Raw genomic sequence first — 72089 nt, forward strand, 5'->3', positions numbered from 1 at the left:
TGATGTGATTTTTACTACATTGTTTTTCTTTTCGCTTAAAACTTACGTTCATGTTTACGTCCTTCTGAAACTTTCATTGGTACGTATCAACTATATTGTTATGTAGAATATTCCGCTAGAGAGTCGGCTAGTGATCATATGCTAATGTGTCACGGCACACTGTAAGCATCGTACTAAAACTATGATATTTCTCTTTTAATGCAAACTGGTCTGCGAATAAAACGGACGAAAACATGTTTCGTAGTGCTCTCTCTGCAATAACGAGGAGCCATTGTGAAGAATGCTAAAAATGATCTCAACCTCGTTTTATGCTGTGTGCGACCGCGCATGCCCTGATGCGACGTCATCCCTTCTGGTAGTATCTGTGCTACAATCCTCGCAGCACGACGTCTGTTGAGGCAAGAACGGAAGTAACACCGGGCTTAGCAACATCCCCTCCACATCGCCTGAGCTCTAAAACCAAGCAAGCAACGAAAATCCAGAACGGGAGGGAAATGTGAAAACTCGGCGTTTTACCCACATGCAGGTTTCTATTACCAATGTTGATTTTAACACACTGAAGATTTATCGCAAACACGTTACTGTGTGTACAATTTCAGGAAAACTGATGACACGTCCTAGATTAAAGCCTTCCAAACATAAATAATAATACTGTTATATGTTGTGTGTGTTTTTACTATAGTTAGAAACGCCGAGTAGCTACTGAAGGAAAGGGGTTTGCATTCTGTTGTACCGTGATTTTTTGTACTTCTTCACATTTTTAGCAGGTTCTAGGAGAAGTAATGATATCTCTGTTCGTCCCTGCACAAATATCTGGCGTTTTTATCTGAACATGTAGGGAATTTCGAAAGTGTGGTTAGGACAAGAACTGAGAAGAATGTGATAACCAACGTCGAGGGTTTCAAATCCAAAGTTATAGATAAATTCGGTTGCAGAAAATAGCGTCATATGGATTCCATTTTTTTAATTGATTGAGAATATTTTTATTTTATTTTATTGCATCTCTGTGAATTAGTTTCCTGTTCATTCTTGCAACATTGTAGCTCACTGGTATAATTTTGCACGAGCTGTAGCTGAAAGGTTCGAGGCTCAGCTCACCGTAAGAACAACAGATTATAGTTTTCTGATGTTCATTAAGAAGTATAACAGGTTTACTAAATGAATGGATAGAAAACAGTAGTTAACATCAGTAATGCGTATTCAGAAACGAAGATACAGAAGAAGTACGTAAGACAGCACTAAAAAATTGGGATGCAGACATTGGCCCTTCCCGAAAACGTCACATAAACGCGTTTGAAATATCTTAATAAAGCTGAATAGAAAAATATAAAACGTTAGCCCAGTCTACAAAGTGCAAATTGTATTTTTAAATGAACATTAAACGAAAAATTATTTACAGATATCGAAAACGTAAATGGTTCTTTCAGCCTCGGCGTAATCCAAGTGTCTCCACATGTGGTACATAACTCACTTAGCTCACACTGCTGTTTGTGTGACTCGAGAGACGCAACTTACATCGCCCTAGTCTGGTGTATCGTCATTCTTGATTTCCAGGACATTATCGCTGGGAGGGTCACAGGAGTCTGACGAGCATGATGAAGAATCGGATCGTTTCTTGGCTGAAATTCTTTTGCTAAAGGCCTTTGGTCTTCCAGACTGTGCCCCATAATCGGACTCCAAGTCCGGAAAAGCTCAAACGACCTTCCCCTCACACAATATTTTGCCAGGCAACTGGATCAACTAAATCTTGGGTGGTGTTCCAGTTACGAGAGTCGCACTAGCTGGTTTCAGTCCCCGAATAGTGGTTATCGTCTTTATGCTGGCGGGAGGATATATGTCGACCGCAGAAACTGTATTTATGGTCCGCAGGGAATAGTACGAAGTTTAAATGTGAGCCCGTATTTACACCAACCACACCAAAGTAAGGTAACCACTAACACATTTAAACTAAAGACTCGGGAGACTACAGACGAGTTTTTGAAAGTAATTTGGGATAATACTTTCTAGATATCACTGTGAATTTATTTTAAAGCAACAACAAGAACACAGAAAAGTACAGATAATAAAAATTAACTATTTGGCACACCTGTAAAAGGCTTTGCAGTCGGAAACAAACACCATTTCACACTGTAGCCGACGCTATATCCACATTACTTGAAAGAAAGATTCCAACTGCTCTCTGTTGTCTCCTGTGAAGATGTGAAACTGCCCGCAAGCCTGCACCACCTCCCCCCCCCCTAACCACCACCTTGGGGGTAGGTGCGCCCATATTTGACCCTGCGCCCTTTTTGACACCATTTACTCTATTTGGGCATGTTTACTTTTATAGTCTACGTTCTGAAACGTCATCCATGTGAATGTTGTTGTTGGTGTTATGCTTATGGTACATGTGAAGTGTCTTGACACACCTGTCGATGCTGCGTCCTGTTATGTAGGGTTTTTCGATTCTCCCAAGTGAGATCTGCTGCAGCTCCATCTAGTCATCTCTCGACACTGAAATATGGAGGCTGCAGAGTAACAAATATAGCCTAACATAGCACTTAATTTTATTATATATATATATATATATATATATATATATATATATATATATATATATATATATCAATGGAAGGTGGCAGGCAGTTATTGCAAGTAATTCCTTAAGTACACACTCATTAAGTGAGCTGCTAAATTTACTAAAGATAGCCTATATTTTATAAAAAAATGCTCTTGGTTAGACTCGCAGCTAAGCTGCCAAGATTTTGCAAGAAGTTGAAAGTTGTATATGTTACATGCCTTAATCATACTGTAAAATTCTTAAATCCATTAATACAAATATTTTATTATGTAATAATTTCTTTCTCTTTAGAAAAGGAACTAGCTATAACTTTGATAAGTATATGAATTCAAATAATCAGTTAACGTTAGTGAAGTAAAACTTATAAAAGTATTTTGAATTAAATATAACATATTAAATTAAATTAATTATATTAAAATTGAAGCAAACTACAATTTCATAAAAATGGCAGGAAATTAATTAAAATTAAAGAAAATTGTACATATACAAATTTAAAAAAACTTTCAATGTATATTGTTAAAATTTAAAGTGAATATATAACAAACCATGACTACGGTATTAAGCCCCTTAAATTATCATTCTTTATGAAATTTGGCCCGAGAATGAACGACAATGCGATCTGACTACACCTAATGAAGTATGAGGTAGAAAGCAAACGGTCATAGCATAACGGAACATAAAAAAGAAGTATGTAACATAATTCAAAGGACGATAAATGGCAACAAAGAATTCCCAATGTCCTAATACCACCTATAGGAGTAAACGGCGCTCTCCTTTTAGAAGAGACAAGTGTCATGCAGATGTAACTGTTCACAATATGTGCTAAAACCTAATGACATAAAGTAGGTCACAGCAGTATAAGGGAACGAAGTATTCATCGCAGCAGCACGTATCTTAAAGTTCTCAACTCATACTTAACTTGCGTGGCTGAGAAATTGTATACCAAGTAGAAAAATTCTGGTTCTATGTAAAATCGCTAAGAGGATCTGAGGATTCCTTCCAGTCACTCGTTGGCCATTCCCGTGTGGCTGTAGAAGATAGCAAAAGTAAAGACGAATATCTGAAATTTCGCATTTAAGAAATCATTCACGCAGGAGAATCGTACAATGGTACTATCGTTTGACCAACCAACAGACTCCCTTATGGCGGATATAATATTATGATACGCAGAGAAGCATCGGAAAGAGTTAAAAAACAAATAAGTCGTCAGATGTGGATGGAATCCAAGTCCAGTTCTACAAACAGTGCTCTATATGCTTGGTCAATTACTTAGGTTGCATTTATCGCGAATCTCTTTCCCAGGGTCAAGTCCAGAGCCCCTGGTAAAAAGCACAGGTGATTCCTGTATGTAAGAAGGATGAAAGAACGGACTCGCAAAATTACAGATCGATACTGTTAACACCGATTTTCCGCAGAAGTATTGAATATTTATTCCCATACAATAAATTTCCGAAAGATCGAAAGCTAATGTCCACGAACCAGAACGGTTTTAGGAAATCTCCCTCGCGAATGCCAGCCTGTCATTTTCTAGGCTTCTTAGCTTCTTAGTAGTGTCCTTTTTGACACTATCATGTCGATTAAAATCTTTGCAAAGCGATATGAAATGGAAGGAGCATTTAAGGATCGCTGCAGGGAAGGAGAATGCCCTACTTCGATTTATTTGGAGAATATTAGGGAAGTGTGGTTCCTCTGTAAAGGAGACCACATACACGACGCTAGGGCGACTTATTCTTGAGTACAGCCCGAGTATTCGGAATCTGCACCAGGTCAGATTAATGGAAGACATCGAAGCAATTCAGAAACGGGGTACTAGGTTTTCTACAGGTAGTTTCGAACAACACACTAGCATTATGGTTCAAATGTTCAAAGGGCTCTGAGCACTATGGGACTTAACGTCTAAGGTCATCAGTCCCCTAGAACTTAGAAGTACTTAAACCTAACTAACCTAAGGCCATCACACACATCCATGCCCGAGGCAGGATTCGAACCTGCGACCGTAGCGGTCGCGCAGTTCCAGAATGTAGCGCCTGGAGCCACTCGGCCACCTCGGCCGGCCACTAGCATTATGGAAATGCTTCGGGAACACAAATGGGAATCCCTGGAGGTATGGCGACGATCTTTAGGAGGAACGATATTGAGGAAATTTAGGGAAATGATCATTAAAGTTGACTGACAAATGATTCTATTACCGCCAACATACATTTCGCCTAAGGACCATAAAAATCAGATAAGAGAATTCAGAATTTTTACTGATGCATTTAGACATTCTTTCGTCGCTCTGTTTGTGAGAGGAAGCGGAAAAAAATGGAAAATAGTGGTACAAGATATCCTCAACCACACATCATACAGTGGCTTATGGTGTATGTGTGTAGATGTAGATGTAAAATAGCTTGCATTTGACGAAGGTAACTGTCCCGTGCACAAGCATAATCAAAGATAAGTGACCACATGTGGATGTGAGCGTAGTTGAGGGAGTGGGACTGAAAAGGGATGTAAATCTTCAGTGATTTTAAACCCTCTTCAGTTATTATTAAAAACGCATACACGAAAATTCATCAACAGTATTTACACATGTCTTCTAACAACTCAGGTAGGTGAATAATACCACACTTCCACAGAAAGCAGAAATATATTCCCATATGCTTTACAATCGGCGTACACTGTTAAGTCACTTCAATCTGGCCACCTGAAAAAAAGCCTGAATAACCAAATTTTACAATTCGAACCTCTGCGAGACGTGCAGCAAGAGAGTCAGTGAGTTTCTAGAACGTTCGTATAGGGACCTGGAACCATGCATACTCCAGTGCCGTGGCCCCAAGTGGTATGCGTCTCGATTGAGGGGTCTGCAGCTGGTGGTCTCGCGGTCGATTCCCGGCGGGGCCAGGGATTTTTCAGCTGCCTCGAGATGACTGGGTGTTTGTGTTGTCATCATTCATGAAAGTGGCGAGATTGGACTGAGCAAAGGCTGAGAATTTGTCCGGCCGCTGATAACCGCCCAGTTGAGTGCCCAACAATCCAAACATCACCATCATCATCGGTTGATGGTCCATGTCGCGAACGGACCGATCGATATGGTCCTACAGATTCGCGAATAGATTTAAATGCGGGGAGGTCGGTATCCAGGGGAGTACAGTAAACTTATACAGATGCTGTTTGAACTACGCATGTACACTACGAGTGCGACAAGTTCCATTGTCCTGCTGCTAGATGCTATCGTGTCGAGGAGAAACAAATTGCCTGTAGGGGTCGACATGGTACCCAAGAATAGATGCACACTTGTATTGATCCACTGTTTCTTCCAGAATGACGAGATCACCAGTGAATGCCAATAAAACATTACCCATATCATAACACGTGTTTTCAGGCGTTTCACGGGTTGCACGCCAACGGCCAGCGGTCAACCATAAAAAGTGATTCTTCTGAAAATGCCACCAGTCGCCTCTCAGTGGACGTCCAGCTGCGGTGCAGGCGTGCAACTTACAGCCTTCGTCGCCGATCGACAGCAGTCAGCATGGGTCATGGGCAGGTGCCTCCTGCAGAGACACATACGCACCAACGTTCGCTGAACGGTCCTTGAGAAGACACTGTCGGTAGCCCTTCATTCATCTGTGCTCTGTGTTGAACCAACAGTTGCACTTCTATTCACCTATACGCAGTCCCACAGGCGTCGTTCATCTCTGTTATCAATGGCCCATGGTGCACCACAGTATCCTCGGCGCTCGTTTTGGACAGCACTAATTTGCCATGCATGGCGTTGTGTGTGTGTATTAAACCGGGGACCTAGAAAAGACAGAGAGGCCCTCAGTGGTTCACAACCACAAAGCAGGTCACAGCAGTCCATCCGCACCACCACCGCCTCACACCGAACCCAGGGTTACTGTGCCGTTCGGCCCCCAGTGGACCCCCGCCCTGGGAAGATCTCATACCAGGCGAGTGTAACCCCAAACGTATGCGTGGTAGAGTAATTATGGTGTACGCGTACGTGGAGACAAAGTTTGCGCAGCAATCACCGATATAGTGTGAGGCGGAATAAGGGAAACAAGCTCGCTTTACCAAGGGTAGATGGAAAACTGCCTTAAAAACCATCCACAGGCTGGCCGGCTCACCGGACCTCGACACTAATCAGCCGGGCGGATTCGTGCCTGGGCTGGCACTCCTTCCCGCTCGGGAAGCAGCGCGTTATACCGCGCGGCTAGCCGGGCTGGCCATGCAAGGTATATGTAAAGCGCAAAGAAACCTATGCAGTCTTTGTCGTTATCAGATGTTTCTTGGCTGCATTTCACGTCAATATTGCTTTCTACAGGTTGTAATTCAGCCCTCTCTACATTTTGATAATGATGTTCTCATGTTTTATCTTACTGTTATAAGCTTTGATGTAGACAAAATGTTTTGTTGTATACTACTATCAAACAAACATTGATTTCCATTATGTACCAAATACTGTTTATTTATAATCATTTCTTCCTATATTTCAATGTGAAGTAGCCTAATTGTATCTACGGCTACTAGATGGCGCGCTCGTCGCAGTGACATGTTCACCTGGCCGCATTTGTTAACGCGTTTTTGCAACCTGCACCACGCAAGTAACGAGCAGCCCTTAGTGGCTCGCCGTCGCAGTTTTCTTTATCTTAAATATCTTCGTGACTAAAGCCCTTTCAGCCGGCCGCGGTGGTCTCGCGGTTCTAGGCGCGCAGTCCGGAACCGTGCGACTGCTACGGTCGCAGGTTCGAATCCTGCCTCGGGCATGGATGTGTGTGATGTCCTTAGGTTAGTTAGGTTTAAGTAGTTCTAAGTTGTTGGGGACTAATGACCACAGCAGTTGAGTCCCATAATGCTCAGAGCCATTTAAACCATTTTTTAAAGCCCTTTCGCCATATTTATTATTTTATAAATGACATATAAGTACTGCCAGTCTTTCACGATGGTTCCGTACTTAGACTCTATCATACGTTTTTTAGTCATAATTCTGTAGCCATGTTATAGAATATAGACCATTCTTTGATTTAAATTCTGAGGAAGACACTCCTAGCAGTGTTGAAACCCTGTTAGTTCGTTAAAAATAGCGACCGAGGGCTGTTTTTCTTTCAATTGTTATGTAGACCAGTTTACTTCCGTATTACGACAACGACTGCATTGGTTTGCGTGCGCTTTACATACGTTTCACTGCTACTGCTGCCGCGTGCGTTCTATGAGTGGGTATTGCACATTGACGTGGAACATTGAGGGTGGTCGCAGTAATGATAATGGACCGTGTATTTTTGAAAATTACTTACATGACGTGTGGACGGTAAAGCCTTACTTCGTTGGTCCTGCACGATGGTGTACCCTAAAAAAGAAGGCCTTGTACCATGGAAAATCTTACCGTTGCTCACCACACTGCGAACTGTAGTTTTAGACCGCGAAATGTGTGGGAATTTGCATACTATGTGGTTCTTTCAATGACACACTTTATTCCAGCCCCTGCGTCTTTTTCGTGGCGATACTGAGCGCTGGTATTAAAAAATGGTATTAAATGGTTCTGAGCACTGTGGGACGTAACATCTGTGGTCATCAGTCCCCTAGAACTTAGAACTACTTAAACCTAACTAACCTAAGGACATCACACACATCCATGCCCGAGGCAGGATTCGAACCTGCGACCGTAGCAGTCGCGCGGTTCCGGACTGCGCGCCTAGAACCGCTAGACCACCGCGGCCGGCTGAGCGGTGGTGTATCTGTAATATTTTCCTCGACTACTCATAAGAAAGTCGCATGATTTCAATGCCGTGAGTCGCAGTTGTGAACTGCATCGCAGAGGTGTCAAAAGAAGTGGTGAAACATGGGTAAGAGTGGGCGTGAAGCCACTCCCATCATATGACAAGTCCACAGTAGCAATGGTCATAGTTACGGTGAAATTTAATGCCAATATGATTTCATTAACCCATCTTAGATCGCATGAACTTTTGAACTGCAGCCTTCTTTTGGCATAGGTTGACGTCTCAGTGTTTGAAACGGACATCGACACCGAGAGTGAAGTCGTACGGCGCCACTTTCTTTCTGCAACCAGCATTTTATTATTATATCTTCTATTTAGTTCAGTGCCTGCAAAGGAACGAGCCGCGCATGAAAGTGCCAGTTTGCCTGAAGGTAATGGGTAGGAAACTCGTCGAAACGTTGCGACAGCAGGAAGTCGGTTGACCACTGAAGAAGATTTAATCAATGGTTTCAGCTTTTGGAAACATACAGTATGTCCCTGAAATGTAGCAACAAACTTCGAGGAGCTATAGAGGGTGTCTTGAGGAACAAATGGCGGATAGGAACCAGTATACAATGACACTAATTAGCGTCAGAGTTATAGATTGCAGCATCTGGCACTAGGCCACCCCTTTGGCACCAAACAAGACTTTGTCCGCTGACAGACCGTAGACGGAATGTCTCACAAGGTTGATTGTTACTCATTGAGCGTGAGTGATTGCCAGATCGCCTATGAAGAAAGTGGAGCTAGCAGCTGCGTAAGACGGACTTGTCTCCTGCAAATGCGATGCTCTGTTGCCTCGGTGTGACGGTTTCTGACACAGGTTTCCAAACACAGTTCACTTTCGTCCGGCAACTCTATAAAATCTCCCATGTTCTTCGGTATACAGGACAAAAAGTGAGGATTGAAACAGTTGTCCGAAACTGTCATCTGCCATTGGAGACAAAACACGTCTATGAAGCAGCTGGCACCAACTTCTCCACGGGCGATTTTGGCAGTCGGTGGCGATCACTGAATAACAAACGACATAAAACCATATCAGCTTTCGAAGGGGTGGCCTAGTAGCAAGTCCCTCGCATTATTTCTGAGACCCGATATATAAAAAGTTTACAGAAATGCACCTCCATATGACGTTGTTGTATCTTCAATAACTGGGAATCTTTTTCGTTGTTGCATTGAGATCAACATATTATGGAAGTGACCGCTTATAAATAAAACATGTCGTCATCTGTGGGACACATTAATTCTGTCACAGATCTATAACATGAGGTAATTTGAGTTAAATATGACGGATAATGCGCCAATCACTAGTCAGGCAACAGTGGTTGTGGTTAAAATTATACTGCTTGATAGGGCCCCAATGAAAAACGACTGACCGTAAGACAATCAAACTTTGTGCAACCGTTTGTAGAAACATGCAGAAGAGAATTAATGAATAAACCATTGAAAGAAACACATTTTAATTTGCACATGACAGGGTATGTTAACTCCGTACCATGTTTGCAAGTTACAAACTTAGATCATCTGACGACCATCTCTATCCACGACAATCTGAAACCACACCAGAGATTTCTCTATGTTGTTGTTGTTGTGGTCCTCAGTCCTGAGACTGGTTTGATGCAGCTCTCCATGCTACTCCATCCTGTGCAAGCTTCTTCATCTCCCAGTACCTACTGCAACTTACATTGAAAGGGTCCTGTAGCCACCTTTCATTGCCAACTCTCGTAGTGGTCAAGTCGGCAAAGAGGTTTCCGCTACCTGTAAGAAATCCACCTGCGTTAGGTTGGTGGCGGAAATGGCATCCTGGGGTTTTCCGGTCCACGCGGAGCGTGGAAGAGGCTGGAGAAGCGGGAGGCAGTCTGCCGCCGGTACGGGAAGGGTACACATCTGTGCTCCAGTCGAAGAAGGGTGAGTTGGACTGACCGCGTGGCGCGTTGTCACATAGAGAGGGGAGCTTTTAGCTTTTGGTCTCGAATTTCGTCTTATAAAGATTTATTTGCTGGGTTGCAGCAGGGAATGCAAGGCTTTTGTAGACTTTCAGTTTGATTCCCAATGCAGTCTTGACTTTGATCCGTGAGAGGAACGCAGCACAAAGGAGTTGCATATGTTGAATTGCCCTCGGTTCAGTGTGAATGTTTATGTGCCTACAATTGTGTGTGTATGCTTCTAATCTTTTCCGGATCTTGGTAATTTTTGTGTATTTGTGAATTTTCTTTGTCTCATGTGATTAAAATTTGGCCACAGTCCATAGAAATTGTCTCCGCGGACCGAGTGGGCCCGCGAGTCTGTTATGAAACGTGTCGTATTTCACAAGCAATTGTACATAGTTAGCATGCAACAGCAGGCTATAGATGCACTACATCAATGTTTTAAGGAATAAATAATTTTGCCTTCAATCTTATCTTGTGTACCGATGTTACGTCGCCGTTACCTTCGCCATTTACCTTGTAGTTTTCCTTGTTGGCCCACCGATAGCGTTTCCATGTGCACAGGTGTAGTGATTAGTGTCCCTTTTTTTATCTGAAACAAATGCTCTGGAAGAGATTGTGTTTTCACGAATCTTGCTGCAGGCTGCACTTACGCATGGTGTTCACGCCCTCTTTACTTTACTCAATATTTGATTCACGGGAAGAATGCCTGGATCATATTAATAACTACATCCCATTCTTTATCAATGACTTTACAATGAATGTTCTTTTGTGAGTTTTTCTTATTAATAAATTAAGTAATTTTCCGACTCAGTGCTACCCCATTTTGTCATGTGGCTAGAGTTGGTGGCGACCCTATCTTTTATATTGATTTCAGTGTCAAATAGCATTTACTTATTCAAAGTGCGCGTGGCTCTTTTAGCTATAAGGATACATTCAAAGGGCGCTTCATGCTTCTTGCACATAGCGTCCTTGTATTCACGCCACTTACACATGGCTTACCCTGCTCACGGATTTCGGTAAACCAGAGATCTTCTGATGCGTAGTGAGGATTAGTTATTTTCGGTTGGATGTGCTAATTGGTATATTGTCTTTCTGTGATACTGAATTTACGTGAATTTATGATATAGGTGTGCATTTTCTTACATGTTTTATCTTGTATATATATTACCGTATAGATATTGTGATTTAGTATTCAATTGTGTTACAAGTGTGGGTTGACTCTTGTCCTGTGGCGTGTATCGGTGTCATATAGTAAATCTTGGGTGCTTTGTGGGGACTGTGAGTCCATTAGGAGACTTTGGCATTATTCTTGTTGTATTTTGGAGCACGGAGTAACTATCCTTATGATGGAGACGCGTAGCCGTTCAGGGAGCCGCGATCGGAAAAACCTGCCAGAAAATAACCCTGAACAAGGACGAGGTCAAAACGTCGAGTCCAACCAGGAACGAAACGCGGAAAACGCAAGTACAAGTGTTGTCCATCCTGAGCCCGCTGTAGTGATTTCGAATCATTCGATAGATGCAAATTCATTACAGGCTATGCTACGACAATTACTAGACAGTAATAGGAGACATATCGAGGAAGTGAATAAAAAACAAGCAGAAGAAAATAGGAGACATATCGAGGAAGTGAATAAAAAACAAGCAGAAGAAAATAGGAGACATAGCGAGGAAGTGAATAAAAAACAAGCAGAAGAAAATAGGAGGCATATCGAGGAAGCAAATAAAAGATTGACTAGTGAAATAGTACAGGGTGTTGGGGAGAAACTGGCGATTATTGACCAACGCATCTCCGCCTTAGAAGAGGGGCAGCAAGTCATTAGCAAGCAGGTGATGGAGCAAGAAGAAAGGTTCGCTGGGAATATACGTATACTAGCAGAACAATGCCAGAGTGAACGAGCGGCTCTTGAGTCCCGAGTAGGACAAAATTCCGCCAGGGATCTCCGCGCGTTAGCAGAACAATGCCAGAGTGACCACGCGGCTCTTGTGTGCCGAATAGAGGACACTGCGGCTAAGTGCCCGGTCCATATTAGCGCGCAGGTAGAAACCCTCAGCCAGGCGATAATAGCTCTCGAGCGAGAGCAAGGGCTTAAGCAAACACAACAAGACACGGCCCACCGAGAGATGCGAGAAGAAATAGCCAGGATCTCAGACGCAGTGGCGCGTAAGTCTGACAATAACAGGGAAACGATTACCTCGTCATCAGCGGATGCAGACGAAATACGGTCGATAACGAAATGTTCGCGTGGACAGTGTGAAATAAAAATACAACAAAGAGGGGTTACCGAGGGAATATGTGAGCGCATGGCCCGTTTAGAACTTCACCTAAAAGGGTTAAAGGCCCATGAAGTTGAAAGAAATGAACGAAAGGGCCATTATTCCGACGATGATTCCGGGAACGATGGCGAATTTGATCATCGTTATGATCACGGATCTCGTACCAGGTGGGAACGGCGCGGATCCCCTCAGGAACGTTCGCCAAGGGAAACTCACGAAGTTGACTTTAAACATTTTCTGACCGTGAGGAAGTTTGAAGTCTTCCGTAACTCGGCTACGGGGATTCACCCGCGGGCCTGGTTACAGCAGTTCGAGTTCTCCCTCCCTCCTACGTGGCCCAATGCGCACAAGATAGAGTATATGTGCGGCTACCTCGAAGGTGAGCCAGCGGCGCGGATGAGGTCAATTGCACGCAATTGCTACACTGTCGGAGAGTTTCGTCTACACTTCCTGTCGATCTATTGGTCAGTGGCAGCGCAGAGTCGTGTAAAACACGGACTCATTAAGCTACCAGAGTTAAACAGGTCGAAATTCTCCAGCCCTGTGCAGATGTTCGAGCACATGCTGCAGGCGAATGAACATCTTGACGATCCTTATGGACCTGCGGAAATTATTCGTATTTGCCTGGGAAAGTTTCCAATGCAGTTGCGGCACGTTATCCTTGCAGGACGATGTAAGGATGACGTAGAGAGTTTTCGCAATCTTCTTTTAGAGCTTCAGTGTGATGCGAATGGCACCACGCAGAATTACGGTCAGAGCGCCTACGAGCAGCGGCCGCGCGAGCGAAGCCGCAGCCGTAGAGACAGGTGGCACTCCAGACGTAACGGGTCGCCTCAGAGTTACAGGGCGCGCGAGCGTTGGCAGCGTCGCGATTCCTCACGGAACGCGGGCAGAACGAACGATGCCAATCGTCATCATTCGCCGAGAGTAAATCAAAGACACCCCCGGGAGTTTAGAAGATATGGTAATGAGCAGAGATATTGGAGTAATTATAGCGGACCTAGGAACGGTAGTCGCAACCGACCACAAAATAATTATCGAACAAGCGACAACAGGGGTGCTCTAAACAGTACGGGTGGTCCGCCAGTGGGTGTTGAAATTCGTTCCGCAAACCCGCTGCACAATCAGCCAAATACCTCTAATCAAAGGAATCAATGACTATTGGCTGACTCGGTTGGCGTCAACTTAATGAGGACCGGTGCTATTGATGATACTGATGTGCATTTGATAAAGGAAGACGTTATTATGGAAGATTTGTTGAGGGAGGGCCACAGTATTGTTGTGCCTGCGGTAAACCCAGTCGTGTCTGTTTAGTACATTTACAGTGTATATTTTCCAATGTTTTGATTCACTCTGGTGTGTTTAAAATTAAAGTGTATATTTTCTGTGAATTGTAAAGGGTCCCCCAATGTATGCGTAGTTATGTCTTCTTCTGAGCAGAAAAGAGTAGTGTTGTGCAGTTTCAAAACATCTGAATGTGAATGATTATGAGGCTCATATGAAGCGTTTCCTATTACAGTAAGATGGCTTTTGTTTTTTGATGACTAAAAAGGTATCGGACGTATTGACGTGGCGAGGAATTGGACGTAAGGTAATTCTTGATGATAAATTACAGTTTTAGTGTTCTTATTCCCCTTAGGTGAGCATGATTCAGTGAGATTTTTCAAATGTACTGCGATGTTAAAGAAGCAACTTGGTGACTTGTAGGTGAAGGAGTTGTGTATGAAGGGAGATTAACAGTGTTTGATTTTCAGAGTTGCCATCTTATAAGATATTTGGAAAGTGTAACTTGCCGTCACATACTACTAGGTACGGTTGAGGACACCAGGGTGTGAAACCCCACAAGACGTAAATGGAAACAGCTTATTAACTCAAGCAACTTGATATTTAATAGAGAATCAGGACTACCTCCAAGCTGAAATAACATGACGGTAGGTGAGGATCCCTGGGGACATGTGGTGAGTAAGTGTGTAATCATTATGAGTATCTTATGATAGCAGTAAGTTGGGTACTCATGGCCCTGGACAATGGATTTCTTTTGACAGTATTTTTTTATGTACTTATAGGACGAAGTGTTTATGTGTTTGCTAATAGGATAGGATGATTTTTATTGCCATTTTTATGCCCACTGACCTTTTGCATTAGGCTGATGAATAGATGTTGAAACATTTACCATTTCAGATGTGACTTGAATGAACCTTCTGTGTCTCATTAATCATAACTTTTATTATGCAATGTCCATAGAAAAGAAGTCTCGGAAATTTTTCACAGATCAGCAAACATGTTCTGCAAACCTTGGAGGAGCAGTCAATGAACAACGATATGGGTATTGCTGTTGAAAGGAATATTTTGTTTATATGTGGGAATTGTAGTCGGGCTACATGGTGATGGTGACTAGTACGAGCTGTGTAGATTGTGCGTGAGAGCGTAGTTAGGAGTAGGTAGAGTTTTGTGTCTGTAGCTAGCAGCGGCGCCAAATCCTATCCAAATCCTGACCAAACCTTGTACAAGATCTACCCTGAATGATTGACAGCAGATGTAATGCTGGAACTATATTTTATAAAAAGGATTTTTTTGTTTGTTTGAATATTGGTTATTTAATTTTCTTCGTTGTTCTTCTTATTAGTAATGTTAAGAAGGCCCTTTTTGTCAAGTTAATTTTGGGCACTATTCCATGTATTGATCAGGAGTGATAAACTCCGAAGATTTTGTGGTAATCTGTACACATGATATTTTGTAACGATCCCTGTGAGCGCAGTTCTTAAGTGGGTGCAAGGCCGCCTAGGGAGCCTCCGCCTCAGAAAGCACAGGGCTTGGTCCACCGGCAGGCGTTGCCGAACCCTGGTATCAACGGCGAAGCAGTGATGCGGCGAGCGGTCACAGCTGTTTCCCCGTCAGAGGGGAGGGGATGCTCGTCTTCCCCCAGGCGCAGGCTCACACCGGAGCCCGCAGGCGTGTCAACACGGCAGCGCCAGCTGATGGCCGGCGTTCCACCCCATGCGCTAGTCATCTGACAAGCGAAAGGGAAAGTATGACGCACACCAGGCGAGGCCGCCGATTCCTGAGCGCCGCTAGTCCAGACGGCTGCTGCGGTGAGGTAACGCCCACTGCCCGGAGGGACACGGGTCCCACCACTGACGCATCAGCTGAGACGGTGCAAAGAGGTGATAAGCGGGTCTCAAGCCCGACACCCGCACGAGTTTACGTCGACCTCGATGCGACGCAGAAGAGCGCGTGTCTCCCCATTGACACGACAGGAGACGGGGGCGTGTGTCGGTAAAACACATTCCTCCACAACACACGGACGACAACCGCCAAGCCGCCTTCTCGATGATGAGGCAGGGCCCACAAGTGGCGATGTCCTGCAAATCTGCAACGCCGAACCATCCCACAGTATGGACGCAGAGGGTGGAAACGGGCACGAGGCAACGTCGCGGGGGGCTGTCTAGGATGATCAACCTGGGTTACAACGGATGTTACAATCAACGCCGCTGCGAACTCCCCAGTTCAGTGTTGTGGTCCCCTAGTAGCTTATCCTCCAAGTCGCCTTTAGAAGAGACGCCCACCCCAGCACCTAAAGAGAATACCCAGTGAAACAACCATGTGACGAAAATGAAAAATGACAGCGTGTCAACGAGTTGATTTCTGGATGTGTTTTTGTACTCATGTCTTATTTTCCATAGGTGATTATTTACCAGCTGTCATACCATTGGGTTCATTAATGATTTTGTATCACTGTATTTGTTGTGAATATTGTATTTTGCACTTTCACTTGCATGTTTTTATATATGTCAGCACCAGATGATACTGCTTTGGTTCGTGATAATGATTTTGCATCATTGTATTTGTTTATATATTTATATATATTATGTACCTGTTCACCTATGTCTCTATGTTAACTTTTGATAGTTGGTTAAGGCAATTTTAAAATAATATCTCATGGTTGTGGTCGTAGTAGGTCAGATGACATGATGTTAGCGTAGTATATCACGCTTAATTTAATTTGTTCTGTTTGCTTTGCGGACCGCATGAGGTCACAATTATTGACTAAGGTCAGATAAAGCTCACTTGGATATAAGAGATTAATCAACTCCTTTGTGCTACTGTTTACTGTTGCAATTGTTACTCGTTAGGGTATGTTTGTTTCGAAGACTGTTGGCGAATCTCCTAGCATGGCGAGAAAATTCGCGGCACAGTCTTCTCCGGGACGTTTGGGGTGATGAAAGGGTCCTGTAGCCACCTTTCATTGCCAACTCTCGTAGTGGTCAAGTCGGCAAAGAGGTTTCCGCTACCTGTAAGAAATCCACCTGCGTTAGGTTGGTGGCGGAAATGGCATCCTGGGGTTTTCCGGTCCACGCGGAGCGTGGAAGAGGCTGGAGAAGCGGGAGGCAGTCTGCCGCCGGTACGGGAAGGGTACACATCTGTGCTCCAGTCGAAGAAGGGTGAGTTGGACTGACCGCGTGGCGCGTTGTCACATAGAGAGGGGAGCTTTTAGCTTTTGGTCTCGAATTTCGTCTTATAAAGATTTATTTGCTGGGTTGCAGCAGGGAATGCAAGGCTTTTGTAGACTTTCAGTTTGATTCCCAATGCAGTCTTGACTTTGATCCGTGAGAGGAACGCAGCACAAAGGAGTTGCATATGTTGAATTGCCCTCGGTTCAGTGTGAATGTTTATGTGCCTACAATTGTGTGTGTATGCTTCTAATCTTTTCCGGATCTTGGTAATTTTTGTGTATTTGTGAATTTTCTTTGTCTCATGTGATTAAAATTTGGCCACAGTCCATAGAAATTGTCTCCGCGGACCGAGTGGGCCCGCGAGTCTGTTATGAAACGTGTCGTATTTCACAAGCAATTGTACATAGTTAGCATGCAACAGCAGGCTATAGATGCACTACATCAATGTTTTAAGGAATAAATAATTTTGCCTTCAATCTTATCTTGTGTACCGATGTTACGTCGCCGTTACCTTCGCCATTTACCTTGTAGTTTTCCTTGTTGGCCCACCGATAGCGTTTCCATGTGCACAGGTGTAGTGATTAGTGTCCCTTTTTTTATCTGAAACAAATGCTCTGGAAGAGATTGTGTTTTCACGAATCTTGCTGCAGGCTGCACTTACGCATGGTGTTCACGCCCTCTTTACTTTACTCAATATTTGATTCACGGGAAGAATGCCTGGATCATATTAATAACTACATCCCATTCTTTATCAATGACTTTACAATGAATGTTCTTTTGTGAGTTTTTCTTATTAATAAATTAAGTAATTTTCCGACTCAGTGCTACCCCATTTTGTCATGTGGCTAGAGTTGGTGGCGACCCTATCTTTTATATTGATTTCAGTGTCAAATAGCATTTACTTATTCAAAGTGCGCGTGGCTCTTTTAGCTATAAGGATACATTCAAAGGGCGCTTCATGCTTCTTGCACATAGCGTCCTTGTATTCACGCCACTTACAACATCCTTCTGAATCTGCTTAGTGTATTCATCTCTTGGTCTCCCTCTACGATTTTTACCCTCCACGCTGCCATCCAATGCTAAATTTGTGATCCCTTGATGCCTCAAAACATGTCCTACCAACCGATCCCTTCTTCTAGTCAAGTTGTGCCACAATCCTATTCAATACCTCCTCATTAGTTACGTGATCTACCCACCTTATCTTCAGCATTCTTCTGTAGCACCACATTTCGAAAGCTTCTATTCTCTTCTTGTCCAAACTGGTTATCGTCCATGTTTCACTTCCATACATGCCTACACTCCATACAAATACTTTCAGAAACGACTTCCTGACACTTAAATCTATACTCGATGTTAACAAATTTCTCTTCTTCAGAAAAGATTTCCTTGCCATTGCCAGTCTACATTTTATATCCTCTCTACTTCGACCATCATCAGTTACTTTACTCCCTAAATAGCAAAACTCCTTTACTACTTTAAGTGTAATGCTCTAATGCTGCCCCAAACATTTCCGATGTGACGTTGGCAACCTCACTCGGTATATTCATCTTCAACCTCAAACGTGTGTTAGTGTTCCATTGACAAACACTGTCCTTCAGGTAACCCCACAGCCACATTTCGCACAATAAGCTTGCTGGCCTCACTGTTTGGAACGATAGGCAAATGATTCGGTTTTCCCAAGGTGTGTTACGGAGTAACAGAGTGCCTCCACAAGCAATGTGAAGAGGAAGTCCAACGTTCATCAACACAGCTGAATCCACAGCAACTCTCTCCCATAGATCACGTGTTAGCCAAGCAGATGAGAATAACATATGCCGTTCACGCCACACGTCCTTGCTTCTCGGAATCAGAGTTCCTCATAGAAAAATGAATCATTCACGAAATCTGCCGTGAAGCCACACAATTTGTGAGCGCGTACCCAGTGAGGGGAAAGACCGTAGACGTTCGTACTGACGATCCCCAGTTGATACAGCCGTTAGTGTTCACTGCCCAAGTGAGAGTAAGGTGTGCTTCATCACTACGCAAAATGTCCCAAGGCCGCGTGAGGTCAACTTCAGTCCTTGGAAGAAAAGTAAGAGCGAAGTCTACCAAAATGTCTGCGTCGCTTGGCAACAGCCGGTTAGAAATGTGGAGGTTGTACGGATCTATTTCACAACTGTTCACATCACTTTTCGAACAGTGGACCATAGAATGTTCAGTTATGACACAGCTCGTGCTTTGCTTGAATGTCGCAGTAGAGTCCAGCATTCTCAGCCATGACTACAGTAACTTCTACAATTTGTGGAGTAATTTGCTATCGGCGCCTCCCAGGAGCAGTTCTCAAATCGCTAGTTAATTCAAACTCCGGAATCATGTTCTTCAGCCCCGGTGAGAGAATAGGACCTCTCCGCATTTCTTTAGTGCGGAGGGGTAGCATTATTGCTCTAGTTTCTATACAACGGCTTGACGACTAAGGCCCTGCTCACCTTGTCGAGACCAATGTTCCCATGTTCAGAGTCTTCAACTGTAATGCACATTGATGTTTATGTTTCACCCCTACGTCTCCGTACCGATAGCGTCGCCTAACGGCAAGTCATGACACTAAAAGTACAAACAATGCATATCCTGCATCGCATTGTCTGAACGTCATTCTTTTAAAGTTGGGTACCCACACCGTAACTATATTTCCATCTACATTAGCTCAAGTAGCGAAGGTTTCAATATAATCAGCCAGTTCTTCGCCGTTATTCACTCTTCGAATCAGCGTTAGAATTCGGCCTCAAAATCAGCTTCGTCGTGGAGTCGTATATTCCCTCTCCGTCAAAAAATTACGGCGACAGGTCATTAGTGAGAATCGTCCCTCGTTCAGTCATCGTTGTTGTTGTGGTCTTCAGTCCTGAGACTGGTTTGATGCAACTCTCCATGCTACTTTATCCTGTGCAAGCTTCTTCATCTCCCAGTACCTACTGCAACGTACATCCTTCTGAATCTGCTTAGTGTATTCATCTCTTGGTCTCCCTCTACGATTTTTACCCTTCACGCTGCCCTCAAATACTAAATTGGTGATCCCTTGATGCCTCAGAACATGTCCTACCAACCGATCCCTTCTTCTGGTCAAGTTGTGCCACAAACTCCTCTTCTCCCCAATCCTATTCAGTACCTCCTCATTAGTTATGTGATCTACCCATCTAATCTTCAGCATTCTTCTGTAGCACCACATTTCGAAAGCTTCTATTCTCTTCTTGTCCAGACTATTTACCGTCCATGTTTCACTTCCATAGATGGCTACACTCCATACAAATACTTTCAGAAATGACTTCCTGACACTTAAATCTATACTCGATGTTAACAAATTTCTCTTCTTCTGAAACGCTTTCCTTGCCATTGCCAGTCTACATTTTATATCCTCTATACTTCGACCATCATCAGTTATTTTGCTCCCCAAATAGCAAAACTCCTTTACTACTTTAAGTGTCTCATTTCCTAATCTAATACCCTCAACATCACCAGACTTAATTCGACAACATTCCATTATCCTCGTTTTGCTTTTGTTGATGTTCATCTTATATCCTCCCTTCAAGACACCATCAATTCCGTTCAACTGCTCTTCCAAGTCCTTTGCTGTCTCTGACAGATTACAATGTCATCGGCGAACCTCAAAGTTTTTATTTCTTCTCCATGGATTTTAATACCTACTCCGAATTTTTCTTTTGTTTCCTCTATTGCTTGCTCAATATACAGATTGAATAACATCGGGGAGAGGCTACAACCCTGTCTTACTCCCTTCCCAACCACTGCTTCCCTTTCATGTCCCTCGACTCTTATAACTGCCATCTGGTTTCTGTACAAATTGTAAATAGCCTTTCGCTCCTGTATTTTACCCCCGCCAACTTTTGAATTTGAAAGAGAGTATTCCAGTCAACAGTGTCAAATGCTTTCTCTAAGTCTACAAATGCTAGAAGCGTAGGTTTGCCTTTCCTTAATTTTTCTTCTAAGATAAGTCGTAAGGTCAGTATTGCCTCACGTGTGCCAGTATTTCTACGGAATCCAAACTGATCTTCCCCGAGGTTGGCTTCTACTAGTTTTTCCATTCGTCTGTAAAGAATTCGTGTTAGTATTTTGCAGCTGTGGCTTATTAAACTGATTGTTCGGTAATTCTCACATCTGTCAACACCTGCTTTCTTTGGGATTGGAATTATTATATTCTTCTTGAAGTCTGAGGGTATTTCGCCTGTTTCATACATCTTGCTCACCAGATGGTAGAGTTTTGTCAGGACTGGCTCTCCCAAGGCCGTTAGTAGTTCCAATGGAATGTTGTCTACTCCGGGGGCCTTGTTTCGACTCAGGTCTTTCAGTGCTCTGTCAAACTCTTCACGCAGTATCTTATCTCCTATTTCGTATTCGTCTACATCCTCTTCCATTTCCATAACATTGTCCTCAAGTACATCGCCCTTGTATAGACCCTCTATATACTCCTTCCACCTTTCTGCTTTCCCTTCTTTGCTTAGAACTGGGTTTTCATCTGAGCTCTTGATGTTCATACAAGTGGTTCTCTTATCTCCAAAGGTCTCTTTAATTTTCCTGTAGGCGGTATCTATCTTACCCCTAGTGAGATAAGCCTCTACATCCTTACATTTGTCCTCTAGCCATCCCTGCTTAGCCATTTTGTACTTCCTGTCAATCTCATTTTTGAGACGTTTGTATTCCTTTTTGCCTGCTTCATTTACTACATTTTTATATTTTCTCCTTTCATCAATTAAATTCAATATTTCCTCTGTTACGCAAGGATTTCTATTAGCCCTCGTCTTTTTACCTACTTGATCCTTTGCTGCCTTCACTACTTCAACCCTCAAAGCTACCCATTCTTCTTCTACTGTATTTCTTTCCCCCATTCCTGTTAATTGTTCCCTTAGGCTCTCCCTGAAACTCTGTAAAACCGCAGGTTCTTTCAGTTTATCCAGGTCCCATCTCCTTAAATTCCCACCTTTTTGCAGTTTCTTCAGTTTTAATCTACAGGTCATAACCAATAGATTGTGGTCAGAGTCCACATCTGCCCCTGGAAATGTCTTACAATTTAAAACCTGGTTCCTAAATCTCTGTCTTATCATTATATAATCGATCTGATACCTTTTAGTATCTCCAGGGTTCTTCCATGTATACAACCTTCTATCATGATTCTTAAACCAAGTGTTAGCTATGATTAGGTTATGCTCTGTGCAAAATTCTACCAGGTGGCTTCCTCTTTCATTTCTTAGCCCCAATCCATATTCACCTACTACGTTTCCTTCTCTCCCTTTTCCTACACTCGAATTCCAGTCACCCATGACTATTAAATTTTCGTCTCCCTTCACTATCTGAATAATTTCTTTTATCTCATCATGCATTTCTTCAATTTCTTCATCATCTGCAGAGCTAGTTGGCATATAAACTTGTACTACTGTAGTAGGTGTGGGCTTCGTATCTATCTTAGCCACAATAATGCGTTCACTAAGCTGTTTGTAGTAGCTTACCCGCGTTCCTATTTTCCTATTCAGTATTAAACCTACTCCTGCATTACCCCTATTTGACTTTGTGTTTATAACCCTGTAGTCACCTGACCAGAAGTCTTGTTCCTCCTGCCACCGAATTTCACTAATTCCCACTATATCTAACTTTAACCTATCCATTTCCCTTTTCAAATTTTCTAACCTACCTGCCCGATTAAGGGACCTGACATTCCACGCTCCGATCCGTAGAACGCCAGTTTTCTTTCTCCTGATAACGACATCCTCTTCAGTAGTCCCCGCCAGGAGATCCGAATGGGGGACTATTTTACCTCCGGAATATTTTACCCAAGAGGATGCCATCATCATTTAATCATACAGTAAAGCTGCATGCCCTCGGGAAAAATTACGACCGTAGTTTCCCCTTGCTTTCAGCCGTTCGCAGTACCAGCACAGCAAGGCCGTTTTGGTTATTGTTACAAGGCCAGATCAGTCAATCATCCAGACTGTTGCCCTTGCAACTACTGAAAAGGCTGCTGCCCCTCTTCAGGAACCACAAGTTTGTCTGGAACCACAAGTTTGTCTGGCGTCTCAACAGATACCCCTCCGTTGTGGTTGTACCTACGGTACGGCTATCTGTATCGCTGAGGCACGCAAGCCTCCCCACCAACGGCAAGGTCCATGGTTCATGGGGGGGGGGGGGGGGGGGGGTGTCATCGTAAGGAGGTCGAAATGGCAGATACCGACATAGCCGATCGTGGAACAGAAAAGACAGAAAACAAAGTGAAGTCGCTTAACAGTGGAAAGTCATCTGGACACGATGAGGTAAATATAAGATTCTACACAGATTTAGCGAAAGAATTTGCTCCCCTTCTAGCAGCAGTTAAGCGTAGGGTAAATGGCGACTGGAAGAAAGACCAGTTCATTTCCTTTTTGAAGTAGGGCTGTAGGACAGGTGCACTCAATTGTACACCTACACTGCTGACATCAGTCTGTTGCAGAATTAAGGAACATGTTTCATGCTAAATGATTATGACATTTTTCGGGAACGAGAATCTATAAAATGCAGCGTGGACAGTGAAAACAGAAATCCCGAGAAACTCAGCACTGATTCCCCATGAGATCCGTAGCGTGCAGACAACGGCGCTCAGGTTGATGCCGTTTCAGGAAAGGCATTTGACACCGTCCCGCGCTGCCGTTTAGTGAAAAAAAAATCGAGCTTATCAAGTATCGGATCAAAATTTGTGACTGGATTCAAGACATTCTTGCAGACAGAACTCAACACATCGCTCTTAATGGAACAAAAACGACAGCTGTAAAGGTAAATTCCGGAGTACTCCTAGGAAGTGTGGTAGGCGCCATTACTGTTAACAATTTATATAAATCATGTACTGGAAAGCATCCAAAGCTGTGTAAGACCGTTCGCAGATGATGCGGTTGTCTGTAAGAAAGTGTGCAACGGCAGAAGACGGTATCGATTTGCATAATTATCTGCAAATAAGGGTTGATGAATAGTGTAGGCTGTGGCAATTGACACTGAACATATATAGAATTGTAACACACTTCGCAGACTTCTGAAAAGAAACCCGCTACTACTACACCATTGGTGAAAAACTGCTTGATACAGTATCTGCCGTAAAACATCTACTAGTAGCTCTCCAGAGGGACCTTAAGTGGAACGATCACGTAAAATAAATAGTAGGAAGAGCAGATGCCAGAGGGGGGTTCACAGGAAGAATCTTAGGAAAATTTAACTCATACACGAAGGAAGTTGACCAGGTAAGACTGATAGAAGAGGTAGATGATACAACGAAGAGCGGCGCATTTCATCCGGGATAGTTGGTCGACGCGAGAACTTTCCAGAGATGCTCAACAAACTCGAGTGACAGAAATTACAAAGAGGCGTTCTGCATCACGCAGAGGTTTAGTGTTGGAATTTACGGAGCAGTTTCCGGGAAGAGACGAAGAACAAAGTAGTTCCTCCTACATACCTGTACATCCCGCGTAATGATCTCGACAAGAAAATTCGATAAGTTAGAACCAATACAAATGCTTACCGACAATCATTCTTTCCACGCGCCATTCACGATTAGGAAAGCATAGAGGGGACCAGTTAAAGGTACAAGAAGTAACCTCCATCGCACACGATTAGGTGACCTGAGGAGAAATATATAGATGGAGATGAAGAAAACCCAGGTTGAGGAGAACAATAAATATCTATAATTTTCAATGCGATATGGTCTGCAGCTGCAAAGAATTTGTTGAAAGATGTCTTGAAGCCTTTAGGTGCCATTCTCTTCATTCCATGTACGATTGTACAATTTCGGCCTTAGCTTGTTTTCAGCTACCTGCATATGCTTTTCTTCTCCGTTTTATTTAATTATCGTTCATCATTGGTGTAAATATGACTGTATGTAATTTCTTTAAAATAACTTGTAAATATTTGTTCTGTTAGTGTGGCAGAAAGTCAATTTTGAATAGTTGGTACAAAGATCTTGTATATGAAATGTCATATATTCACACATAAGATCTTTGTACTAACTATTCAGAAACGACGTGCTCCCACAACACATATAAAAGACCTTTGTACCAACTATTAAAAATGAAGTTCTCCCACAATAACAGAACAAATATTTACACGTTATTTTAAATAAATTAGATACAGTCATATTTATACCAATGATGAACGATAATTAAATACAACTAAAAATCAAAGCATATGCAGATAGTTGAAAATGGCCTAAGGCCGAAATTGTATGATCGTACATGAAATAAAGGGAATGGCTGCTGGAGGCTTTAACAAACGTTTCAGAAAATAAATGCCTATGCACCAGTCCTCTGAAAGACCTGCTTCCTTAAGACTGAGGAATGATTTGCGACTGTTGGATTTTTCTTTTTGCAACAATAGCCACCGAGTGAGGTGACGCAGTTGTTAGCACACTGAACACACATTTGGAAGGACGGCGGTTCTGCCTGGCCATCCAGATTTAGGTTTCCCGCGATGTCTCTAAATCGTTCCAGGCAAATACCGGGATGATTTGCTTTGAAAACGGGAAGGCCGATTTCCTTCCCGAACCTTTCCTAATCCGAGCTTGTGTTCTGTCTGTAATGACCTCGACATGACATAAAATAATCTTTCGTCTTTTTGCAATAACAACCATAAACAAGGTGACATATCAAATCCTCAGATAATGAGTCTATGTTGGTAATCGGCTTATTCAAACTATGCTTTATCATCATTGTTTCCATCTGCGATGATTTCCCATCTTCCGCACCTTGGTTTCACATATCCTTGCCCATCTTCGTCACGAAGTTTTCGTTTACATTCAGAAGTGCAGTAATCATTATGAAACCATTGTTAACACTGAGGAACGAACTACAGTTAAGTATATCTTCGTCGAAGTTACCAAATAATTCACAAACGATTTCTGTCTACTGGTCTCATACGCTAAACCCTTGAATGCTACGACGGATTTCTTTATTAATAAAATTTGACAAGGTGTGAAACCCTTTTCCGGTCCCTTTAGGTTATGATGTTTTTACGATCATTGAACTTACGCCGTGTTACATGCTTGCGAGTGGTACACTGTTCCATGTAGACACGTTGGGAAGCGTGGCCATGAGAACCTAAGTACTTGCCTAGCTCATTCCTGCCATTTCGTCACGTCTCAACGTCGCCCCACGTTACGGACTTACTCCGTACAGCCGTCTGGCACACACACACACACACAATTTCACTGCTGTGACTTACGTCAGTTGTGGCTTGACATATTACCCCATGGTCGCAGTCTGACACCATAAAATGTGTAGCAAACCGAGCAGGAGGTGACGAATATTCTGTCCTGTGAGATTTTTACTTCTCTACGTGGTAACCATTGAGATTTAAGCATTTACCATATCATAACGAGTTGAGAAATTCCCTCTGAGTAACATCGTATCTTTGTGTTAAGTTTCACGAGGAGACCACTTAGGTGAGAATGAATGTGCAAACACAGCTGAAGCATCAAGAGTCATGTTCTGCTGTATAAGAGTATCATCTATGACCAGCTTTGCGAAAATAGTGGTGACACGTTCTCCACAACCTACCCTTCATTTTGCATGACAATGCGCGGCTGCTCTGTTCTGTCGATGGGACTAGGACAGGGGCGGGAAAACGTTGCACGCGGCTCATGAGAGCACAGCGCTGCACGTGTGCTGCTCGCGTGCAGGCGTCGACCGGGGCTGTGGCGACAGCCGGCAGGTTGCGGCAGTGTAGTGCCAGGCTGAGCTGCGGACGTTGATGCGTAGCGATCACTATGTAGTGAACGTTGTATTTCAAGAAACGGAGAAGTGGACGTTTGCTATCTTTTAAAAAGTAATGGGAGAATCATTTTTTCTTTGTGCAAAAACGTGAAAATTCGAAGTGTTTAATAAGTGGCAGTATTCTCGCTGGTCAACGGAAGTTTAGTATTGAAGGACATTATAACAAATTTCACAAGGACGAGTACAATTTATTGTCGGATTCTGAGCGGATGGGGAATTGACTGAGCTTAAGAAGACCGATCTGACGATACCAGATGAATCTGTCGTAGTTGGCCGGCCGGAGTGGCCGAGCGGTTCTACGCACTACAGTCTGGAACCGCGCGACCGCTATGATCGCAGGTTCGAATCCTGCCTCGGGCATGGATGTGTGTGATGTCCTTAGGTTTAAGTAGTTCTAAGTTCTATCGGACTGATGACCACAGCAGTTAAGTCCCATAGTGCTCAGAGCCATTTGAATTTGTCGTAGTTGCTGTTGTCACGAGAGATCTGCGACTTTCTCTCGTCATGTCTCTCATCTAACTGATCTAACATTTTATGGAGCACTGTTTTCAAGTTTTCAGGACGACAACAATAACAGCCCAGCGGTATGTGCAAGTTATAAGACGGCGCTTAATATAGCGAGAGCTGGAAAACCATTTGCTGAATTAATAAGTCTCGGTTAAGAGCAAACATCAGTGATGAAAATTTACGTAACTGTTTGTGTTTGTCTGTATGTAGAAATTTTGTTCCAGATATTAAACGTATTGTAAACTCCACCTGTGATAATTAAATAAAACATATCGTAGGTAATAGGTACTCTTTCAAACCATGATTTCTTTCAAGCACTCCTACTAACCTTATTGATTCACTCAATAAAGCAAGCTAGGAAACAAAACGCATTACAGAGGAAGGAGCGGACAGAAGGTATGGTGGGGATGGGAGATAAGCGGGTGGCCAGCTTGCCCCTGTGTGCACGTGGAACACCTGTTAAATGCACGCGTGCAAGTGCACCGCACATGTGCAGGATTCCTGCCCGCCCCTGGACTAGGAAGTACTGTACCATCCACCATACTCCCCGAACTTAGTCCTTGTGACTTTGATTTGATTTCGAAGGTGAAGGAACCACTTCGTGGCATTCGCTTCAAAACCATTCCAGAGATTCGACAGGCAGTAGACCGCTCCATTCACACCATCAATAGAACAGGCTCTGATAACGGTATACTACACCTTCCACATCGCTGGCAACTGGTTATACACAATGCTGGTGACTATTTCGAAGGACAGTAACAGGTGCAAACATGTAACTCTTGTGTATCGGTTGTGAATAAATAGTTGCCACTATTTAAATTCCATCCCTCGTATTATTCTTCAACTAGTTTCTTGAACATCATACATTACTTTTACTGCTTGCTTTTGTACAGTTACTACTTTCCTTCTGATCGATAGTTTAACCAGGAAAATTTTTGGATAGGACTTAACTGAGTGTAAGTATGAAAAATATGTGAGATGGTTGACGCGATTGTTACCAGGACTAGCAATGATAGGAAGAGCAAAATCTGCTGAACATAATTGTTTGAGAATCTCAGTATTATGTTTCTTCCAGGTCAAGTTATCATCAGTAACTACAATCAAAAAATTTTAGCATTCTACTCTATTTACCGACTGCTGTTCATGTGCCGCATCAGTTGTCGTTACGCGTTTATTTTTCAAATACAGTTGAATATGGTGTCTTATCTCAAAATGTAGGGATAGTCCATTTTCAGACAGCGTCTCAATAATTCTGTTTAAAACACCGTTAACAATCGCTTCCATAGCTTTCTCTCTAAAAAAAATGGTTCAAATGGCTCTGAGCACTATGGGACTTAACAGCTATGGTCATCAGTCCCCTAGAACTTAGAACTACTTAAACCTAACTAACCTAAGGACATCACACAACACCCAGCCATCACGAGGCAGAGAAAATCCCTGACCCTGCCGGGAATCGAACCCGGGAACCCGGGCGTGGGAAGCGAGAACGCTACCGCACGACCACGAGATGCGGGTCTTTCTCTCTAATATGTTTTATTATAGCACTAGTATCATCAGCAAAAGTTGCCAGTTATTCTTGTTGAATGTTAAGTAGAAGGTCACGCACATATATGAGGAACGGGAGTGGACCCGAAATTGAATCCTCTGGCACTTACTTTATGATTTGTACCAAGTCATTTACCTTAACAACGTTTAGTGGATTATTCAGAAAAACCTTTTGCATTCTGTTTGTTAACTACGATTCACACCAATTGTGTGTAAAGTCATCAGTTACATAAAGCGTAAACTTTTCGGAGAGTATAAGATGATTTACGAGCTTAAAAGCCTTGAATGATCACAAAAAATATCAATAGCTTTTAATATTTGCCAGTAGAGTAACCCTCCTGGAATCCTAATTGTGATATCGTATGTGTTTGTACTTCAGAGTGAGACTACTCTCAAGTACGTCTTCGAATATTTTGGAAAACGTCAGTAGAGAAATTGGGCGCTAATTATCTAAGTCTTTCTTGTCACCATTCTTAAAAAGAGGATTAACAGCTGCGTATTTTAACCTGTCTGGAAAAATTCTTGTGTGTCAGAGATACATTACATGTATTCCTAAGGACATTATTTATTAAGTAAGAAAAAACTTTCGGAACTCAGAAGCAAAATGATCACCGTATGAACCGTTGATTTCCAAAAAAGTAAAAATGTCATTAGTGACAATGATTTCTTGTGTCACGTGGGTCTCACACGGTGTCTTGCAAGGAAGGGTGGTGTTATCGGTCTAAGACGACCTATCGATCGCCTGGGCGGGATTCGCCTGCGAGACCCGACGGGAGAATTGTTTCTATCCGTCTTTCCGAGGATACTGTTGGGGTGGGCTGTAAGGGGGGGGGGGGGCGGAGTGGGGGCGGAGCGGATGTGGAGGCGGTGGTGGAGGCGCAGTCGGCGCACGGAGCGCTCAGTGAGCAGTCAGAGTCCGCACGTGCCGCGAATGCAGCCGCCGGCCGGCTGGGGCGGCGGAGGCGGCGGAGGCGGAGGGAGTGCGGTAGTGGCGCCGGCAGCTTCCGTCACAGCGCGAGCCGCCCTTCCGCGCTGCTCACACGCCCCCGCCTAAAATATTCCCACTGGATCTCACATCCGCAACTGTGGATCCGCCGGCGTGGGACCTCCAGCTTCCGACCGTACCAAAGGAGCTGGGTACAATTGTGTGGCCCGTGTACTGCGGAGCTGGTAGAGGAGCAGAGACAAATGTCAGTGGTTCTGCCAATGCTCCTTCAAATGACAGTACCGACATCGTTTCAACATTGTTATGAAGGATAGTGACGAAGTCTCAACTGCCACTAAAAGAATAAAGTCACGTAACAAATTTTTAATTGATAAAACTGCAGTTTTTTGTGAAACATTTTATACTGTATTAACTAAAAGAAACACATTTTTAGTCTTGCTTCACTATTTTTTTTACTAAGTAGCTTAGCACCCGCTGCTTCGCTCGTATAGATTATATAGTCTGCACTAACTTTTTCTATTTATCTTCAATCAAATTTTTATGTTGCTCACAAACTGCAACACCTTCTAAGCTTCCCGCGCTAAATAAGGTCACAGGAGCACGGTCTTTCCGAAAGTGATTCTGGTAGCTGCAGCGCAACGTTTTTTAAATCGTATTTCCATAGAAACTTTATCCCAATAACATATATTTCTTCATATCCAAACGAGGTGTGAGATACCGGTTTTCATAGATTTACCCTTGAAAACTTTTTAATAAAATGAAATATTTTCTTAAAAATTTTCATCAGCTATTTTACCTCCTCTGTGGTTGAATTTCCAACTGAGACATAAAATATCAATTTTCGTAGTTGTAGCCTCAAAATTATCTTAATAGCGACACATTTTAAAAAAAAAGTTTCATCCCCTATTTCATCCTCTAAGGAGTGTAACTTTAAACAATTCCTTTTTAAACAGTGCTTACAGTATAAGATCCACTCCCTCTCCAAATTTTAAGTTTCTATCCGCAGTGGATTGATTTGGAAGATGATGGTTCAGTGAAGCAGTCTGACGCTATTCCACCCCGACAGGGGCTGAAATTCCAAAAACACTGAAACATGTATTTTTTTTATTTCTAACCAAGAAATCAAATACCAATTTTCATAGGCTTAGCTTTATAAATACTGTAGCAGTTATTTAATAGCGATTTCCTTTAAAAAAAAATTCAGTATTATTTCAGCCTGATAGCGGTTAAATTTTAAAAAAATGCTAAAATACGGGTTTCTTTCTTTCTGAATGAGAAACCAAATACAGATTCTCGTAGGTCTAGTTTCAGAATTGCCTTCATAGCGACATGTTTTCAAAAACCTTTCATTCTATATCTCACCCCATTTGGGGTGGAATTACGAAAAATCCCTACTTAGACGACGCCTACAGTATAAGATCAAATGGTTCAAATGGCTCTGCGCACTATGGGAATTAACTTCTGAGGTCATCAGTCCCCTAGAACTTAGAACTACTTAAACCTAACTAACCTGAGGACATCACACACATCCATGCCCGTGGTAGGATGCGAACCTGCGACCGTAGCGGTCGCGCGGTTCCAAACTGTAGCGCCTAGAACCGCTCGGCCATCCCGGCCGGCACGGTATAAGATCAACACCCTCTGCAAAACAGTTTGGAAGGTAGCAGACGAGGTACTGGCAGAAGTAAAGTTGTGAGGACGGGGCGTGAGTCGTGCTTGGGTAGCTCAGATGGTGGAGCAATTGCTCGCGGAAGGCAAAGGTCCCGAATTAGAGTCTAGGTCCGGCACACAATTTTAACCTGCCAAGGAGTTTCACCCTCTGCAAATTTCAGGTTTCCATCGCTAGCAATTTGGCGGAGTGATGATAAGTCACTGACTCACTTGGGGGACATTGCCTTTTATTGTTATTAACGTACTACCTAGATTTTGGGTAGTAAGACCATTTTCTAGCACATGTACTAAAAATGATATTATAACCCGAAATCTCCGTCATACAGCGATACTAAGTGCAGTTTGTGAAACACCGCTGAAAAGGTGTTTCATTTAGTAGATATAATTCAATTTTTTTTTTTTTTTTTTTTTTTTTTTTTTTTTTTTGCAGTTACATGTCTGCAGTACTGGTTCATATTGAAACGCTCGGGCTATAGTATGGCAGGAAGCCTCTAGAGAAGTCGTATCCTTCTCTCATAGTCCTTTGTCATAACGTAATCATAAAGTCGGAGTCAAAAGCGCCATTTTGTTTAGGCACCTCCAACTGCATGCTGCCGTACTGCAGCTCACAGAGTTCAGTGCGTACCGTGTCTGCAGACGTGTACTTGGCAAAGAACAAAAATTTAATTATGTGACTTTATTTTGCTGACGTATTAGTTAAAAGCTTACCCCCTAGTACACACTGAAAATAGCAGAATATTAACTGGACAGACTGTCACAGGTATCAGCCTAGAAATGACCCACAGAACATCCAGCCTAAAATCTAACGGAGCATATACAATGTGCTAGGGTTATAAGTTACATTATTTTTATTGGTGAGTGAGAAAAGTCTAGTGAACAACGTAACATCTGTATTTATTTCATTGAAAGACTAATAAGTACAGTTATTATAAGTAGAATATTCCTAGGTTCGTCAGTACCTTAAAGTATATGTGACATGAGCAAGTCATTAATGCTAATTATCACCTTGGCAGCAGTTCGGGTATTGAAGTGTGGACGCATGGATGCAGAACAGTTAGCCTATATTGAAAGGCGTAGTCCACCCAGTAGTGCAGCTATGACCATACTGAAAACGTCAGGTAGTAGATCATTTGACGTGTGTGTGCTTGGGAAGGCTCTTAGACACACAGGAAATACAGCTAACGTACTTAAGTGAGTACATTTTAACCATCTGGTCTTATATATGCACTAACACCACTGAAATGCTGCATAGGTGCAGATCATTCCAGAGTGGGAGATTCGCCATGAACGTTCTCAAAAGATTTTTCACCACTCGAAACCCAACTAAACGTGTTGTGCTGCATTCTGGCCTATGTATTACAGTTATAAGAAACATATTTTAATCTAAATTTCGTATATAAACTGGGATTTTACTAAATGGGGACAAACTGCAATAGACGATCCCTCAGAGGATAAGATGCAAGAAAGGATATGTGGACACATGGTCAGAAGTGCATTCCAATGGCAGTACACCCACATGACGACAGATATAAAAGATCTTTGGTATTGTAGGTTTCACTGAGTGAAATCACACGTCAGAAGAAACCAGGCAAGTGGGAATGTTGTGACTGCACTAGTTTTTTGGGTCCACACTCAACATGTCGGTAATGTTGTCCATGACGGCGGCGAGCTATGATGTCGGTACCCGTGAGCAGCCACTTCACTGCTTCGGCTGACTTACTCTGCTGTGGAAGCATATTGTGTCATGCAGCGCTGAGACATGACAAGCTAGGAACAAACAGACGTGGTCTTCACATAAGGCCAGGCAAATGGCAATTTGCAGATTGTTGCATGACCATACCGCCCTTTAGTAATTGCTCCATAAATTGCTGGAAACAGTCCTTCGTCTTCTGTGTGAGACAGACTCATTTACAAGAATGGGTAACCATGAACTGCAGGTGCATCCTGAAGGTACACATATCTTGACAGAACAAGTGCCAATCACTATAGAATATTAACCGTGTATTAGCTAAAGTGAGCTACCAGCATATGGTAAGCCAAAGGACGGCGTGCAACGTTCTCCATGACAACTACCACTATCCATGTAACTTACAACGTCTTTAGGCCGCATTACCATCGGACTCGGCTTCAGTGCGACCGTTTTGTGTCTATAAACAGCAGTACACCTATAACTGCCACACTTGTGTATGATCTAAGTTGGGATACCTACGTTGAGGTGCATGAAATACTCTCAGAACCAGCTTTGTTTTTCCCACCCTGTAGGTTACTGGAAGAAGAGTAAATAATGACGTAATATCGTGTTACTGTGGACGTATCAACCAAAACGGGTTCTCGAGAGGAAATTTTATAATTAACAAGGAAATTACAGAGGCGATTGTTTCGCTTATACTGAAGAGTTTTTAGGAGAAAAAGACTAGAACTGAAATGAAACGAAGCTACCCTTTGTAAATAGCACTAGTTCACTCTCCTACAATCTCGTACTGTGATGAAGAAATAAAATGTATTTATGAGCATTTGCAAGAACAATTACACAAAAATAATTCTTGCCTTTACGTAGTAATGTAGAATTGTAAATGAAGGAAAGAAACCACATTCCGGTTGTGTCATCCAACAGCATCAGGTGGAGGTGGTGTGGAAGAATGGGATCAACACACCATGCCTCGGGCCATTATCAGATCCGTTGCCACTATTACCCGGTGATGCAGTTCCTCAACTGGCGTCAAAAGGCTAACTGCACGCTGTTCCAATCATCCCACAAAGTGAGGTCCTCTGTTTGGCTGCCAGCCACGCTGACCGCTCACCTTAGGAGGTGGATACTGTAAAGTTTGGGACAGCGTTAATAAATTAAAAAGAAACTGATGTATCACATTCCTAAATCGAACTAAAATGTTTCAAGTAACTTATCGTAGACCTATACTGATTCATAACTGCATACAAATAGTCTTCTATATTTCTGATTTGTGAATTTTTAATAGCCTCGAAAATACTTGTTAGATTTAAAATGAGGAACGTGGGATGCATGCAGTAGATAGTAATAGCAAGGATATGAAGTATTCATGCTTGTGTTATGTACTGCAAGCACCCCATGTTCTTCATCTTACATCTTAGAGATATTTTCATGGCTATTAAAGAATTGACAATCTCAAATTTTCAGTGCCATCTGTACGTGGTAGAAGTCTGCATGGGGCTAGGAAAAATATTTCACACTTTTTAGTACATTTTAACAATGTGGTATATTAAAAATTTACGTTTACATAAATAATTAATTTAAGCTTTTAGTCTTGCATGTGTGAAAATTTTCAGTACATTATAATAGACATGTCTAAATTTCAGATATATTTTCGTCAATTCAACTGATAATATCTCAAATGGAATAGTATTACACCTCCATGCTAGTGTAACAATATATCAATCTGTTTAATTTTTATTTTTATAAAAAATAAAATAAAGAAGCAAACAAAATTAAGTTTATATGATATTTTACAATATTCTTATTTCAAAAAACTAGCTTTACACTTGAAACTTGGCCCTTGCACGTGTAAGTCACATTTAATGCACACACCTCCACCTTTCCGACCCTACTTCTCCTGCCTGCTCTCTCCGTCTAACTTCTCCTCCCACACTCTCTACTCCTCTTGGTCCCAGTTTCTTAGTCCATCACTTCCTCCCCTCTCTCTGACCATGTCCCCCACCCTCTCTCTGTCCATCTCCCCCTATCTTCTACTCCCCATTTCTCTGTCTACCTCGTTCTCCATTCTCTCTGTCCATCTTCTCCTCTCCTTTCTCTCTGTGTACCTCCCCCTCACCCCTCTGACAGTGCATCTCCTCCTATTCCCTGTCTCTGGCGCTCCACATCCGTCTCTCTGTTGGTCTGTTTCTACTCCCACCCTCTCTATTCATCTCGACCTACCCACTCTCTCTTTGTCCAGTGCCTCCTCCTACCCCTCTCTGACCACCTCCCTCTCCTACAGTTTCTTTCTATCTTCCTCCTATGTTCATCTCTTACTGTTTGCTCTTTCTATCTCTCTCCTCCTCTGACTCTGTCCATCTCATCCTCCACTCTCTCTGGTCTCTTATGCCTCCCCCTCTGTTTGTAATTCATTTCCTCCACCCCCTCTCTCTGACCATTGCCTCCTCCCACATCTATCTGCCCATATCCTCAACCCCCTCTCTCAGTCCATCATCATGTCACTACCTATCTCCTCCTCCCTTCTTTCTCAGCTCAGCCATGCCCATCTGCACATATACCCCTTGAAACATGTTCCTATACTACCTGCGCAACATGCTGGTTGTGTAGGTTAGCATAGATCTCAGGTGTTATGAACTTGAACTGCTAACTAATAGACTGACATGGTAACAAGTTGTTAGTGCATTGTCATCCATTTCTGAGCTATGTTTAATATTTCATGTCTCTAGGTCACTGAAAAGTTAGCTTTAAGTCAGTTGCAAAACTTGTAATGAACCTACTGACAAACAAGAAGTGACCAAATGAAAGCTGACTCTCTACTAGAGAACTTGGATTCGATAGCAAGGAAGACATAAATTTAGAGGAATTTGCTAAGAAGCACCAGTTGTTTTCTATTATTCAAACGACATCCAGAGAGAAAATGCACATGGAGTGGACCAAATGGAGCTAAAAATAAGACAATGTTACGTTTAACAACATACAAACTGTGCACGGTATGCCAGTCACATAACCGTATAGAGTCTCTACTGACCACAAGTTGGTATCATGAGAAATGAAGTAATACGCTATTATAGAAGACAGGAAACCCAGTAAACACAACTCAAGTATCATCAGTTCAAAAGATTCGGATATAAAATTGGGATATCAACAGTTTAAGTTATTGACAGAACAGAAAGAAAAAAAAGGACTTTATGTTTATTGGAAAAATTCAGTGAAACTGACATGGAAGATACTGCAAGGTCGGATATTCAAATGATTAACATTTCAGCACAATTGCACAAAAACTGGAGTAATGTTATCTGTACAAAGAAATATTACGCATTAGTCCAGAACACAACCTACACTTTAAAGCTAAAAATCTTGCAAGTGGATGTACGTTGTGGTGTCTTATAAAGCTGAATTCTACAACCAACAAGTTCCATCATGAACGACGTTTCCACTTTGCCCGCTGCTACGAAACTTTCTGACAGGTGAAAGCTGCGTGCGGACTTCCACACGGGCAAGGAACCCAGCCTCTGGTGGCGCGTTGTTGTGGATGTTCTATCCACACGTGCCTCACGGGACGCTCTGATAACTTTATTTCGGCAGACTGGAACGCTGGAAGGAAGTGCTGGCAGAGTAAGTCTGATGTTAGAAACGTGAGGACAGATCAGTCGAAAGGAAAATGACTTGTGTAAGTTAAGGCATCAGGTTCGTGCGGCTGTCAGACAAATGGTGTTCTTCTGTCAAGAAGTTAAAAGTTTTATTTTATGTGATGCAGAAATTTTTGAAGTATCGTTATTTGTGTGATATGTACTCATTTCACGAAAACTAGTGTATTCGATTTGTAATACTTTGGGGGCTTTATTTTGTGAAGTCATTAAATTTAGCTACCTTTTTCCTGCATGGTATCGAAATCGTTGTCCGCTCAGGTAACACAGTCATGTTATAATCACAAATGTCTAAATCTGCTTCTACACTGTTCTTCCAGAACGTTTCGATGCTGATTTTATTCCTCGCACATAAGCCGGCTCACAAAGAGAACGCACTTAGCCTTCATCACCAAGGTCTAGACCTTGGCTTGTTAGAAATAAAAATGACAGAAATGTGCCAAGCGTTTAGAAATCATAGCAGTTTTAGCGGTGGTCGGGCAAGCATGAATCATTTATGTTAAAATCGTTTCAAGGCAGCCGTTGGCACCGTGGACAGAGTACACAACGGTAATCCGAGGGTCATGGGGTACAGCACCACGTGGGAAAGCATTTTTTAAAATTTCTTTTATTTTCGATTTTTGGGTTATTTAGCCTGCAAATAAACCAGAGTTTTGATAAAAGAGGTAAAAAGAAAGACGAAGTATAATTTGGAATCGTAAATAAATTTTCCCATGCAAGGCGTACATGAGAATATTGTATATAAAATTAGATACTTTGATTGTTTTACAGTTGAGAATGTATGGGAACCCGGGGCAGGACGGTATCGCTGGCATTAAAATGACCGCACTTCAGTTAAAATGGCAATGCAAAAATTAAGAAAATTTCTGTGTCATGTAACATATGCTTTAAACAGTGAAACAAAGAAACCAGATGTAAAGGCTCCAGGCGAAAACAGTAAAAAATTTAAAAAGATGGTCAGTTGGTCCATTGTACCCAAGACCTGGGTCAGAATGGAACCACATTCACGGTTCTAATGCGCAACACTTCTGTCACTAAACGTAACTGGGTTTTCTCTTTTGATGCCAATCAATTGTCAGGATGAGCATTACTGCAAAGGGCATTTGATTCTAAAGCATTATGTCAGGGTGAAAATACTAAATAAATTACTTTTTCTTTCTTAATAACATGTGGGCAGGGTGGGTTCTTCCTTGGCTCGGGTATGAGGTAGAATGAAACAGCATTTTTACATAAGATAACTTTTATTGAAAGTCTCGCGTATTTATTCACTTCAGTCCACTGAAGGTGAACGACTTCACAGTCATTGCCTCGTCTGGGTCATTGGCTCTTGGAATATAGGTGAGGGCCTTTGCTCACATGTGACAACTGAGAAACACGTGAGCCGGTCGGGCGATGCCCTGACGGTTGAATCAACAGCGTCCGCTTATGTGGAACTTGCTGACTTCACGGTCATTGTCTCTTCTGCTCTGCCCACTGTTTGCCAGTATGTAACTCTCTAAACTAAACCAAGTTTTTCATTTATTTTCTAATTTCTACTTCACTTTGATTTCACTAATTTATTTACTTACCTTAAGTACCACTCAACAAATGAAGTGTTAGCACTATCACTAATTTGCATGTAACTACAAGTTTAAATTTAATATCTAAACATAGTTTTAAAATCTACAAAAACACAACATGCGTACGAGTTCACATACGACGGATTATTATATACCTCGAAAGAAACTGAATCATCGAATTCTTTATTAAATGGGGGCTTCAATATGCTTTTCTCTGCCAACTGAAAAGCTAACGCTCTTAATTCCTTCATTGTCAATGTAAACAATCTGCAGTCCATGGCTTTTAAGTAATTATTTCATAAAACACGACAAAAGTTTCCCTTTGATGTGTCAATTTGAAAAGTCTCGCTTTGAAGTCCGTTCTGAACATCTGCCTGAAGAATTGTTTGTGGAATGGTGAACTCAATACTGGCTTTCATAAGTTCCATTTCTTTTTCACAGCAGCTGTCATTCCTTCTTCAATGATTTCTGTAGACCACCTAGTTCTGCGTTTGTGACTTTTAACCATTTATGAGAGAAGAAGAATTGACACTAGCATCTGTATGGGAAACATGAATATTTAGGAATGTATCTTAGAAGTGTCATTAAATATGAATACTAAAAAGTATACGCTAGAGAAGAATGATACCCTACTCGAAGCAGAAAGAAACCCCAATCTGTGAAGCTGCGTACCATTCAAAGCCCACAAAACACTTTGAAAAATGGAATATCTCCTAAACGCATGAGAATCAATGGCCTAGCATGTGTGTAGAGATTATAAGAAAGCGAAAATTAGTAGATGAAGCGTTTTCGCTTGACTTGCGGATAAAGAGTTTCTAACACAGCAATTCCCACGCGAAAATCAAGCAAAAACAAGTTACTGGCGCAACAATTAAAGACAATTTTTTGTACTGTGGCTTCCTACCATCCCTGTCGCTTAGGTAATAGTTAATAAAAGTATTTCTAGATTGCACCACTTTGAAGCCAAAATGAAACCCTAGTTCCGTTCTGTCCCATGGTTCCGTCAGCCCTGGCTCCCCCTTTACGTTCTGTGATGATATTAATCGTAAATACAGGGGATGACTTGTTGTAAAGGCAACATTTCTACAGTTATATGGTTGTATTGAAATTTCTATAGGAAAGTAAACCTCGCTTACGTTCATTGAAGGCTTTCTCTCGTCGTACAGTTTGGTAGCAAACCAGGCTTACGTAACGCATGTAATGGTTCATTATTTACATGACCATTACGGCACTCCAACCCCAGTTCACGATACCAGTAATATCTTACTACTTTTCTGCGAAGTAACAGACATATTTTTGTGACAATATTCACATTTGGTTTTATTAATGTATAGGTACTCCAATGTATCGATATGTTACAGTGATATGGTTCTTGTGTGTATTCATTTCTGTGAGACTGTCGTAACCTTTGACTTACATGTAACCGTTTTGACGCGAATACGCACAGAGCAGTCTTTGTTTTCACTTTGCAGAGGTTAAGTTGTTATTTCGCTTTGTAAAAGAACGGTCAAGTCTTGTGTTTGGTTAAAGTGGAAATTAAATATATGGAGACTGATACAAAACTGTTTTCTTGATGATGTGACAATTAAGAGAAAGTATATGTGAATTTACAAGAAGTTTAATAAAAATGTGAATCGTGAACACCAAGTCAAAAATTATCTCTACCATACCATTGTTCTGATCTGGGATTGTTTGATCATTAAGAATTTCCTGAAAAACGCATTTGTTAGGTCTTTAAATATTGCTAAAATACAGATCTGAACCTTCTAGCAGTCAAAGTGGAATCACCCTACAATCAACAAGATGAGCCTTAACAACTTCGACGAAATCTACGTGGGAATCCATTCAAGATAAGTGCCAAAATTAATAATTTTTTACAGTGACTTCATTATTTCCATTCTGACGATACCATCCACAGTCAGTAACTTTGTTGTTGCCGGATAAAGCGAAGATATGCTGCGTGAGCAACATAATTAATCTGATTTCTAACCTACTTTGCAAGTGGCGGTATTGTTAGAAGCATCACCTCACCAAATATTGGCGAGAAAAACGGGTGACATACAGTATCATTTATTTTGATGCAGTGTTCTCGATGAGGCAGCAGGACTGCACTAGCGGAGTGCATTTTGGGGGAACCATTTTAATACTGCACAACGCAATCCTTTGTCTTGAACACTCTCGTCGTATAAGTTAGGATATGCTTGTCCTCTTCACTAGTCAAATAACAGAAGAAATTTGTTCTTATGTACGTAGCGCCTGCTCACATCAGTAAAAAGGTTTTTTATGGGGCTATTGTAAGTCACCCTGATATTGATGAGGTAGTGACGACATCCTTCATTTTGCCACATACTCATGAGCCGTTTTTTGAATCCTCTGTCCAGATCAGCCAGTTCTCACTTGTAGGCAAATATTGACTGTTGACAATAATTTTTCAGAAAGGGTTATGCACACTGCCCTGTATGCAAGTGGACTACAAGAATTACTTTTGTCTTTCGAAGTCCCAGGGTTCGTTTATAAGCCGACTGGTACTGAAAATCTGAAAAGAGAATATACGAAGCAAATGTTTTTTTTTTATATTGTTGTTGTGGTCATCAGTCCTGAGACTGGTTTGATGCAGCTCTGCACGCAACTCTATCCTGTGCAAGCTTCTTCATCTCCCAGTACCTACTGCAACCTACAGCCAACTGAATCTGCTTAGTGTATTCATAACTTGGTCTCCCTCTACCATTTTTACCCTCCACGCTGCCCTCCAGTGCCAAATTGGTGATCCCTTGATGCCTCAGAGCATGTACTACCAACCGATCTCTTCTTCTAGTCAAGTTGTGCCACAGACTCCTCTTCTCCCCAATTCTATTCAATACTTCCTCATTAGTTATGTGATCTACCGATCCAATCTTCAGCATTCCTCTGTAGCACCACATTTCGGAAGCTTCTATTCTCTCCTTGTCCAAACTATTTATCGCCCGTGTTTCACTTCCATACATGGCTACACTCTATACAAATACTTTCAGGAACGCCTTCATGACACTTGAATCTATACTCGATGTTGACAAATTTCTCTTCTTCAGGAAGACTTTCCTTGCCATTGCCAGTCTACATTTTACATCGTCTCTACTTCGACCATCATCAGTTACTTTGCTTCTCAAATAGCAAAACTCATTTACTACTCTAAGTGTCTCATTCCCTAATCTAATTCCCTCAGCATCACCCGATTTAATTCGACTACATTCCATTATCCTCGTTTTGCTTTTGTTGATGTTTATCTTATATCCTCCTTTCAAGACACTGTCCATTCCGTTCAACTGCTCTTCCAAGTCCCTTGCTGTCTCTGACAGAATTACAATGTCATCGGCAAGCCTCAAAGTTTGTATTTCTTCTCCATGGATTTTAATATCTACTCCGAATTTTTCTTTTGTTTCCTTTACTGCTTGCTCAATATACAGATTGAATAACATGGGGGAGAGGCTACAACCGTAACTCACTCCCTTCCCAACCACTGCTTCCCTTTCATGTCCTTCGACTCTTAAAACTGTTATCTGGTTTCTGTACAAATTGTAACTAGCCTTTCACTCCCTGTATTTCAACATTGTCAAAAGCTTTCTCTAAGTCTACAAATGCTAGAAATATAGGTTTGCCTTTCCGTAATCTATTTTCTAAGATATTTCGTAGGGTCAGTATTGCCTCACGTGTTCCAGTATTTCTACGGAATCCAAACTGATATTCCCCGAGGTCGGCTTCTACCACTTTCTCCACCCGTCTGTGAAGAATTCGCGTTAGTATTTTGCATCCGTGACTTACTAAACTGATAGTTCGGTATTTTTCACATCTGTCAACACCTGCTTTCTTTGGGATTGGAATTATTATAGTGTTCTTGAAGTCTGGGGGTATTTCCCCTGTCTCATACATCTTGCTCACCATATGGCAGGGTTTTGTCAGGACTGGCTCTCCGATGGCTGTCAGTAGTTCTAATGGAATGTTGTCTACTCCCGGGGCCCTGTTTCGACTTAGGTCTGTCAGTGCTCTGTCAAACTCTTCACGCTGTATCTTATTTCCCATTTCATCTTAATCTACATCCTCTTCCATTTCCATAATATTGCCCTGAAGTACATCGCCCTTGTATAGACCCTCTATATACTCCTTCCACCTTTCTGCTTTCCCTTCTTTGCTTAGAACTGGGTTTCCATCTGACCACTTGATATTCATACAAGTGGTTCTCTTTCCTCCAAAGGTCTCTATAATTTTCCTGTAGGCAGTGTCTATCTTACACCTAGTGAGATATGCCTCTACATCCTTACATTTGGCCTCTAGCCATCCCTGCTTAGCCATTTTGCACTCTGCAGCGGAGTGTGCGCTGATATGAAACTTCCTCGCAGATTAAAACTGTGTGCCGGACCGAGACTCGAATGCGGGACCTTTGCCTTTCATATCAGCGCACACTCCGCTGCAGAGTGAAAATCTCATTCTGGAAACATCCCCCAGGCTGTGGCTAAGCCATATCTCCGCAATATCCTTTCTTTCAGGAGTGCTAGTTCTGCAAGGTTCGCAGGAGAGCTTCTGTAAAGTTTGGAAGGTAGGAGACGAAGTACTTGCAGAAGTAAAGCGGTGAGGACGGGGCGTGAGTGGTGATTCGGTAGCTCAGTTGGTATAGCACTTGCCCGCGAAAGGCAAAGGTCCCGAGTTCGAGTCTCGGTCCGCCACATAGTTTTAATCTGCCAGGAAATTTCATATCAGTGCACACTCCGCTGCAGACTTAAAATCTCATTCTAGGTTTAAGTAGTTCTAAGTGTAGGGGACTGATGACCTCAGATGATAAGTCCCATAATGCTTAGAGTCATTTGAATCATTTTTTTGTGCAAGTTCCAAATGGTTGAAATGGCTCTGAGCACTATGGGACTTAGCTTCTGAGGTCATCAGTCCCCTAGAACATAGAACTACTTAAACCTAACTAACCTAAGGACATCACACACGCCCATGCCCGAGGCAGGATTCGAACCTGCGGCCGTAGGGGTCGTGCGGTTCTAGACTGTAGCGCCTAGAACCACTCGGCCACCATTGCCGGCTGCAAGTTCCACCACATACCTAAATAGGTACTTATCTGACTTTTGCACTTTCTTCTATGATCGTTCTGTGCACTGTTCTCAAGTGGGGGAGACAATGGGGAACGTCTGAAGGATTAAAACTATCACATCAATGTTTCTCTGCTTTTTATTTATCCGGTGTCGAAATTTTTTCGACTGACATTTATCCATACAGTCGGCAAGCCATCATATACTGAGTTGGCAGAAATCAGGGGATTGCTATATACCGGTAGTATCGTATACGCGAAGTTTAAAAGGTCAGTTCATTGACAGAGCTGTCATTTGTACTCGGCTGATTCATATGAGAAGGTTTCCGACGTGATTATGGTCGCAGAATAGGAGTACACAGACTCTGAACGTGGAATTGTAGTCGGAGCTCGACCCATGAAGGATTCCATATCGGAAATCGTTAGGGACTTCAATATTCCCAATAGAGTCAAGAGTGTGCTGAGATACCAAGTTTCAGACATTACCTCTCATCACGAACAACGCAGTGTTAACAACCAGGTACAGTGTTGCTTGCATAGAGCTGTCAGTGCTCTCAGACATGCAACAGTGCGTGAAATAACCGCATCCGTTAGGACAGCGTTACACCCTAGCCGGGTGGAAAACCGCGGCCTAATCACATGAGTCTCGGTTTCAGTTGCTAAGGGCTGATGGGTAGGGCTCGAGTTTGGCGCAGGGTCGATGAAGCCATGAACCCAAGCTGTCAATAAGGCACAACGCAAGCTGGTAAAAAGCTCAACTCCTCCCGAAAAGGTCAAGGAGGTCCTACGGTGGTGGTTCCATAATGTTGTGGGCTGTTTTTACATGGAATGAGAGGGGTCCACTGGTCCAACTGAACCAATCACTGATCGGTAATGCTTACATTCAGCTACTTGGAGACCATTTGCGCCATCTATTGACTTCATGTTCCCATGATGATGATGATGATGAGTCCCATACTTCTTTTACAGAGCATAGGGGAGCGACGCGGGAGAACCGCGCCGCCTTACTAGGCAAGGTCCAATAACACCCAGTCATCTCGAGGCAGGAAAAATTCATGACCCCGCCGGGAATCGAATCCGGGATCCCGTGCTCGGGAAGCGAGAACGCTACCGCGAGACCACGAGGGGCGGACTCATGTTCCCATACAACAATGGAATTTTTATGGATGACAATGCACCATGTCACGACGTCACAATTGTTCATGATTGATTTGAAGAACGTGCTGGATATTTCGAGCCAATAATTTGGCCATCCAGATCGCCCAACATGACATCTACTGAGCATTTGTAGGACACATTCGAGAGGTCAGTTCATGCACAAAATCCTGTACCACCAACATTTTACGATTACGGACGATTATAGAGGAAGAATGGCTCAATATTTCTGCTGGGGAGTTTAAGCGACTTGTTGAGTCCTCGCCCCCTCGAGTTCCTGAAGTACGCCGGTCAATTAAAGGTCCGACACGATATTAAGACGTGTACAATGACTGTTGTCACCTCGGGGTATATTGTTCGTAATGAGAAGTAATTTGTACTAACATCAGAGGTTGTCCCTGTTCGATTTGCCTTTTCAGCGAGCGAAAACTTTTGATTGTATTTGCGTCCTAATATCGTGTAGACCTGAGTCGAAACAAGGCCCCCGTTGTGGACAGCATTCCATTGGAACTACTGACGGCCTTGGGTGAGCCAGTCCTGACAAAACTCTACCATTTGGTGAGCAAGATGTATGAAACAGGCGAAATACCCCCAGACTTCAAGAAGAATATAATAATTAGAATCCCAAAGAAAGCAAGTGTTGACAGATGTGAAAATTACCGAACTATCAGTTTAATAAGTCACAGCTGCAAAATACTAACACAAATTATTTACAGACGAATGGAAAAACTGTATTTCACCTGGGAGAACCCTCTAACCTGTCTCTCTCCCTTCTCTATCAATGCTTTCCCTTGATCCGCTTCAACTCTTATAACTGCATTCTAGTATCAGTGCTACTTGTAAATAACCTGTATTTTACCACTGCTGCCTTCCGATTTTCTAGGACTGTATTCCAATCTACAATCACAAAAGCGTTCTCTAAGCCTACAAATCCTATAAACAGGTTTGTCTCTCGTTGACCTGTCTTCTAAGAGAAGTCGTAGGGACAATATTGTCTCACGTGTCTCAACATTTTTCGGGGACCCTAAGAAAGATCTATGAAAACGGCTTGTACCACTTCTCTTGTGTAAATGATTGACGTCAGTATTTTGTAACTATGACTTACTAAACTAATAGTTCGGTATTATTCACACCTGTCAGCGCCTGCCTTTTTTGGAATTGGAATTATTACATTCTTGCTGAAGACTGAAGCTATTTCGCCTATATAATACGTGTAACACACCAGGTTGAATAGTTTCGTCGTCGCTGGCTCTCCCAAGCATGTCAGTAGTTCTGTATAAATGTCGTCTACTCCAGATACCCAGTTCAGACCTAGGCCATTCAGTGCTCTGTCATATTCTTCTCGTAGTATTATATCTCCCATTGCATTTTCATCTATGTCGTATTTCCTTTTTATACGAGTAAATTGGCCACCATGTACATTTACCTATGTAGCTCCTCTATACACTCATTCCACCTTCACAGCTTTCCCTTCTTTCTTTAGTACTGGTTTTCCATCTGAGCTCTTGTCATTCATACACTGCTCCTCTTCTCTCCAAAGGCCTTTTTGAGTTTGCTTTAGCTTGCCTCTATGTTTCCCCGCTTTACGTGTTTCCATAGTATTCGATTTGTTCTTCAGCATTCCTTTTTAACCGATTTGTGCTTTCTGACAGTTTCATTTTCAGACGTTTGTATTCGCTTTCTCCTGCACTTTTATATTTTCTCCTTTCATGAATTAAATTCAGTATCTGCTATAATTCCAATCCCAAAGAAAGATGTGAGAATTACCGAACAATCAGTTTAATAAGCCACAGCTGCAAAATACTAACACGAATTCTTTACAGACGAATGGAAAAACTATTAGAAGCCGACCTCGGGGAAGATCGGTTTGGATTCCGTAGAAATACTGGAACACGTGAGGCAATACTGACCTTACGACTTATCTTAGAAGAAAGATTAAGGAAAGGCAAACCTACGTTTCTAGCATTTGTAGACTTAGAGAAACCTTTTGACAATGTTGACTGGAATACTCTCTTTCAAATTCTAAAGGTGGCAGGGGTAAAATACAGGGAGCGAAAGGCTATTTACAATTTGTACAGAAACCAGATGGCAGTTATAAGAGTCGAGGGACATGAAAGGGAAGCAGTGGTTGGGAAGGGAGTAAGACAGGTTTGTAGCCTCTCCCCGATGTTATTCTATCTGTATATTGAGCAAGCAGTAAAGGAAACAAAAGAAAAATTCGGAGTAGGTATTAAAATCCATAGAGAAGAAATAAAAACTTTGAGGTTCGCCGATGACATTGTAATTCTGTCAGAGACAGCAAAGGACTTGGAAGAGCAGTTGAACGGAATGGATGGTGTCTTGAAGGGAGGATATAAGATGAACATCAACAAAACCAAAACGAGGATGATGGAATGTAGTCGAATTAAGTCGAGTGATGTTGAGGGTATTAGATTAGGAAATGAGACACTTAAAGTAGTAAAGGAGTTTTGCTATTTGGGGAGCAAAATAACTGATGATGGTCGAAGTAGAGAGGATATAAAATGTAGACTGGCAATGGCAAGGATAGCGTTTCTGAAGAAGAGAAATTTGTTAACATCGAGTATAGATTTAAGTGTCAGGAAGTCATTTCTGAAAGTATTTGTATGGAGTGTAGCCATGTATGGAAGTGAAACATGGACGGTAAATAGTTTGGACAAGAAGAGAATAGAAGCTTTCGAAATGTGGTGCTACAGAAGAATGCTGAAGATTAGATGGGTAGATCACATAACTAATGAGGAGGTACTGAATAGGATTGCGGAGAAGAGGATTTTGTGGCACAACTTGACCAGAAGAAGGGATCGGTTGGTAGGACATGTTCTGAGGCATCAAAGGATCACCAATTTAGTATTAGAGGGCAGCGTGGAGGGTAAAAATCGTAGGGGGAGACCAAGAGATGAATACACTAAGCAGATTCAGAAGGATGTAGGTTGCAGTAGGTACTGGGAGATGAAGTAGCTTGCACAGGGTAGAGTAGCATGGAGAGCTGCATCAAACCAGTCTCAGGACTGAAGACCACAACAACAACAACAACAACATCTGCTACGACATCTAAAGATTTATAATTAGGCACCTGACTTTTTACTTCTGAGTTGGTCAACCTCGACCTATCCGCCTTTCAGAACATGTTTGGATCTGATGTTCTCGGATATTAAATGCAAAATTTGCGGCTGCGTCATTTTGGAACCACTCTAACTGACGGAGTGATAGTGACAAATCTTCCCAAAACTCGACCGGTACCTTCCGCTCTTTTCTGTGCGTACCGTGAAGCGGGAAATTTAAAAGTGATCCGATCCTCAACCTTCCTTTACAAACAAACGGTACATTTCGGGATATGGGGTCGTTATCAGAACTTTATCTCCTACGTCTCCTTTAGAACCGTTTGAAGCTTGTAACAGGAATTGTGGAAGGTCTTCGAGTTATGTAGATTCTGGTGAAGTTTCAGTGCTCTCTGGAGTTGCGGCACTTGTTTACCTTACTGCTCTCCCGGCAAGACACTGCCCCCTCACTAACTGAACAGCTCGTGCCTCGCGTCGTTATCACGAGATGTCATTTCAAATGCTGATTAAATATGGAACAGGTAAGACTATACACATTACCTGCTCATCGTTACTATTATTATGAATTATACACACAAATCTTCCTCATGTATCTGTCTGTTAGGGAGAAACGTGTTAAATCCGTACAGTAATTGCTGAGATTAGCCTTCACTTACACACAGAGTTTCGTACAGAGTAGACTGATTTGTCAATATACTAGCACTGCGTCTCTAGATTCAGTCGATGCCTATTGTCAAGCTTACTTGGTAAGGACTCTACACACTGGATCTACACAGTAAAATCTGTGGTACTAGAGCTTTGCACGCTGTTGCTCTTGAAACATGCATTGCATTTCCCAGACTCCTTCCAACTAATTTAAGTGTTCCATTCTTTTCCATAGTACCTGTTTTATGTTTTCGTTCTGTTTAATATCGTATTGTACCTAAATATTTAAACAATTTGATGAGATTCAGATGGACTTTACTGCTCTTATAATCGACTAATTTCGGTTGGTTTGTTACAGGCATTAACTTGCAGTTATACATTTTTAAGGAGAGCTGTCATTTATCACACGATGCAGATTTCTGTTCAAGCTATTCTGGACCTCGCTACGATCGTTCAACGACGATACTTTATTGTAGATAATAACATCGTAAACGACGCTATAGTCCGTTTGTGAGCATAAATCTAGAGGGGAATGAGATACTAAACGATAAGCTTGGAGACGCCGCCGTCTTCGTTGTTCCTGCTCGGGTAGTGAGCCCTGAGACAGGCGGCTGAGCCGGACAGTAGAGCAGATAGCGGCTAAGCAGCAGCTGAGGCGTCTGCTACCTGCTCCGCCGCCTTCTGTCTGGTAGACCGGACCGCCTCTGCGTTCCGCGAGGTGAGGAGAAAGCGCTGCGGGAGGCCTACGCGGCGGCTGACAGGCGCCGCTATCGCCTTCCGGCCGTCCCGACCATTGTACTGGCTGCGCCGCAACACAGCCGGCTTGGCCGGACCGCGCGCAAAACCTGCACCCAAGGCGGCCGACCGCGTGCTTCGCCTGTCATGCCATGGCGGACGCAACGCTGGAGACTAGAAATCTACTCTGTAGGAATCAGCATAGGTTTCGAAAAAGGCGATCGTGTGAAACCCAGCTCGCGCTATTCGTCCACGAGAATCAGAGGGCCATAGACACGGGTTCACAGATAGATGCCGTGTTTCTTGCCTTCCACAAGGCGTTCGATACAGTTCCCCACAGTCATTTAATGAACAAAGTAAGAGCATATGGACTATCAGACCAATTGTGTGATCGGATTGAAGAGTTCCTAGATAACAGAACGCAGCATATCATTCTAAATGGAGAGAAGTCTTCCGAAGTAAGAGTGATTTCAGGTGTGCCGCAGGGGAGTGTCATAGGACCGTTGCTATTCACAATATACATAAATGACCTTGTGGACGACATCGGAAGTTCACTGAAGCTTTTTGCAGATGATTCTGTGGTGTATCGAGAGGTTGTAACAATGGAAAATTTTACTGAAATGCAGGAGGATCTGCAGCGAATTGACGCATGGTGCAGGGAATGGCAATTGAATTTCAATGTAGACAAGTGTAATGTGCTGCCAATACACAGAAAGATAGATCCCTTATCATTTAGCTACAAAATAGCAGGTCAGCAACTGGAAGAAGTTAATTCCATAAATTATCTGGGAGTACGCATTAGGAGTGATTTTAAATGGAATGATCATATAAAGTTGATCGTTGGTAAAGCAGATGCCAGACTGAGATTCATTGGGAGAATCCTCAGGTAATACAATCCAAATCAAAGGAAGTAGGTTACAGTATGCTTGTTCGCCCACTGCTTGAATGCTGCTCGGCAGTGTGGGATTCGTACCAGATAGGGTTGATAGAAGAGATAGAGAAGATCCAACGGAGAGCAGCGCGCTTCGTTACAAGATCATTTAGTAATCGCGAAAGCGTTACGGAGATGATAGATAAACTCCAGTGGAAGACTCTGCAGGACAGACGCTCAGTAGCTCGGTACGATCTTTTGTTGAAGTTTCGATAACATACCTTCACCGAGGAGTCAAGCAGTATATTGCTACCTCCTACATATATCTCGCGAAGAGACCATGAGGATAAAATCAGAGAGATTAGAGCCCACACAGAGGCATACCGACAATCCTTCTTTGCACGAACAATACGAGACTGGTATAGAAGGGAGAACCGATAGAGGTACTCAAGGTACCTTCCGCCACACACAGTCAGGTGGCTTGCGGAGTATGGATGTAGATGTAGATGTACCATGGCAGCTGCCACACAATAGTGTTCGTACAGTAAGGCACAACTTGATTCCGAACGATTTCCGTGTTACATTTAAGAACATTGGACAAAAAATTTAGCCGCTCTCTGAAGACAGGACCCTAAATCCGTGTAAACTCACCTGTAACGTTGGTAGTGGCCTCAGTTCGGCTAGGCGGAGAGTCCACCAGTTTCTTCGGATATCGTGACGATACGAGGAGCCAGTTCGCGGTGTGATAGTAGCTGGTGGGCATTCGACAGTTCGACCGGGCCAGGCGGCTTGCAGGTGAGACATTGCCAAGAATTCAGCTCACAGCCGAGTGACAGGATTACGGATTTTCGTTCGACAGTTACTTGAGTAACGTTCACGCTGACTAAAGGATGGAGGTGAGACAATGGCAGCGAGAGTGGACGATACTAAATATGGAGCGTAATATGCAGGTTGTGTGATAATTTATGGAACGAAGTATATGTTGGTAGAAGTAAACGAGTCGCGGTAAACAGGTGTCAGAAAACTAACCGCTTACGAGACAACTACGAGTTTTACTAACCACTGCCGGCTGGTGTGGCCGGGCGGTTCTAGGCGCTTCAGTCTGGTACCGCTCAACCGCTACGGTCGCAGGTTCGAATCCTGCATCGGGCACGGATGTGTGTCATGTCCTTAGCTTAGTCTGGTTTAAGTAGTTCTAGGTTCTAGGGGACTGATGACCTCAGATATTAAGTCCCATAGTGCTCAGAGCCATTCAGTCAGATGTCCATTCTTGTCACTTGCTTGTGGAACTCCCTTGTACTGTTCGAGTGTTTGTGGTAGTAACATTGACTATTAAAATAACGAGGAGTATGCAGATATGTAATTCATGTATCTTAGGAAAACCAGCAATGTACCGGAGGTTACATCTTTGTACCGTGAAGCATATCTTGCCCAAACACACCATGAGAGTCGGACGTTTACTATGGTGCACAACGCCTCCGAGAATCTGGGAGCTCTGTAATTGCTGCAGGAGCTGACAGGCCTGTAAGAATTACAACTGCGATAGGAGATGTGCTACTGGATCAGTGGAACACGCTTCAAGAATCTCGACAAGGAGACGTTCCACACAACTTCCTAGAATGAACCATAATAGGATTTGAAGAATAATGCTTCGTAGTGCATCAACCCGCACAACCGCCAGCGAATCAAGCTGCAGTCATACGTCTGATAATAACATTATATATACAAACGAAGCTCGGTTCGCTAGTGAAGGTGTCTTTAATTAAGAGAATTCTCACATTTGGAGTCATCTAACGTCCAACCCACATGAGTCTCCACATCAGCGACTTCCTCATTGAATGTGAGGTTAGGAATGGTAGGTGATCATCTCATTGGGTCGCACACGTTATCAAACAAATTGAGTTGACAGAATTACCTTCGGTTTCTGTGCGATCATCTTACAGAAGTTTTTGAGGATATTCTCTTAGAGCAACGCCAGAGGATATGGCGCACCCACGATGGAGCACTGGCACATTGTGCTGTTATGTTTCGACATCAAATGCACCGATACGGCCAAAAATGGATCGGACGAGGGGCACCTGTGTCGTGGCCTCCCAGATCACCTGAACTGAAGATCACGTGTTTCTGCGTTTGGGGCCACTTGAAAGGTGTACTGTAGGCGACTACATATAACATGGTTCAAAAATTCGCGCACAGACTTGTCAATGCTTACCAGGCGTATCGAAATGATCCAGGCGTGTTTGAAAGGATTAGAATCGCACTGCGACGACAAATGCAGGCCTGCATCGGTGTACAATGCCGACACTTTGAACACCTCCTTTAACTATAAGCACAATCATATAACAGTTGTGTTTGCTCAGAACAATGTACTTCTACCAAAGTATGTCAAGTAACTTTACAAATTAACATTGTACATTACTGCTACATTTTCCTAGCTAGGATGTGTTTTACACAGACACAAGTCGGCGGTGGCCGGTAGCTATGAAGTCCCAATTATCTCGCAGATGGTTCGTTTGTGGACCTAGGAATTCTAAGGATTTTTTAGCTTCTGCTACCGTGTACTTTTAATTGCACGCATTTACGCCGTTAATTATGGTGCACCCTGTATTTTCAATGAAAATACGTTACGGCCCCTACAAGCAAAATAACCAAGTACACCATAAAAAATCACAGCCATGAGACGAGCTCATTGCATCTTCAAGCACGAGTATAGGATAGCTATTTTAATAGTTAATGCTGTTTTTAATTACGACAGAGTTTACATTAATAACAAGTAAACGATGTTAGCAATATGAACATTCAATGCATCATATAAAAGCTCACGACATCAGTAATTACCATAATATACTGCATTCAAAATCAGCCAGAAGTATAAAGAAATACAGACAATTTATTAATAGATGATATGAAAATGGGCCAATGCTAATAAACCTCCTCAATTACACGAAATATGAATGCATCACGATTTTTCCAGATCATTGTCTAAAATTCCTGGTGGATGAGTGAACCCAAGCTACTATTTGATAAATATTTATAAATTTAAGTTACATTTTGTCACACTGTAAGACCGGTTACATCCAAGCATTCATGAAGAATGTTAATGACTTTCTTAATACTATATCTACATTTTATAGAGTGCTCACAAAATGACAACAATAATTTTCATATCTTCTAGTGTCATATGTACATGTGTAGTTAGCTTTAAATTTTAATAATTATCATTACTTAATAATTAACCTGGGATTCAGTGGTGTATGACACCACAGGGGGCGTTTTAGTTTGAGTGGGAGCGCGCATATGGTCTTTCGCTGGTGGGCGATTCTTTCAGCGGTGTTGGTATAAGTGGTTAGCACTGGTAATATTGGAGAGGAGGATGGTCGACAGAGCAACTGTATCTGAGAAAAGTACTTTAGCGACTGAGTATAATTAGAATATCGCACTGTGTTTGTCAAAGGATGGTTGTCTGTGACTCCTCGATCTTTAATATCGTTTATAGATATGAGGCAGCTGGAAACAATGATTATTAGTTGCAGTTTTTACTTATATTCATGCGTGATAGACTTGTTGCATGTTTTTCTCAATGATTGATCAACATCATGTTTAGTTTCCACTGTGGATGAGAGAGAAACTGGTAGATATTTGGATAGTGAAAGTATCCGTTGATTCTTCGTGTTCCACTGTGCGTTGAAATGAACTTCGCTCGCATGTTGTTTCGTATCTAATGCTCTGCTCTCATTAAATAATTACAGATTGTTCATTTATTACATTTTTAGTTGAATCTGCACTCTATCTGAGATTACGATTCTCATAAGTGTGGACATTACTGAAATAAACATCTGTATGCCCGTCCGGTTGGCAGTGCGGTCTAACGCACGGCTTTCCGGATTGGGAAGGAGCGCCTGGTCGCCGGCACGAATCCGCCCGGCGGACTTGTGTCGAGGTCCGGTAAGCTGGCCAGTCTGTGGATGGTTTTTAGGCGGTTTTCCATCTGCCTCGGTGAATGCGCGCTGGTTCCCCTTATTCCGCCTAAGCTACACTTTGTTGGCGATTGCTGCGCAAACAAGTTCTCCACGTACGAGTATACCGCCATTACTCTGCCACGCAAACATAGGGGTTACATTCGTTTGGTGTGAGGCGTTCCGTGGGAGGGCACGGGGGGGGGGGGGAGGGGGGGTCCACCAGGGGCCGAGCCGCACAATAACCCTGAAAGAGTGGTTCGGTGTGGGGCGGCGAAGGTATGAAGTGGACAGGGGACAGCGGTAGTCATCGTGGGGTTGTGGACCACTGCGGCGGCTGCGGCGGGGACGGGGCCTCTCCGTCGTTTCTAGGCCCCCGGTTAACATACAATACAATACAACATCTATATGATGTAAAATATAGCACTCCGTTTCTTAAACATCATCAGGATCTGCCCATCCATTTCCTATTTGTTTATAAAACATGTTTCGCTTAGTTGCTCATTTATTAAAAAGAGTTTAAGGAATAGTTCTTTGATTAATGTATAGACTTTAGTCCGACCCCTCACACATAACGAGGAGTCAAGCTCACAGACAATTAGATGGCGTTCTGCCCACCACGACAGATGCCCGTTAAACTGCTTTCATTTGCAGCTCTGAAGCTACTCGTTGATTAATAGGCCCCGTACTGCTAGCATATTGTGGAGATAACGGCTGTTTTTAGCTGCTCTGCCTTTTCCCAATACTCCTAGACATTTTCTATGCGATTAGGATTTCGCCATTTAGTGAACCACTAGAGATGCGGTAGGTGTTAGGGTGTTCGTGAAAACAGGTTCGTGTGGCTGTAGCCCTGTGAACACGACTGCTGTCTCCTTGGAAGACAACAGCGTTAATATGTTCATCAAGAAGATGTAGGAGGAACGGCCACACTTGTCACTGAGAATTTCATCCTATTTCATGTTCATAGTCACTCGAATGATTGAGTCCAAGTCATGGTGCGAAAAAAATGCCACGAAATCACAGTAACACCTGCAGCTTGAAGAGCACCCTCCAGACACTGGGTTAAAGACCTCATTGGAATGTCGGTGTGTTCGACGTTTCACAACTTATATTATTTGCAACGGGGAAAAATGTGAGCTTGTCGAAGTATGCCATAAGCCCCCACACAGAACTGTCCAGTTTCTATATTTTTTGTCCTTGTGCAGTGCAGCCATAAATAACGGCCTTCAGCGAGGTACCCGACTCCAAATGTTCCTTATATGCAGTTCTCTTCTTCGCTTTTTCCACTGACAGGGGTTTGAAATTGATTCTTATTGTCAAGACATTACAATCGTCTCTCTGCCCTGGAAGTAATAATGTTTTTACAACCACTGCTATTACGTCATATTACATGGCTGCGAGTTGTACCCCCTTCGTTGTAGACACGTTCCCCACTCCGCTGTGATGCACCAACACATCGGACAGCTTTATTAACGGTTGGGACGAGACCACGTCCAAATACGATACACCTCAGTTTGAGTCTGCTATTCTGTCACGCCGTCATGTCAACCCACATTACTTGCCTGACTCTGAACAACCGACTGGCGCATATACATTACTCCACAGTCATGAGTCACGTATAGATGGCAGCAGTGGCGGACACTGAGCTCTTTTTTTTTTGGGGGGGGGGGGACGGCAAATATTTTGCTCAATGCCCTTATATGTCTGCCTTTTTGAGAAGCACTTGCGGCGGTGCGGTTTCTTCCGTCCCTTTACGACGAACCTGCACCTACCTGTGAACATTGTCTCAACATATCATCAGTAGGGGAGCCGAGCGAAACCTACTGTACTTCGACGGGCTGCAATTAAAGTCACTAATCTACGTTTCGGGAGAAAGTTTTCACACGAAATGAAAGGTTGAAAATTTTGTACTTAATTAATATATTCTGAAACTTAGGTGAACAGTTATCTCTGCCAAGCCTGTGCTAGTCTTAACACAGTCACTCACAATCCCTTTCACTCACGTTTGCAAGTTTATGGTACTGCATTTCCCCAAAACGTAATAGCTACAAGAATACGGATTGTTTTTGTTTGAGAATGCTCTAAAAATATTAAGTCTGTCGGTACCTAATGCAGTCACAGTTTTTAGCCACCGACCTGCTCAATACGCCACGCTGAATTCATGTCTTTTCTCGTCACAAAATTCACTTAAAAATTCCGAAATTTCTATACACCCATCGGATTAATTATGCCGTCACTTTACAACACTTTTGATGTATGAAACACTGCTAGATCCGGCAACTTATCATTTCCATCGAAACTACTACTACACACGTCCGAACTCCTCTCTACCAGCAGAGAAAGGCGCGTGAAGAATATTGCTTTACCATTGGTCAGTTCACTCAACAGCCAATAGCAAAACAACATTTCCCGTGTCAGTCCGCGCTTTTCAACACAAAATAGGTAACCTAACGACTGCAATTTTTACCGACGTAATTCTGTAATATGCTGAAGTTTTGTTTATGCATAGTTATTTACTATTGTTATTTATACCTGAATTAACATTCCGTTTACCATAAACTTACTTTACAAATCTATTCTACAAAAACCCGCTTTGTACACATCCATACTTCTTCGAAGTTTTCCCACACTAAGTCCCACTACATAACTCGTTAAACAATTATCATCATACTAACCTTAAACCACACTCAGGCATCATTCATACTGCTAAAACACATATCTAACATTTTACATACACAAAAAGACACAATAACACTTTATGAAAATACTAGAACAGTTTATGAAAAACATTCTATTACTTTAGTGCACTCTAGTGGGCACAATCGAAACTAAATTACAGTCATCTATCCAATACTGTCATCTATCGGCTGATACATAAACTACATGCGCGTCCAGTCTCGCGTCACCATCTGTCACTATCCAGCTCTGAGACACATCTCCCACTTAACCGCCTCCAAGACAGGATCGGTACACGGCGCTACGCCTCACACTGTGTGATACACATCTCAGAGAGCTATATATTTTCGTTGTACTAAATTTTGATAGAGTTCTAGTAACGGACACGGTGTAAAGGTAGATCGCTTTTACGACTCTGAGTGAGCTGTTGTTGGTTTTAACTCTACTTGTACAACAGACCTCTTCGAGGTTTCCCGCCTTGGAAAGATTAAGGGGTTAGTGTGTTCTATTGCGACCCTAGGGACAACGCTGATGGCAGCATACAATTCTGGTAGGATCACTCAAATATCGTTTGCCAGGCAAGGTGTGGCTCATAAAGAAGAGTCCCAATGAAGAGCGGAGAGAACACGGACCGAAGGACTCAGACCTCCTAGAGAAGCCAGTCCGTTTAGGACAACATTTCCTAAGGAAACACGGGCAGAGAAGGTATCTTCGCAACAACGTAGGAAAGCTCGAATAAAAAATCTCTTGTTCCCCGTGTTGAGGATTGTGGATTGCTTGGACAAAAGCAATGTCTGTTTGGAATGAGAAATTTGCCGCTTTGATGGAAGCAGGTAGACTAAGAATGTCTCCCATCACCGAATCTTTATAAATGTCTATACCGACGCAGATATTTGCTACGGCAAAAAATAAAATAAAAATAAAAATATTTTGTAAACAACATTAAATGCAATTTTGTTTGCTAATGCTGATGTCTTATTGGTCTGCAACGAGAATGATCTACTGTCGACTCAGCAGCTACTCTTCCACTTGCTTCGAAACCACATCCTAGAGGTGTCCTTAAACAAATCTGAATGGCATTTGAGCCACTGCAGTTGTTTATAATATAACTGTACAAGTTAGCAGATGTAACAGTTTAGGATGCTTGTTATCCTAAGAGCATGCTGAAGATATGATAAAGAGATTAAATAATTTTCCATTGACTTGTGGCACCATAAACAGAACGCTTCCCTACAGCACTAGAAAGGACACACAAATGAAATTTTGTGAAGTGATCGCAGAGTCTGATTGATACTTTATTTATTTGTGGTGCTCTTATGGTTTGTTAGCTATGTTCTAAAGCAAACGAGATGTTGCGACGTGACTTTGTACATGTTACATATACTACATTTACGTTAAATTTAGAAGGTTTTAGTGTGTTTTAGCATTCTAGTATTACATAAAGGAAAGGAAGACAGATGGGAAAGAAGAGGAACAGATCAACAGAAGAAGAGTGATTATATCTTTAGTAAAAGAAATGTGTCTAGTTAATACCATTGAGCCACTGGCACTCAGGTACGTGCTCATCTACAATCCAAAAGATACTGCACAGGTTAGAGTACCACTGTAGTATCCCCTATAGTTACACAACAATTTATAATTCGACGATATACATAACTACACTACCATACTAGTAGGCAGAAGTAAATGTTGTTCTTCTCATTTGTCGCGGATTATTACCCTCTGACGTGCTGAGGAAACATTTAGGAATGAAAGTAACTATGTGGTTATTTTCCATCTATGTTCGTTCCCCTCGGAAGGCCTTGGAAACTGGGAGTAAGATAGGTGTCAGGGTCTCAGAAACCATTGCTGTTCCTCCTCCTCTGTGCTTCCGGAAGGCCGTGTGATAGCGCTTTCTGCCTATGTGCGTCTCGCTGTCCATGCAAGGTTTCCCCAGTAGGTCTGCTCTGCAGTCAAGCTTTCTACTGTGTTAACTTCCCCGTTCAACATATTCACTCTGCGTCACACTTCGTAGTCCCATAAGGTACTGTAGACAGTTTTGTTAACACAGATGCTTGTGTCCTGTTCTGTAACACCTTACCTGCTGGCACACTTTCATGTGATGTCCGTGGTTTCTATTATTGGAAGTTCACAGATATATGTTGCACGTTAGAGTATTTTTAGTACGTATGCAAGTATGGCGTTTGTCCAATTAGTATATGGATGTTTTGCTCTGCTAGATGTTTGATATTCTCGATCTTTCTATTACATTTGGGAGTACCAGGTTCTTCTCAATGTTTCTAGCTAGTGCCATATTTCTTACCGCTACCTGTCGATACACTTCCAATACCTCGCTGCTGAGTAATTTCTATGTGCTTATGAAAACTCTGTCTCTCACTGATGTATATACCAAGATGTCTGTAGACTTCTTTGCTCTTCAATGACTGATCATTTAATCAGACTGATGGGATTTTCGCTCTTGATAACATTAGCTTCAGCGTCTGTTTAGTGTGCGGCTATCGTTAATTTATTTTCTACGCACCAATCACTTAGCGTTGAAGAATAAGTATACTTTTCTCTACTAATTTTACCACGGTTGTTGGAAGCAAGTATTATCAGCAGATCATTTGTATAAATTGTGTAGCTACCGATACTTCCCAAATGGTGAAGCTCGTTACTAAAGGCTTTGCAACAACACCTAAAGCTCTGGTCCACACAAAGAGCCCTGTGGGACATTTTTTTTCACTGTTTCTTTCCCGAGGTATTTTAGTTTCATCTGGCTCTCTATGATGTACTCTCGAAGGTTGTTTTAGATACATCTAAAACAGTCGATCTGCTTCTGCTTCTGAATAGGGAAAAACACCATAAATTATCGAATTACTTACCTATGAAAACTTTATGTCTGTGGGGTATTTGTAGTCTGAAGTGTTGAAAATATGTCGTTCGTGGATCATTGAATACTTCCCTGAAAACGCGCTGGAGGTTAATCCTGTCATTTAGGTGCCTAAGAACCCCCAAGAAGCCGTTTGCGAACTATGCCGTATTTTGGCCAGAACTATTGCAAAACAAGACGGCCTGACAGATTTTGTGTCGCTTGGGTCTTTGTTGTGCCCATTCGTTAGTATAATGATACTAAAGGTGTCTCACTTTAGGAGCAACCGTCATTGCAAAGGAGAATTGTTTAATAATGTTGTCAGATCTAGAACAATTTGGGCTACTGGCTGATGATGCACTTCTACAATTCTATTCGCTCCAAATGCCTTTTTTTTAATTTTTTGTTACAGCAACTACATTGTCGCCGGATCACCTCCTCCTGGCTGTGTGGAATCACACTGCCACTGCACAGTCTAGATCCTAATGAATGTTGGACTATTGTATCCAATTCCTCGTCATGAAGTAGGCTACATAGTAAGTCATTCAACTCATTCAACTTTTTTGCAGCATGTTTTTGTGGAAAATGGTATCTTATCATTTGGTTTTTAACGTATTACTCTCGTTCGGTGCAGTAATTCTCTACACTCTTTTGCTGCCTTCTTTCTCTTTCCATTTGCCCTGTCGACTGCTGGCATTACTTTCTCGACGGTCTTACTCTGCCTCTTAGAGACTATAGGGAGAGACCGTAGGGAATTGTAGTCCCTCTTGACTTTCTGATAAACTCTGTGAACAATTTCTCTTTGGCCTTAGCAGCACTTGCAGAATGCGTTTGCCTCGGCATCGTCATAACAACCTTTTCCTCGAAACGGTTGTAGCTTGAATTCTACTTTAAAAGCTTCCAATTAGCCTGGCGTAAATTGTATATTCGCTTAGGTAGGAAGTTGGCGCCCAAAACTTAAATTTCATCTCTTACTGTGAAATATACGACGCTGTAGGCACTTGTAAATCCGTTGCAGACCATCGCATTTGTTCTGCGGTCACTGACCTCCCAGGTAGCAAGCGTGGTATACCTGTATATGAACACTGTTGCACCTACGCGGTGGTGCAAAGTTAGAGAGTTGAAAGGCCTATTCATGACGTGAAGCTCAAGGTCTTGTATGGCATCGTGGAGGCAAGGCTCTCTTTTGTCAGAAAGTTCTGATTTCACATTAGCGTCTATGATGAATATCTTATGATAGTTGCCTCGTCGCTGGATTACCACTGTGTTTAACTGATGTGTAAGTGACTATATCATTTGACTGTATGCAAAATATTGATTAGTGACGTAGATTTTTCCTCATTTCTGTTGTGATAGTTTGTTCACGGCAGAGCCGGCAAATGTACATCGCTCGTATTCTTGCATATGGCACCACAACGACAGCCATTCGACGATTCTCTTATGTGAAGTGTATCGTACCAGCAATATGGGTTGTGTCCTAGTTCTGGAATATCATTCCAGAGTTTTTCAACACTAGGGCACTGCGCATTGCATTTATTTGATCGATTTGATTATTTTTTATGTTCTACGGACGTTAAGGTATTGACTGCGTTTGGGTGATATGGTTATACAGTGCACACATGGCTGTAAGGCAAGTCTAGTCTATAATCATAAATACTTGAGTCATGTATTATCACTATCTGCATTTTGTCTCCTCCGAAATAGAACTGCGAACTGTATCTGTAGTTTGACTGTGTGCGAATTGCGAGTCATTGACGCATAAGTGAATGCAATCTATTACCTCTGTGACAGGAAACTTCACTGTACAGTCGTTTTGATGATGCTGTCCAGCCACGTCTAGCCAGTTGTCTTATTGCATAGAGTAACGGGCGCATTTGCTTCCATCTCAACTCGTCTCACTACAGTTTTACGTATCGCGTGAATCGGCCATGTATCCGACCAAAATTTCTTCCAGTTCTCTTGCGATCTAAGCTCCACTTGTAACACCATTATCGGTTATGTGTAATTATGTGTAGTGTAACTTTATTTAAGAAGTATTTACTCGTTACTAGTTAAGTTCTTTGGATCACTGGAGGGAGGTGGTACTTTATGATGTATAAATTGTTTAACGTAATAGTTTGCTTAAATAATGGAATTTTATTAAATATGTTTGTTTCTGTATGAGAAACTGAAATGTGAAATACTGCTTCATACTTAGGGACTTTGTATTATATAATGTAAAAGACGGAGTGATTCCCCTCCGCTACGGAAATGGTGTGGCGCGAACTAAAAGGTGGAGCTGGCGCTCAGGCTGAGAGGGAAGTGAGAGAGCACAGTACGCAGCGGCCAGCTGTTGTGGAGCCAACACGGCAGAGGCCGAGTGAGGCGTTCGGTATCCTCATCTATGATGTAACGGCCTCGGATGTGGTTACTGCTATAAAAGGGTGCTCTCGCATTGGGAATGGCTCTAAAATTAATATTTACATCTTCAAGAAGAAATGAAATACAGCAATAACCCGCCAGAGGAGAGACCAAGTAGCTCCCATGTGCTCGCCACCGCTATTGCGCCTCTGGTCCAACAACTTCAGGAGGTTATAACTGTATATCAGCATGAACCGGTGTGTTTGTGTATGTTTAAATTTCCAATAATAATCCAAGTGTTGCAAAAACTGGTATTTGAACTATGAAACTTTTCATTTCAATCAACCAAGCAGGGTCCTTTCCCTAAATACTTAAGTCGGAGTATCCTAATTGTCAAAGACTGATACTAATCTATTTCGTTTTACGTTGAATTTATGAAAAGCTCCTATTTACTTTGAATCACTTCTAATTTACAAGTTCCATAGTTTAATGTTCAATGTTATAATAGTTGTCAGTGAAAATTACTTGCTTCACAAGTGGTGTTATAAAGCATTTGGTATTGATGCTATTTCAAGTTGAACTTTTACTTGAAGTCATTTCTGAAGTTGTAGAGAATATTGTCAGTACAAATAATGTTAAAACTTTGCAAGATAAGTGATCTTGAGTGGAGCAGCAATTCAGCTTTTATCATAATGCAAAATATTTATGTAAAGGAGGGATCGTTTGTGGGCCCCCATTTCATTCTTTTATATCAGGAAGAAACCAAACTGAATAGTTGTTTTCTAGCTAAAGAAACCTGAAGTAATCATTTAAAAGAGTATATATAAAAGGTATGTGTTCAGCGTTATCTTATAGCAGTTGTGATGTGTATATGTGTGTTAGTCAAACTTTAATTCTTATCAGATGCCACTTAACCTTGTGTGAGGCTTTGGGTACAATTCCTATGCTAAATTAGTGAAAGGTAAAGGTGAAGATTTGGTCAACAGGGATAACGTAAATGTTTTTTATTTCTATGATTGCTTACATATGCTGTTTCTAACTACTGCTATTCACTGTGTAGTTCGTCTGGTTATTGCAGGTGTTCATTGCACTTTAATGAGAAAGAATTAATGAAAATTCCTTTTAAGAGTAAAGATAGATTCATTCGAAATAATGTTTTCACGTTATTATGCCTAATTAGGCATTATTTCACGTACAAGAGCTCTGATATTGTAACTTCTTGCAAAATTTTAGTCTTTCTGTTATCTACCAACTGCTACCCCTACGAAATTCAAGTTCGATACGCTCTTCCTGTAAACACACGGTCAATTTCAAAAATCCTCCCAGAGGGTAACACTTTTTGTTAATTTATGCCATATTTGGCAAATGCGCTGACAGAGTGTTATACTTGGTTTCTTCGTGACGGGTTAGAAAATTCTGTTACCAGGAAATAGTGTAGCACAAACACATACGCGCAACGCCGATAGTGCTATACACGTTGTATTATCTTTGTGGTTACCATTACTAGCTGTAGGTTTTTGTGTTCTTGTGTATCACCTTCTCTCTTCAAATAAATGTTATTGTTTTCAAAGGACCTTCTATCGAATTTATTTTAACTGATTTGTGGTAAACATACAAAATACAATTCCGAATGACCGCACAGGGATTTGAACTCTTCTTCACACATATATGATGGTCAGTGTAGTACCACTGTGTAATGTCGCTCAACAGACTTCTTACGGTGGGGATATATGCGAAATAGCAGTACCTTTAAAAAAACTGTAAATTCCAAAGCTTTCAAGATAATGTAACTAAATTTGGTACAATTGTTATGAAATGTTATATGCACACAAACATACGTTTTCATGCTTACTGACGTTATACGTTTGTAATTGAAAAACTAAAATCTTTTCAATACGGTGAGTACAAATGTTCCTTTTTGAAAAATTAATCCGAATGAAAGTAATCCATTTTTGTTCAGAGTTTGATATATCGTTACATCAAATACACTCCTGGAAATGGAAAAAAGAACACATTGCCACCGGTGTGTCAGACCCACCATACTTGCTCCGGACACTGCGAGAGGGCTGTACAAGCAATGATCACACGCACGGCACAGCGGACACACCAGGAACCGCGGTGTTGGCCGTCGAATGGCGCTACCTGCGCAGCATTTGTGCACCGCCGCCGTCAGTGGCAGCCAGTTTGCCGTGGTATACGGAGCTCCATCGCAGTCTTTGACAATGGTAGCATGCCGCGACAGCGTGGACGTGAACCGTATGTGCAGCTGACGGACTTTGAGCGAGGGCGTATAGTGGGCATGCGGGAGGCCGGGTGGACGTACCGCCGAATTGCTCAACACGTGGGGCGTGAGGTCTCCACAGTACATCGATGTTGTCGCCAGTGGTCGGCGGAAGGTGCACGTGCCCGTCGACCTGGGACCGGACCGCAGCGACGCACGGATGCATGCCAAGACCGTAGGATCCTACGCAGTGCCATAGGGGACCGCACCGCCACTTCCCAGCAAATTAGGGACACTGTTGCTCCTGGGGTATCGGCGAGGACCATTCGCAACCGTCTCCATGAAGCTGGGCTACGGTCCCGCACACCGTTAGGCCGTCTTCCGCTCACGCCCCAACATCGTGCAGCCCGCCTCCAGTGGTGTCGCGACAGGCGTGAATGGAGGGACGAATGGAGACGTGTCGTCTTCAGCGATGAGCGTCGCTTCTGCCTTGGTGCCAATGATGGTCGTATGCGTGTTTGGCGCCGTGCAGGTGAGCGCCACAATCAGGACTGCATACGACCGAGGCACACAGGGCCAACACCTGGCATCATGGTGTGGGGAGCGATCTCCTACACTGGCCGTACACCACTGGTGATCGTCGAGGGGACACTGAATAGTGCACGGTACATCCAAACCGTCATCGAACCCATCGTTCTACCATTCCTAGACCGGCAAGGGAACTTGCTGTTACAACAGGACAATGCACGTCCGCATGTATCCCGTGCCACCCAACGTGCTCTAGAAGGTGTAAGTCAACTACCCTGGCCAGCAATATCTCCGGATCTGTCCCCCATTGAGCATGTTTGGGACTGGATGAAGCGTCGTCTCACGCGGTCTGCACGTCCAGCACGAACGCTGGTCCAACTGAGGCGCCAGGTGGAAATGGCATGGCAAGCCGTTCCACAGGACTACATCCAGCATCTCTACGATCGTCTCCATGGGAGAATAGCAGCCTGCATTGCTGCGAAAGGTGGATATACACTGTACTAGTGCCGACATTGTGCATGCTCTGTTGCCTGTGTCTATGTGCCTGTGGTTCTGTCAGTGTGATCATGTGATGTATCTGACCCCAGGAATGTGTCAATAAAGTTTCCCCTTCCTGGGACAATGAATTCACGGTGTGTATAATTCCAGGAGTGTATAAATGGACATGAATTTTTATATCTTCGTTTGATGTATTGTTATTGCTTTCAATATATTTGTGAAGAAATGCACCAAATTTTAGGTATTTTTTTTTCTTTTGCATAAATGCCTTACTACCGTATTAAATGGAAGTTCCTTCCACGGTATGTTTCACTATAGTACTGATTAGTTACCTGCGAAATGTAACTACTGTAACACTGTTGGTTGGTGAGGAAAAGGTACATTAAGTATCCAAAATGTGAGTTGGGAGAAACATGAAAAATGTGATATTGTTGTTGTATTACGTCTTACCTTATCTGAAACTTACTGCACCAATATCGACAGTGTGAAAGCTTCTAGACCAAATCCTAGCCTCTCTTGAATTCGTAGTCTGCCAAGATTAGCACAGCTGAAAACGAAACAAGCAACATGCGGTACCATTTCAACAGCAGATGCCTAAAGAAATGTTATCTTGGGGCATGGTTTCCTTACCAGAGAGTTGTAAATTTCATTAGGATTTTGAGTTTTGAAGTACAGGATCTGCTGAACTCGAAAATATCGCCCCCCCTCCCCATTGTGGTTGCATGAAACCTTGGGAAAACACCGCAGGAATAAATAATATGAGCAAATACTGATGAAGTAAAGGCAGTGGTTCATTGCAAGATTTTGTAAGTTATTATTTCTATCAGACTTAGGAGTGGAATTGGAAAGTAATATTCAGGAATCAAAATTTCAATATCGCGTAGTAAATGAAGATCCAATAAAAATTTTCAAAGTTTCGGCCGCGTCCATTATAGGTGTTTTTTTATGACATTTGTCAGGTACATCGAAGCTGCAGAGCCCCATGTATCCGGAATGTACTCGGTTCAATAAATAACCCGCAAACAAACGTGGGTTCTGTTTGGTTGAATGATAACAGAATACAGTTTATCTTTCCTCATTTCAAACGTGATAGTTTGTTGGGATATTGGTCGAATACGCGATCCCCATCCGTGATAACGGTACCACAACGTTTCGGAGCCTCTGTTCCAGAATGTAAGACGTCACTCCAGCTGTCGATCAGGCGGGTTGGCAAGAGCAACAGGGGAGCAGTTCTCAGGTCCCGGAACCAGCAGAATCCAATACTCACCGCGGCCCCCGGAGAGAAGGGCATCGGAAAGGCACGTAGCGTAGCGTCGCGGGGTGCTGTGGGCGGGGGGGGGGGGGGGGAGGGTTGGCGAACGGTCGGCGAAGGGGGAATGGAAGGACAGGGGTGGGGAGGGGAGGAGCGAAACGACGCCCGCCGCCTCCTCGGACGCCGTCTCTACTCCGGGGATAATCTCCGGCAGCACAATTCAAGAAACAAGCAGCTTAGCCCTCTCCGCCCGGGACGATACGAGTTGGCGAACTGCTCAAGAAGGCAAATCCGCCCTCCCTGAACAGTTGTGGTGTCGGCATCGATTAGCCCGCTCCGCCCCCACACCCCACCGTACGCTGCGCCACCTAATGGCGTAATTCACGCTCGCCGGCGGGTGCGGGGAAATATGATTTTTGCCGCGTATAAATCTGCAGTTCCCGGTAAAATATAGACGCAATAAATTGCACTCGCAGTGGAAATGAGTCTGTTCCGAGCTGTGTCATATATTTTATGACAGTTTGAAGCCTGGACTCCTATTATTATTATTCCCCTTTTTTTGTCACGGAGCAAATGGACCTCGAGAGTATATTTAGATGTATTTTCCTGAAGCACACATCGACAGAAAAGCACCGCTTTCGACAGAGTTATCGTTCGAAGCTTTTGAAACAGAAAAATACACGTCTGCTACAGTAACGATGTTGAAAAGTATGTAGTTTCACCTTAGATGGTTTCGAATCGCTATCGTCCTAGCTTCTATAGCATCTTTCACAACATTTAAGTTTCTGCGGAGCCTGCCTTAAAATAAAATGCATTATTTGTAGTCTGACCGCCATTATGTCATTCTGGAGCAATTTTGTAAAACAGGAATATCGACACACGGCATAAAGATCTCTCGAAGAATATATCTGTAATGTCATAACACAAATATACGCAACTTATATGGCTACAACTTGCAAATGGCTCTAATGTCAGCGTTTTACACCGGCAAGTCTTCGCTCGAGTGAAATACAGCGCAGTGTTCTGTACACTGTCTAATGGTCAAGGCGATGAAACCTTGTTAGTAAAGAGCAAAATGACTGGAAATGTTTGAAGTAATAGTGATAGCGAAAAACCCTTTCAGTAACTAAGGAGGTCTAATCGCGCAGTAGAGAATACTGTAAAGTAGCAATTCCATAATTTTATACATCTATAAAAGGAATTTAGAGTTGTCCGCTATCGAGAAAACCGCTTGAACAGCATGAACAATGGAACATATCAAATCACTAAGAGGATCGATTGGGTGCTGTTGCAGTTATTATTCCATAGAGGTCTGGCTTAAACGTTTTCGTTTGTCAGGAGGAAAAACATCACGATGTGCAGCTTGAGATTTCGTCATGGGTGATATCTGTGACACCGTAATAGAGTTAATATAAAGAGAACGTCCACCTGTGACAGTGATTTAGTGTGGCTACTGATAAGTTAAGACATACACTATGTAACCAAAAGTATCCCGACACCTCAAAAATATACGTTTTTCATATTAGGTGGCGCGTGCTGCCACCTACTGCCAGGTACTCCATATCAGCGACCTCAGTAGTCATTAGACATCGTGAGAGAGCAGAATGGGGCGCTCCATGGAGCTCACGGACTTCGAATGTGGTCAGGTGATTGGGTGTCACTTGTGTCATAAGTGTGTACGCGAGATTATCACACTCCTAAACATCCATAGGTGCACTGTTTCCCATGTGGTAGTGAAGTGGAAACGTGAAGGGGCACGTACAGCACAAAAGTGTAAAGGCCAACCTTGTCTGTTGACTAACAGAGACCACCGACAGTTGAAGAGCGTCGTAATGTGTAATAGGCAGACATGTATCCAGATCATCACACAGGAATTCCAAACTGTATCAGTATCCACTGCAAGTACTATGACACTTAGCCTCGAAGTGAGAAAAGTTGCATTTCATGATCGAGCGGCTGCTGATCAGCCGGTGAATGCCAAACGACGCCTCGCTTGGTGTAGGGAGCGTAAACACTGGACGATGGAAGAGTGAAGAAAACGTTGTGTGGAGTGACGACTTACGGTAAACAATCTGACGATCCGATGGCAGGGTGTGGACATGGCGAATGCCCGGTGAACGTCATCTGCCAGCGTGTGTAGTGCCAACAGTAAAATTCGAAGGCGGTGGTTTTATGGTGTGGTCGGGTTTTTCATGGAGGGGGGCTTGCACCACTTGTTGCTTTGGGCGGCACTATTACAGCACAGGCCTACATTCACGTTTTAAGCACCTTCTTGCTTCCCACTGTTGAAGAGCGATTCGGGGATGGCGATTGCATCTTTCAACACGATCGAACACCTGTTCATAATGCACGGCCTGTGCCAGAGTGGTTACGCGACAACTACACCACTTTAATGGACTGGCCTGCAAAGAGTCCTGACCTGAATCCTATAGAAGATATTTGGGGATTTTTTGGAATGCTGACTTCGTGCCAGTTCTGAACGACCGACATCGATACCTCTGCTCAGTGCAGCACTCCGTGAAGAATGGGCTGCAATTCCCCAAGAAACCTTCCAGCACATGAGTGAACGTATGCCTGCTAGAGTGGAAGCTGTCATCAAGGCTAAGGATGCGCCAACACCATACTGAATTCCTGCATTACAGATGGAGGGCTCCACTAACTTGTAATTCATTTTCAGCCATGTGTCCGGATACTTTTGATCACATAGTGTACGTCTTTCTCAGCTACAAGTATAAAGTGAAGCGGATAGATTTATGTATTCCTGAGAAAGTGTCATTTTCACTTTCGACAAAACACTGGTTTTATTTCCTGCCAGGAAAATTGTATGGTGTTTATAGCACTTTCTGAGTTTATATCGAGAAATGATTTTACAATATTTATTAGTCTGTACGTAAATTACTGATTCCAAATAATTCTTTATGTCATTCTGTCAAGTTTAGGTGTGTGTCCATTCGTGCATCTCATTTACGGAGAGACGGTGCGATAGCGTACTGGAGACGACATTCATGTCATTTACGACGATACGAAGTTAAGGTAACACAACACCCAGTCCCTGAGCGGAGAAAATCTCCCACCTGGCCAGCAATGTAATCCAGACCGTTTCTGTGAGCAAAAGCAATAGGGAATTTTGATGGCAGAACCGATTCCCGAAGCCTATGGCCGACAGACAAAGACATGCTTCTGCCTCGCATCGTAGCTGCTTTGCCTTGTGACAGTGAATTGGTCATATTCAACCCACTTCGTTCTCGATTGTCAGAGGGCTACCGGCTCACACACCTTCGATGTATTTACGTGAGTGTACGTTCAGATTATACAGCTTAGATTTCATTCCAAAATGCGTTTTTTAATTTTGTTGTCGAGTTTGTTCCCTTAATCAGCGTTTCAGAAAACTGGTATCAGTATCAAGTTTGATTTGCGGTATCCATGGTTATTGCCCTTCCACTAATCGTAATATATCGGCCATTAATGCAAATGTTTAATGTTTTTATTTCGCCTAGCCTACTTTGAGACACAAGCCAGCGAAGGTAGAGACATCGAGATGATCTGTGATATCACATTAGTACAGGTGTCTTTAGTTTACTGGCTGATGTAGCAAAAACACTCAGACAGAACGAATTGTGAAGATTTTGCTTCCGTGATGAACCGTAATCTCTAAGTGTTTAATGAAGCAATACCTTGTCCATTGTAGTCCATATTATGCTTTATTAAAATCGTGCTATTGGCTAATTTCGGTCTTGAGCCATTATCAAGCACCTGAAATAAACCATCGTGGAAGAGCGTAACATGTCTGCATAGATCGTTATGTTTATAGAAAGCTTTCCATAACGCACATTAAAGTAACCAGATATACAGTGCAGTAACATTACTTAAATTTCCTAAGTAATGTGTTAGATAAATTGCTAACCACATTCTTTTATGTCTTTAAACCAGAAGTCATGCTACATTGTGAGTATACTTTACGTAACCTATGTAAAAGATTTTAAAAAAATTCCTCAGTATGAAATGTCATGAAACTGATCTCTGTGTGTAATCTTCACACTCTGATGACCTACTTTAATGTTTGTAGTAGCCCATACTTTAATTGTATGTGTACCTTGGAATTATTTTTGCACGTATTTTCGAAATATTGTTACCTGTCTCCATACGGTTTTCTTACATTATTTGGTTTGTGCTATGTGTTTTGCATAATGTAAGATACATGTACATAGTTCTGGGAAGTGTAGTGGCGCGGAATAGTAAAGAGTTTGAAAAGTCGAATATTGTCAAAGTTTCGTTGTCTATGCCGAGAGTCAGAGGCAGTAGGTGAGGCAAGTGCTAAGAGGATTGCACATATATTGGAATGTGTCGTCACGCAGGGGCAATGGCCTGGTTACACACAACAGGCGAGAGAGAATTGCTTAGCACGCGGGTTTTTGTTAGACGGAGACTTTCGTAGAGTGCGAGACAGAGGTATAGCGTCAGCTGTACAGCATTTCACAACTTCGCGTAAGTCTGCCGCAACAACACGTAACTCTGTCGCAAGAACACCTAAGGGGCGAGTACGACAGAAGAATCAGCAGCATAAGTGGAACGAATGCATTCATTACAAACGAGCATGATGTCAGGACGTCGCTCGTGCTTCCTTTAAATACGCAAGCTTTGATAGCAACATGACACTCGCACTCGCAGTTAGACTTGCAGTTAGATGTGTACTGGGTCGCTGCGTAGCGCTCAGCTCGGTGATCGACATGTTAATCTGTATTAAGGACATGTTGCAGTAAGGGCGGCCCATCCAGCAGCAGACGTGAGGGGACAGTACCAGCTCTGGTCCTCTCTGCTGCCGCTGCCAATCATCAACCCAGGATTAGCAGACATCGCAGCAGACTCGCTCGCCGCCAATGCTAACCACATAAGTGAGCCATTGTCGAGATCGTGCAGGGCCTAGGCCCTGTGCATCCACCATCACAACTGGGTGAGCTGACGACCCTGGGGGACTGCAGCCCGTTCCGCCCGTCCACCGCGGACGAGCCACCGGGAGGAGCAGGGAAGAAGACGCCTCTCGTGCCGACAGCGCCGGGACTCCAACCCGGAGCCTCTACGAGCAACCACCTGCTGTCCGCCGTCGAGCCGGCCGGCCAGCCGGACGCCACCAGCCACGCGCGGCCGAAGTACGAAGTAAGGACATTCCTCCGCTACGTCACAGCACGTGGCGCTGCGCTGGCAAGACGTACGGCCCGAAGTTGGTGTCATCGCTACAAGTCAGCGAGGACTCGGGGAAGGTCGTTGATATCACCAAGCCACATCGTATTTGGCAGGAATAATGGTGTTATGAATTAATAATGTTTCTTTGGCGTTTATGACGCATCCACAGTCATTTCCTAGCTTCCTGACAACTGGAGAGGTCACCGCTCGGCCATTCAATCCACCGTAGGTGACCGGGACCGCCGCGTCGCCTACAGAAGGCTGTATTCTTATTTTCTGTGTGTAAAATTGTTAGAATAAATTTTAAGTCTAATCAGAGACCTACATCTTAATTGGTTCCTGTTATCACTTCATACTCATTTTGGTGTGATAAAAGGCAAACCTATACACACAGATTTAACTGTCATAAATTGTCACCTGGTCCCACTGATCTATCACAGATAATATAAACTTAAAGTACTTCCAAAATTTTCCATTTATTTCTACAATATGTCAATAAGCTGATCGCATCCCTTTTCCTGGCGCCTCTGAGATGTGGGTGAGAATGTCGAAACATAGGGTTGAATTCAAGCTGTCTTTTTTTTTTTGGGGGGGGGGGGTGTCGACATAGTCATATTAGACACACTAATTTCAACCCCACTCAGTAGACACTGTGGGGCTGCTGCGATACCAATGAGTGTGATGTGACGCCTTTCTAATACAGTGCCATACATGGTGGAACCGTCAGTGACAGATGTTTATCCACGTGGAATGA

Source organism: Schistocerca nitens, chromosome 5 (genome assembly GCF_023898315.1).
Source record: "Schistocerca nitens isolate TAMUIC-IGC-003100 chromosome 5, iqSchNite1.1, whole genome shotgun sequence".
Classification (NCBI taxonomy): domain Eukaryota; kingdom Metazoa; phylum Arthropoda; class Insecta; order Orthoptera; family Acrididae; genus Schistocerca; species Schistocerca nitens.